At 42.1% G+C, this 57,904-nt stretch overlaps 5 protein-coding genes across 8 annotated transcripts; 3 read left to right on the forward strand and 2 right to left on the reverse strand.

The window, feature by feature from the left end:
* The first annotated feature begins 213 nt into the window (after positions 1-213).
* Positions 214-14,645, forward strand: LOC117457999 (peroxisome proliferator-activated receptor gamma coactivator 1-alpha-like). 2 transcript variants are annotated; one of them, XM_034098335.2, is made up of 11 exons: positions 214-445; positions 1,774-1,878; positions 2,056-2,211; positions 7,943-9,569; positions 9,680-9,733; positions 10,245-11,037; positions 11,144-11,347; positions 11,445-11,505; positions 11,600-11,721; positions 11,813-11,964; positions 14,239-14,645. In XM_034098335.2, exons 1-11 carry the CDS (start codon positions 350-352, stop codon positions 14,337-14,339), a joined length of 3,471 nt encoding a protein of 1,156 aa, XP_033954226.1. In that variant the 5' UTR covers positions 214-349; the 3' UTR covers positions 14,340-14,645. The 2 variants fall into 2 exon arrangements, with proteins under 2 accessions (XP_033954226.1, XP_033954160.1); XM_034098269.2 differs by having other exon boundaries at positions 215-445; positions 11,442-11,505.
* An 8,863-nt stretch (positions 14,646-23,508) lies between these two features.
* On the forward strand, positions 23,509-31,756 carry ogal (O-GlcNAcase like). Its single transcript, XM_034098449.2, has 17 exons — positions 23,509-23,847; positions 24,027-24,078; positions 24,322-24,419; positions 25,419-25,549; positions 25,855-26,026; positions 26,183-26,281; positions 26,588-26,727; positions 26,798-26,942; positions 27,293-27,391; positions 27,705-27,967; positions 28,048-28,222; positions 28,611-28,696; positions 28,879-28,971; positions 29,502-29,590; positions 29,671-29,791; positions 30,374-30,503; positions 31,327-31,756. Exons 1-17 carry the CDS (start codon positions 23,769-23,771, stop codon positions 31,461-31,463), a joined length of 2,109 nt encoding a protein of 702 aa, XP_033954340.1. The 5' UTR covers positions 23,509-23,768; the 3' UTR covers positions 31,464-31,756.
* Positions 31,757-31,844: 88 nt separating this feature from the next.
* Positions 31,845-40,005, reverse strand: cant1b (calcium activated nucleotidase 1b). 3 transcript variants are annotated; one of them, XM_034098659.2, is made up of 5 exons: positions 39,328-40,005; positions 35,066-35,662; positions 34,846-34,986; positions 34,447-34,650; positions 31,845-32,799 (listed from the first exon to the last, which is right to left on the reverse strand). In XM_034098659.2, exons 2-5 carry the CDS (start codon positions 35,601-35,603, stop codon positions 32,429-32,431), a joined length of 1,254 nt encoding a protein of 417 aa, XP_033954550.1. In that variant the 5' UTR covers positions 35,604-35,662; positions 39,328-40,005; the 3' UTR covers positions 31,845-32,428. The 3 variants fall into 3 exon arrangements, with proteins under 3 accessions (XP_033954550.1, XP_033954467.1, XP_071062326.1); XM_034098576.2 differs by lacking the exon at positions 39,328-40,005 and adding an exon at positions 37,688-38,466; XM_071206225.1 differs by lacking the exon at positions 39,328-40,005 and adding an exon at positions 36,640-37,632.
* A 92-nt stretch (positions 40,006-40,097) lies between these two features.
* On the reverse strand, positions 40,098-47,732 carry afmid (arylformamidase). Its single transcript, XM_034098782.2, has 11 exons — positions 47,574-47,732; positions 45,732-45,822; positions 44,454-44,558; positions 44,322-44,370; positions 44,150-44,235; positions 43,981-44,053; positions 43,198-43,295; positions 42,983-43,061; positions 41,656-41,791; positions 40,834-40,938; positions 40,098-40,637 (listed from the first exon to the last, which is right to left on the reverse strand). The coding sequence occupies exons 1-11, from the start codon at positions 47,601-47,603 to the stop codon at positions 40,608-40,610; spliced, it is 882 nt and encodes a 293-aa protein (XP_033954673.1). The 5' UTR covers positions 47,604-47,732; the 3' UTR covers positions 40,098-40,607.
* Positions 47,733-48,133: 401 nt separating this feature from the next.
* On the forward strand, positions 48,134-55,457 carry tk1 (thymidine kinase 1, soluble). Its single transcript, XM_034098901.2, has 7 exons — positions 48,134-48,308; positions 48,518-48,549; positions 48,944-49,057; positions 52,356-52,449; positions 52,571-52,660; positions 52,906-53,025; positions 53,526-55,457. Exons 1-7 carry the CDS (start codon positions 48,243-48,245, stop codon positions 53,694-53,696), a joined length of 687 nt encoding a protein of 228 aa, XP_033954792.1. The 5' UTR covers positions 48,134-48,242; the 3' UTR covers positions 53,697-55,457.
* Positions 55,458-57,904: the final 2,447 nt, after the last annotated feature.

Raw genomic sequence — 57,904 nt, forward strand, 5'->3', positions numbered from 1 at the left:
ATGTCTCTGTGACAGGCAGCTAGCCTGTCACAGAGAAATTAACACAGGTTTCTTAAACAGATCACTTATTTATATTTATCTACCATATTTAACAAATATTCAATGGAAAAGGAGCGTATGTGCATTACCTGCTGAGTATCTGCAGCAAAATAAAACCTGTAGCTAGTTTTCAAGAGAAAACTCAATCAATGAGGACTTCACAGGATATACAGCTGACCTAGGATCTGATTTCAACTCCTCTATTTGCATCCACTAGTGGAGCTGGCGGTCTCAATCTGATCCCAGGTCGGTGGTTTTCCCGCGATTCCACTCGCGGACCACGTGTCTCTCTACGGCCTCCCAGCGGACCATGTGGAGCAGCAAGATGGCGGTGCGGTGGAGGGGGAATGTCGTGGATTTAAATGCCGGGAACAGCGACTTTATGACCAGCAACAACCCCAATGAGGTACCGGTTTGCTCATTTTAACAAAGTGACACCCAAATAGCTTCACACACGCGGGTTTCCACGTGTTAGTAACGGGGTATTTTGCTGGCGAGCGAGGCCACATGCGCGCATAGCGACACGTGGCTGAATGAGGCTTGTAGTATTACCGATGTATTAACCGGGGAGTTGGCTGAGCAGCTCCATAAGATATTGTGCCGTTACAGAACTGCTCAATGACAAGTACGGCCATGTCGTTAACACAATCTCCGTGGTCATTGATTTACACTGCCGGTTAGTTTCCTCTGAAGTAATATGTTCAGGCTGCACCCTCAGCACTGCGTCCAGCACTGTCCCCCTGCTATGTCGCTTTTTATACAATACTCTCATTTTACCGTGCTTGTTTTGCGGTAAACTTCATATAACCTGATGTATTGTCATTAAAAAGCGTTTTGGACATGGTTTAAACGTCTGCTTACTACAGTACAGGCCTTGACAGAGCAGTTGTTTCAACTTCCCATAGCTGCCATACACTACAGATTAGTGAGTCATTCATACGGATATGCTCGAGGGCCCCTCACTCTGCCTCCTGTCTATACTGACCAGTATGGGATCAATAACGAGCATCCTTCTGTCTACCCTACTAGCCCCACTTTAATGATCAAAAAAACATTGGTAGTAGTAGGAATTGCTCTTTGATACACTACTACGGTGACAAATACTTATGGATTATACACCGTATAATTAAGTATTCAATCATTAAATGGTCAAATATCATGTACTAATGTATATGCTACCCAATAACAAACAAACGACATTATCTTATTAACATATTAAACATACAATAAAGTATACATATTAAACACATTTTCTTTATAAAGCACGAGTTTTGTTGTTCTTTTGAATGTCATGTATTTGTATGTAGTCGTTAGTCTTTATCTGGACTCTGAGTCTGTAAAAAATGAATTATGTGTGTTATTTATTAAAGTCTATGAATGATATTTGTCTCCAATTGTTTTTCAGTGTTTGTAGAGCTGGAATGATAACTATATTAAGGTGTTGGTTAAACTAGTTTCACTTTTTTTTGTATTCAGTCAGTGATAGTGAATCAAATCTATCTATCTAGTTTTAGACTGTTGGTTCAACAAAACCTGACATTAGAATACATGAACTCTGGCTTTCAGAAGTTATGATCTGCATTTTTCACTATTTGTAGTTATTTAATTGAACAAATGAATTAACAAGACATATTTTAAAATAGCAGGAGGTAGGATTAGATGAGATCACTGTGAATTAAAACTTAAAGCACAAGGGTGTGACATAATATATTTGTGTGTCTGTATTCCCTGCAGTTGCTCTTGAGTAGACGTGACATGGAAGCCGTGGAGATGGACGCTCAGTCCTGCGTGGATCACTCAATCCTGGCCATTTTTGAAGACTCCACTGTCGCATCAGAGGTCAGACATAACCTCACAGTATATCAGAAGTTTAAAAGATGGCACGTTTTTATGTTTGTTCAAGTTTTTTCTACTTACTCTCATTCAGGAAACTAGTTGACACATGTGGAATTTTGGTAGAAAATAAATGTTGTGTATGAAAGAATAAAACTGAACACTTCGCATTTCCATTTCCAGGATAAGAGTGGAGCGGAGGAGGAGAGAGAGACCCTGCTGTCGGCCCTGAGCGAGATGTTGGACAGTGTGGAGGATGACGATGTAACTCTGTCTCCCTTCGACACCCTGCCAGACACCAAGCTCCTCACCCACCCAGAGCGCAGGGAGAACTCACTGGTGGGTGCATACACTCAGGAACAAGAAATACAAGGCTGTTTTTTGTTTTAAAGTACTTAACCAATACTTTTAACAGGATCAGATTCATGCAAATGCTTTGGTTTTGGTGATCTTTTAAATTGAATATCACTATTTAAAAAAAAAAAAAAATGTAATTTAGTTTTTATTTCCGATTTCAGTTTCATTATACACACATGTTCACATTTTGGTTAACAGTTTTTCCATTTTCATTTAGCTGTATCTACATAGCCAACATAAGAAAAAAGTACAAAAAGAGATCAATACAAATAATAATAATAAAATAGACATATGAAAAGATAAATACATACAAATAATAATAATAATAACATAAAACAGCAAATGGGGGGGGGGGGTCATCCGTGTGTGCGTGTAGTTGTGTGTGTGCTAAGATCAGGCATGAGTATCACTCACCTTTCGACGAAATTCGCCGTTTTGAATCCAAAATAGGTCGTTTGTGTGATTCATGTAGATCTGCAATAAAAATATTTTTGGGGTATGGGGGGGGTCTGGGACCCGGAGTAATCTGCGACCGCGAGCTGTTATGTGCCATCATGACACACATGGTGTTCTTTTTTTATATATTATAATGCAGCGCGAGCTGTGTGCTCGAGTCTTCCTGCCTGTCGGCTCTGCTGCTCCGCGATGATGGTCTAGCTTCAGCAGCCACATTAGCTACGGGGACGTTCGTTAATATTAACTGTGCGGTCCGGAGTCACTGTGGCACAGACTGGACCGCTGGTGAACAGCTGTTAGAACGGGCCGTTCAGGTGTTCAGAGCAGAGCTCCCTGTCGGAGCGCAGAGCGTGATGTGCACTGAAAAGTTTTTCTGTCGCAATATTATCGTTGAGCTAGCTAGCTAGCATACATTGTCACTATCTGCTAACGTTAGCTTTAGCCTTCGTTTTCTAATAGTTTTTTTTTTTTATAGGCGATAAACGGAGGTGGTATAAGTATAGATCTTGTACTTGAGTAAAAGTAGAAGCACTCAGATATTGTACTAGAGTAAAAGTAGAAGTACTCAAATCTTGTACTTGATTAAAAGCAGAAATACTCAGATCTTGTACTTGAGTAAAAGTAGAAGTACTCAGATCTTGTACTTGATTAAAAGTAGAAGTACTCAGGTCTTGTACTTGAGTAAAAGTAGAAGTACCAGAGTGTAGGAATAGGAATACTCTGTTATTAAAAGTACTGCATTCAAAATGTTCCTCAAGTAAAAGTAGAAAAGTATTCTCATCAAAATATAGTGAAAGTAGCGACAGTAAAAGTAGTCGTTGTGCAGATTGGTCCATTTCAGAATAATATATATGATGTGTTTTATAATGATTGATCATGAAAGTGTTCTCAAAGCTGGTAAAGGTGCAGCTAGTTTGAATGACTTGTATACTGCAGGCTAGCTTGTGGATTTACTCCAGGTGGAACTAAAGTCTGATTCAACACTTGATTAGATTTCACATAATTCATCCAGATCTATGAAGTAACTAAAGGTATTAAATACATGTAGTGGAGTAAAAGTACACCATTTAGTGAGAGCAAGCTGCTGGCTAGATGGCAGGGCCCATATGAGGTCACCAGACAGGTCGGAACAGTCAACTATGAAATCCATATGCCGGACAGAACCAAGAAGCACCAGACGTTTCATATCAACCTGCTAAAAGGATTCCAAGATCCACCAGACACCGCATCGCAACACTTTTTCATACAGCCAGTGGGGGAAGAGGAGGTGGAGGAGCAGTTTTTCCCACGGACCTACCTGAACCAGGTCTATTGGATGTAACACATCTCCCATCGGTCCAGCAAGAAGAAATCAAAGAGCTATTGGATCCAGAGCTTTTCACCGAGCAGCCTGGTTTCACCAATCTGGTCCAGCACAACATCTACCTCAGGGAGACTGCTCCCAGCCGAAAGAAAAGCTACCGTATCCCTGAACGGTTGGTGCTGGCCCTGAAGAAGGAGATAAAGCTGATGTTAGAGCTGGGGATCATCGAAGTGTCAACCAGTGAGTGGTGCAGTCCAGTGGTGCTTGTACCAAAGAAAGATGGCTCGTTACGATTTTGCATTGACTTCAGATATCTTAACAGCATCTCGAAGTTTGACCCATACCCCATGCCAAGAATCGACGAGTTGTTAGAGAGGGTGGGACGAGCAAAGTTCATCACCACATTGGACCTCACCAAGGGGTACTGGCAGGTGGCACTGGCACCGGAGGCCAAGCTGCTGACGGCCTTTACTACCCCGTTTGGACTGTTCCAGTTCCGGGTAATGCCCTTTGGACTGCATGGTGCCCCTGCGACCTTCCAGAGGCTCATGGACCAAGTACTGCGGGAGTTTGCAACATTTTCCGCAGCTTACTTGGACGATGTCGTGATCTTCAGCCAAACATGGGAAGAACACAGGGATCACCTACAACAGGTCCTCCATGCGATCCAAGCTGCTGGACTGACCATCAACCCCCGTAAATGCGCCTTTGCCAAGGAAGAGGTGGAGTACCTGGGCTACGTCATTGGGGGAGGTGTCATCCGCCCACAACTGAGTAAGATCGAAGCGATTACCGCCTACCCCGTGCCAACCACAAAGAAGAAGGTAAAGTCCTTCTTGGGGTTGGTCAATTGGTACCGGAAGTTCATCCCTCAGCTGTCAGAAAGAGCAGTGGTGTTGACCAACCTCACCAAGGCCTCGGTGCCAGCCAAAGTCCGCTGGAACGAGGACTGTGACAGAGCTTTCAAGGATCTGAAGCAAGCCATTACCACTGAGTCGGTCCTTCACTCACCAGACTTTGAACAGCTATTCACCCTTCAGACAGATGCCTCAGGGGTAGGCCTTGGAGCGGTATTGCTACAGGAAGTGGATGGGGAGCTGAAACCGGTGGTTTTCCTCAGTCGGAAGCTGTTGGACAGGGAGACAAGGTACTCGACCATTGAAAAGGAGTGCCTGGCGATGAAGTGGGCCATCGACTCCCTGAGGTACTACCTTCTCAGACGGCAGTTCATCCTGGAGACAGACCATCGTGCACTTCAATGGCTTCACAAGATGAAGGACGCAAACATGCGTATCGCCGGGTGGTACCTTGCCTTGCAGCCGTATAACTTTACGGTCAGGTACCGGCCGGGGAAGTCAAACCTGGTAGCTGACTGGTTGTCCCGAAGCCAAAACGGTTAGAACACTGTGCTTCCTGGGGAGAGGGGGAAGGAAATGTGACGAAGGTAACTTCGCCACGGCTTCGGGCTGTGTAATCTTGCACATGGGGATTTGCACAGTACAGTCAAACATTGCCTATTTGCACATTTTATACTGTTCATTGATGTAGTGGGTATTAAATGAGTCAACTGTATTAAATTGTGATGTCGTCTGGCAGACGCTGGTCGGGCTCTCGGCTCCACCTGGAAAGAAAGGGGAGTTATAGCAAGAGCGCCAAAAGTGTTGGTTTGTGTAGATTGACAGCGGTTGAGATTATGTGCAAGGGATATGTTTAGTGTGTAAAGGTCACGATATATAAGGTGCATTAATGGTACAGGTTACTCCTATAACAGTCAACATCATAACACTCACCTCCGCCTGCTCTCCCGTCTCCGGTCCCAAGGTCCGTCATCGTAAAGGGTCCCCGGGGAAACAGCGGGTCCTTTTTATCGTTCCGGATGGGGTCAAAGGAGCAGGTTGGAGGCGGGGGTGATTTGTTATTAGGTACATTTGGCGTGTTAGTTTAGAACGGGTTTTCTTTTCATACCGTAATTAAATAGAATGTAAGTAAAGGATGTTTGTCATTCTCCAGTAAAGGATGTTTTGTGAATAACTACGGTCCTTGTCTGAGCTGACCATCTCTACACATGCCACCCCTTTTGGATGGTACGGGCCGATGGGTGAGGCTATAAAGGGTGGCATGTTGGGCTCATTTGGGGGGAAATAGTGTGGGAGACAGTCATTGTGAAATATTGATGTGGGCGACCAGGCACCAAATGATGAATAAATACCCACACCGGGTTGTATCAAGACGTTCTGCCTCTGTCTCCTTACTTGGTCGAGCCGCTCAAGTGACATCGTTCACAAGCAGCAACAGGGTAAGCGTGAAAAAAAAAAAACCAGTACAGCAAAGATTCACAAAGATCAATAAAATCTAAAATAAATAACATAAAATCAAGGAAATAATGATAATAATAATAAAAGACTATAAAAATAGGAGATACATAAAAATAAGAGTAAAATAACTGTCAGCATATATACATATTTCGTCATCATCTAAGTTAAGTGCATAATAAGTTAAAGTGACAAGTTAACATGGGTTGTGAAAACGGTGTATATTTATGACCAGTGATTTCATTTGATTTCTTTTTCATCATTAACCCCTTGTTGTGCAGCCTGATGGCTACAGGCACAAAGGACTGAAAGCCATCAGGAAAATAAATATGGAATATTCTAAATGTTCTTCCGGGGGAGCATGCCCCCGGACCCCCCTAGAGGGATAATATCCTTCTCACCTTTTTCACCCCTGACCCGTTTTAATGCCTGTAAGATGCAGGTCAGAACCATTACACTTATGGCGCATTTCCACTACACGGCCTCGCTTTGTATGGCTAGGCCTCGTTAGGATTGGCTCACTTATGGCACATTTCCGTTACAGTTTAGGAACTGGGGTAGTATCTATAGTAACGCAGTGTAGGCGGAGCCGTGACGTCATCTTCAGTGAGAGCCCCAAAAAAACAACACAGCCGTTAGCTCTTAGCACTCAAGCTCACAGCTCCTCATATCTGTTACATATCACAAACCACAGACTGCCTGTGTCATGGTGAATACAGTCGCTGGTATATTTATGTCTGTATAGGCCGTTGTTGTGAGTGTGGACGGTCGGAGCATATGCTGCGTTAGCTTAGCCGATCTCCATTTAGACAACACGCATTTTCCGCCTGCCGTCTGTCTGCAGACTTGTCAAAGCATTAATTCATGGCTTTTACTAACCAGTATCAGTATGTTGTTACTTCGGCACGGTAAACGTGTATTATAATTAAATCACGGTCAAATATGTTCATCTTGTTATAGTTGTAGCCTCCTTGCCAGCGATTCTCTCTCTAGTTTAGCATACTCAGCCCGACTAGAACCACGATTTAGTCGGGCCAGAAAAAAGGTAGCCCCAGGCCAAAACTAGGCCAAGTGGAAACGCAACCTCGATTTTATGGGGCCAGAAAACTGTGAAATAGTACCCGCTAGCCGGTACTACGCTAAGTGGACACGCAACCAAAAACGGGCTCGGCACGCTTAAAGCGAGCTCCGTGCTGTAGTGGAAATGCGCCATTAGATCAGGAGGTGTAAGACCCTGAAGTGGTTCGAAAGATATGGGGAAATCAGAATGAATTTACTGGATCAGTACAGTTGTGGTGTGACTCCACCTTTAGCAAAATATGTCTATCTGGATCCTTAGAGCATAAGTAATTTTTTCCATCTGATAGATTTCCAAAATATCACAATTTTAATAGAAATTGTGTATCACACACGGTGGGTTCAAGGACTGTCAGAACCTTGAAAATCCAAAGATGAATTCTGTTTTTACGTTTCTTGCTATAATGGTTTAGGCTTCGTTGATACATAATAGCTTAAATAAACAGAATGCAACATGGACAAACACAATAGGAAAGTAACTGTAAAATACGTTTTTTACGCAAAATGTGAGAAAATATAAACACTTCAAAGATCTAAATGTGTTTTTTTTTCTTTCTATCTTTAGGATCTTTCACTATATGAAAGGCTGAGGCCCAGATCCAAATCACCAAATGTAACACTCTCGATAAAGGTCGATGGAGACAAAGAAGCGGAAAGCAAATTGGAGAGAACCAACCCTTCACATCTGTTCAAAAAACAAAAATGTATCCACTCTCAAAATATAAAAGCAGAGAATGAAGTGGAGATCTTCACCTCCACTTCTCTGGTCAACCTGGTGAAGCTCATGCACCCCTACTGCCTGAAGCTGCATGTGGAGGAGGAGGAGGGGGATAAACTGAAGGAGCACACGTTGTTCTCTCAGGAAGAGGTGTGGAAGTACGAGAGACCCAGTGAGGACAGCGACGAAGAAATAAATGTTGTTTCTGATGACGAGGTGGGAGAAGTAAATAGGGAAGATGAAAAGAGAGATAATGACAGCGTCTTAAAGAGCGCGTTGCTGAATGTACAATCATCCAGAACTCCCGCATCCAGAGAGAAGAAAAGGGTGAGCTTTGGCCCCGTTCAGGTGGTTTCACTCGATGAATCGGCAGAAGAAGAATTAAACGAGTCAAATCTAACGAGTCAAAGTGTGTCGGTTCCACTGAACGGCACCAAAGCAATTGAAAACCCAGCGTGCTCCCCACTTGAACCCCAAACATCGTCCTCAGAAATTAACAGCAACACGGCCGAGGTTTCTCTACTTAAAGCTGAGACAAAGGCCAAATCGCTCAGCCTCCAAGAGTACAGACAGCTGCGCAAGAGGAGGCAGCCCCTGGTGGAGAAACAGGGGAACAACATCACCAAGTGGCCCTGTGTTTCTGAGCCCCCCACAGAGCTGACCCCCATCTGTTTACACGGACAAAACAGCTGCTGTCCAAAGGCAGCGCACCATAATCCAGACAGTAGGAGAACTTGTGCCGATCATAAATCTCAAACTCAGCCCAGGCCTCACCCCTCCACTCAAGCACGTCACAGCGGGTTAAAGCGACCAAGAACTGAATCCAAAATCCTCTCACCCACCAGTCTGCAGGCAAACGTCACAGTTAATCAGAATGTTTCAGAGAGCAAAAAAAGTCCAATAAAAAAGCCTCTCAATATTGATCCCCCGAACCCCGTCTTCCTCCATTTGCCAGTGAGCCAGACAACACCGCCCACTACTGACCACTCCTCATCAGAGTCCAAAGTGGAGTTCTGCAGTAGAGACTCTGACAGCATCAAGCACTTTCATCAAGTTCAAACTGAATCCTCAGGTACATCAACTCAAAGACAGCCATCCACCTCCGGCACGAGTCCTGAGGTGTTGTTAGTGAACCAGGGCTACTCCACCCTGTTACAGGAAATTAAAAACAGGCTCACAGAGATAGCCTCAGGTGTCACCTCCAGACCTCAAGTACTGTGCCCAACCTCAACACAAACCAAATCTTCCTCAGAGCTCAAAACCCTGCAGCCTCAGAGAAGCAGTCCAAACCAGACGATAGGAGTCAAGCTGCAACCAAAGAATCCGCCGTCACCAGGTCCGGATACAGCGAGGGAAATGAAGCGTCCTTCCCTCACAGCACCGCCTAGTCCCCTAGATGCTCCCACACCAGTGAAGGAGACGTTATCAGAGGTTTCCCCCAGTGTGTCCGCCTTAGAGAAACCAGCCGACTCAGGTAAACTGTCGAGACATTGGTGATTTTGTTGAGTTCACTTTGATGAAGGTCTAACTAAGAAATGAACATCTTCAAAAGTTTCATGTCTGTTTGTTCTTCTTCTTCTTCAGGAATCGAAGCGCCAGATCTCACCAGCCTACTGGAACAGTTTGAGGAAACACAAGGTGAGTAATCAGATTACTTTTAACTAGGGGTGACTGCGAAAAAGTTGATTAGAAAGGATCATTCCACTTGCATGCATGCAAATTATTCGCTTTTCGGCACCTCCCGCTTTTTTAACACTGATTTGGGTGACTTGTGTAATTCGTGGAGAACTGAAGAGTTTTCGTTTTGGGGGTGGGGGGGTCCGACTCACGGACTGACGGACAACTTCTAACTTAAAAAAATCTATACCGCAAAATAATTAAACAAGCGAGTGCCTGTTTTTTCTGGCCAAAGACAGGTTCCTTGAACACAACACAAGCGTAACGTGTCATCAAGTGGTGTAGTGCTGACGGAGAGCACCGGAACCCCGCTCCGGCACCCCGCTCTGGCACTTCAAATATTGCAGTACCCATAAGGAGCCGTACACATGCCGCAGTTTTTGCGTGGCTGTCTTTAGTTGTAAGCCCAGTGGCGATCTGTTGTTATTAGCATCATGATGTCAGATGCTAACTAAAAAAAATTTTTTTCTAGCTCAAGGGTTGAGGGTTGGAGAAAAAGAGCTCAAACTTGCTACCTCATCATCAAACGTACTGACAGACGGACACTTGGACAGAACTCAGCCTGCAGTGGAAGCACTTGTACCAAATCCAAAAACCCTCAGGGACTCCCCACACCTTCAAACATCACCTGACATCCCAGAGCCCCTCGGCACTGAAATCATCCTCAGCACTCAACAACATCAGCCAGCAAGGCGCACAAATCCTCTGTCCAAGGCCATTCAGATTATCGACCCCCGTCCTCTGCCGTCCAAGAGGACACACACGAACCTCCCAGAGCTCCCTGCTGCTCGTCCCTCTCCTCCCATGTACTCGGCTGTGTTCATTGATCACGATTACTGCGGGTCAACGACAAGTGCCGCTCAGCACTGCAGAACATCTAAACCCAAGGATGAGCTGAAAATAACTGATGAATTACAGAGGACTATCAGTGACTCGATCGCTGCTGCTGAATGCAAACAACAGACCTCCACCTGTGACGTTAACCCCCCCATCAGGGCTGTGGATGACTCCTCAAAGACGAGTCGGTCCACAGACAAAGTTGTTTCAATAATTGCTGCCACCGAGCAAGATTGTAGTCTTCAGACACCCCCGTGCACTCTGCCCACACCTCCACCCAGCCCTCCTTCCAGAGGCAGGGAGAGGAGGAGATATCGAGGGAGATCCCCTTGTTCGGACTCCAGCTCTGCTTCCTCCTCATCATCGTCCTCCTCCTCCTCCTCCTCCTCCTCCTCCAGCTCTGCATCTCCCTCTCCAAAAAGACAAAAGTAATTATTCTCTTATGTGTTCTGACTTATATGTTATGTACACAGTCAGACTGTGTTCTTCCTCTTTGTGCATCTCTCCTAATATCTTCATTTGTCATTCTCGCAGGCGTCGTCACAAGCGTTCAGAGAGCAGTTCATGTTCGTCGTCATCCCGCTCCATTTCCCGCTCCCCACCTCGGCGCTACAGGTTGTCGTACTCAAGGATGTCGAAGTGTAGCAGGTCCAGATCCAGATCTTGGTCCCAGTCCAGGTCCCCATCCAGATCACCATCACAGCGGGTTTACCGTCGGAAGCTTAGAGATGTTTACAGGTTAGTAAATGCTGACAATTGATAGAAGAAAAGTGGCTGTTTATTTTTTCATTTGTCTTTAATACTATTCTCTATCCCCCTCTCATCCCTCCAGCAGCAGAGAGTCCAGGAAGCTCCGGAGAGAGCACGAAATCAGGATGCAGAAACTTAAAGCCATAGTGAGTACAAAATAACATGTCAGCTTTATATGTCTGTGATTGTATTTGTTTTTCAGTGGACAAATAAGTAATTTTTAAACTTCCTCTCCTACAGGATGAGCGCAGGGTGGTGTATGTCGGCCGCATCTGCAGGACTATGACACACGAGGAGCTGAGGGAACGCTTCTGTCAGTTCGGAGAAGTAGAGTGTGTGTCCCTTCACTTTAGAGATAGAGGGTGAGTGTGCACAACTGATAATATGTTCTATTATGTTTTGTTTTTTTAACATTCATCAGTATTTAAACCCTGCACCTTTTGGTTCCCACAGTGACCACTACGCCTTTGTCACTTTCTACAACATGGACGATGCTTTCGCAGCCATTGATAACGGCGGAAAACTACGGAGACCCAATGAGCTGCCTTTTGACATCTGCTTTGGTGGAAGAAGACAGTTCTGTAACTCTCAGTACGCCGACCTAGGTGAGACTAAAACCCACAGTCAAAGTCAGGTGCAGAGTGCACTGCTATATTGAAGGCTTCTCCTCATTGAGCTTTATGTGCAGTGAAAGTGTCAGCTTACCAGGTAAAACCCCTTCACTCTTACAGGCTTTGTACGGTAGCTACTTCGTCATAACTCCCTGACATTTTGCTTGTCACTACACTATGCTGGTCCACCTTAATGACAGCCTACCTAAAGTGAGCCTGAGTTGAAGGTTTCGCTAACTTTACTTTAATAATCAGATGGCAAGCAGACAAGGGAGCTTAGCTTTTTATTATTCTTTTATTTATACTTTGACAAATAAGCTGAATAAAAATGGCACTGCTATGTTCACAGCAATAACAATACTGCAAAGAGATACTGACCCATAGGGGAGTGTGCTGTGCACTACAAGACATCACAGCAATACAGCACCTTTACTATGCTATTATTTATGATGGTGAAATTTCAGAAAATCTATGTTTAGTGTATTTCTGCCCAAGACTAGATTGCTTCTTTCTTTTTTTTTAAAGCTGCCCCATAGGAACTATAATGCAATATTCCTGCAACAATTTGAATTCATTACTTCAACCATAAGTCAAGTTTCTGTCCAAATATCACACATACCACACCCATTTCTTCTTGAATCTCAATCTCTACATCAGTGTTTCTCAAACTTTTTCATACCAAGGACCACTTAACCAATAAAAAAACACTTGCGGACCACCTAACTCCACAAATATCCAAAATCACATCATTTTTCTAGAACAGATTACAAATCGCCTGGAAATGGTACAAACAGGTGGCAACATGTGTGATGAAGGTGTTGCGCTGGGCTATATCATGCAATGAAACTTAAGCTCACTCCATTGCGGAGATATTCTCGCGAGAGTGAAATGTATTTATTTCAAATGCGAAATTTTACCAATATACTCACGGACCACTAGGGGGCGATCACGGACCACCAGTGGTCCGCAGACCACACTTTTGCCCCTTTCACACCAGCGCCTTTTCAGCTCCGGCTCGGAGCTAGAGCCTGAAAAGCGCCGGGTTTTCCAGTTCACACCGGAGCTGCGCCGGCTCTTAGCTCCGGAATCCGCTTCATTTCCAGCTCCAAAAAATTGTCGGTCCAGAGGCAAGAGCTTTGGAGCTAAGAGGTGACGTCGCTTACGTCTCTCTTACGTCGAGGCGTGCAGGAAACTAAACCCACCTCCCATGGGTCGACTGTTATGCCTGCCTACAAGCAGTAGTGCCTATAAACACACTTTATAAAGTCAGGCAACACTAACCAGGCTTCGTGTGATTCTGTTTATTTGTGCCTTACTTTGACCATCCGTTCACTGTTATCGATCATTGTGGAGAGAGGCAGACGTGTTGTTTTGTATTATTGCAGCTATCGGATGCAAGTAGTCAGTTTAGCTTCGGTTGCTATGCTAACATCACCCGTTTTATACCAGAGAAACTTTCATAACAGCGTTGTGATACCAAACAGTGTCAATTCAGACTGACACACATTCACTTGGGCTAAGGGGAACTGGGGATATGCATCAGCTGCTTGTGTGAGTCGGACAGTGAATACTTTAGAGCGGCCGCTGCCGTGTGAGCTAACCGGGAGCTAACGGGAGAATAAACTCCCGTGGAAGAGCAGCCAGCACTGCAGCGGTCGGTAAATGCTGCAGAAACACATTAATAAACAATGAACCACGGCACTCTGGAGAAAAGTATAAGGTTGGAGAAGTCGTTATTCAATTTATTCTGGCTTCGTGTGATTAAAAGCAACACGATCATCGACCCAACGCAGTTGTTGTTGTTGTGAGCTGCCGTAATGGCTGCCGTTGGGGGGCAAATCAGCGATGTAAACGGTGACGTCATGACGCAGCAGGGGCAGCTCTGGGGCGCCAGTGGGCGGTGTGCACAGAGCGGGAGCTGAAAAGGGAAACCGGAGCTGAACCAGAAAAGCTCCCGCTCGGAGCTAGAAACTGAAAAGCGCTGGTGTGAAAGCCGCATTGGAGAGGCACTGCTCTACATGTATGGCAGCCATTCCATTCCACTGTCTGTTGAACTCCAACACAGAGAAATGTTATCAGTAATTTATAGAAAAAAACAAAACTGTTTATGTTACTCAAACACACTCCTATAAATGGTACAACCAGACAAACTGATCATTTTGCAGTGGTCTCTTAGTAAAGCTGTATTTTACACACATTTTCTGAAAAACATAACAAATAAATATATGTTTTTTAATGTGATCCTGTGAATGTTTTTATCTTCCTTAGACGAAAACAAAGATGCAGAGCCTTATCCTGTTAAGAACAGGTTCGAGGACCTCGACTTTGATTCGTTGCTAAAACAGGCCCAGAAAGGAATAAAGAGTTAACCGAGCCGTGTGGGAGGACGACACCAAGCTCGATATGGCAAAGAACCCAAAGTTTCCTTGGACCTCAGAGACTTATGGCTCATACTTATGTATGTTAGTGTTTTCTTCATGCTTGGAGCCTTGGACTCTTAATACGCATGCTGTTTCTAATGTGTACAGTTAATATGTAAAAATATGTAGCACTGTTTAATTGATAGCATGTTAGTGGAACCCACTAAAGTTTTTCGTTAAATTCAATATTGCTGATAATGTTTTGTACATTACTATATGAAAAATAAAAGCTCTTTATGATTTCATTAATCTTCATGAATTGTCAACTTGAGTTTCTTTGGTTATTAGTAACAGATTTCTCAGGAGACAAACTGCCAGAGTACAAACGAGTCTAAATTTCACTTCCATCCATCCATCTTCTCCCGCTTATCCGTGGTCGGGTCGCAGAGGTAGCAGTTCCAGCAGAGAGCCCCAAACTTTCCTTTCCTTTCCCTGGCGACATCAACCAGCTCTGACTGGGGGATCTCAAGGCCAGCGAAGAGATATAATCCCTCCACCTGGTCCTAGGTCTACCCCTCGGTCTCTTCCCAGCTGGACGTGCCTGGAACACCTCCCTAGAGAGGCACCCAGGTGGCATCCTTACTAGGTGCCCGAACCACCTCAACTGGCTCCTTTCGACACGAAGGAGGAGCGGTTCAACTCCAAGTCCCTCCCGGATGACCGAACTTTCGGTCATGACCCATCCTTCATGACCATAGGTGAGGGTAGGAACGAATATGGCCCGGAAGACAGAGCTTTGCCTTCTGGCTCAGCTCTCTTTTCGTCACAACAGTGCGGTAAAGCGACTGCAGTACCGTACCGCTCCGATTCTCCGGCCCATCTCATTGTTCCCTCACTCGAGAACAAGACCCAGAGATACTTAAACTCCATCACTTGGGGTAAGGACTCATTCCCTACTTGGAGTGGACAGTCCATCGGTTTCCTGCTGAAAACCATGGCCTCAGATTTGGAGGTGCTGATCCTCATCCCAGCCGCTTCACACTCGGTTGCGAACCGATCCAGTGAGTGCTGAAGGTTGCAGACCGATGAAGCCATTAGAACCACATCATCTGCAAAAAGCAGTGGTGCAATCCTTAGTCCACCGAACTGCAGACCTCCTCTCCCCCGTCTACGCCTCGAAATCCTATCCATGTACAGTGGGGCAAAAAAGTATTTAGTCAGCCACCAATTGTGCAAGTTCTTCCAATTAAAAAGATGAGAGGCCTGTAATTTTCATCCTAGGTACACTTCAACTACGAGAGACAGAATGGGGGGAAATAATCCAGGAAATCACATTGTAGGATTTTTAATTAATTAATTGGTAAATTCCTCAGTAAAATAAGTATTTGGTCACCTACAAAGAAACAATATGTCTGGCTCTCACAGACCTGTAACTTCTTCTTTAAGAGCCTCCTCTGTCCTCCACTTGTTAACTGTATTAATGGCACCTGTTTGAACTCGTTATCAGTATAAAAGACACCTGTCCACAACCTCAAACAGTCACACTCCAAACTCCACTATGGCCAAGACCAAAGAGCTGTCAAAGGACACCAGAAACAAAATTGTAGACCTGTACCAGGCTGGGAAGACTGAATCTGCAATAGGTAAGCAGCTTGGTGTGAAGAAATCAACTGTGGGAGCAATTATTAGAAAATGGAAGACATACAAGACCACTGATAATCTCCCTCGATCTGGGGCTCCACGCAATGATCACAAGAACGGTGAGCAAAAATCCCAGAACCACACGGGGGGACTTAGTCAATGACCTGCAGAGAGCTGGGACCAAAGTAACAAAGGCTACCATCAGTAACACACTACGCCGCCAGGGACTCAAATCCTGCAGTGCCAGACGTGTCCCCCTGCTTAAGCCAGTACATGTCCAGGCCCGTCTGAAGTTTGCTAGAGAGCATTTAGATGATCCAGAAGAGGATTGGGAGAATGTCATATGGTCAGATGAAACCAAAATAGAACTTTTTGGTAAAAACTCAACTGGACGTGTTTGGAGGAGAAAGAATGCTGAGTTGCATCCAAAGAACACCATACCTACTGTGAAACATGGGGGTGGAAACATCATGCTTTGGGGGTGTTTTCTGCAAAGGGACCAGGACGACTGATCCGTGTAAAGGAAAGAATGAATGGGGCCATGTATCGTGTGATTTTGAGTGACAACCTCCTTCCATCAGCAAGGGCATTGAAAATGAAACGTGGCTGGGTCTTTCAGCATGACAATGATCCCAAACACACCACCTGGGCAACGAAGGAGTGGCTTCGTAAGAAGCATTTCAAGGTCCTGGAGTAGCCTAGCCAGTCTCCAAATCTCAACCCCATAGACAATCTTTGGAGGGAGTTGAAAGTCCGTGTTGCCCAGCGACAGCCCCAAAACATCACTGCTCTAGAGGAGATCTGCATGGAGGAATGGGCCAAAATACCAGCAACAGTGTGTGAAAACCTTGTGAAGACTTACAGAAAACGTTTGACCTCTGTCATTGCCAACAAAGGGTATATAACAAAGTATTGAGATGAACTTTTGTTATTGACCAAATACTTATTTTCCACCATAATTTGCAAATAAATTCTTTAAAAAAGTGATTTTCTGGATTTTTCTTTTCCTCATTTTGTCTCTCATAGTTGAGGTATACCTAGGATGAAAATTACAGGCCTCTCTCATCTTTTTAAGTGGGAGAACTTGCACAATTGGTGGCTGACTAAATACAAACAGGTTTGGTGACAAAGCGCAGCCCTGGCGGAGGCCAACCCTCACCGGAAATGGGTCCGACTTACTGCCGAGGACCCGGACACAGCTCTCGCTTTGGGAGTACAGAGATTGGATGGCCCTGAGTACAGACCCCCTCCCTCACCCCATACTTCTGCAGCACCTCCCACAGTAACTCCCTGGGAACCCGGTCATACACCTTCTCCAAGTCTACAAAACACATGTAGACCGGATAAGTGTACTCCCAGGCCCCCTCCAGGATCCTTGCGAGAGTAAAAAGCTGATCCGTCGTTCCACGACCAGGACGGAATCCGCATTGTTCCTCCTCAATCTGAGGTTCGACAATCGGCCTGACCCTATACTTTCAAGTACCTTTTTTAGAGTAAACTTTCCCGGGGAGGCTGAGTATCTGATGCCTCTATAATTGGCACACACCCTCTGATCCCCCTTTTTGAAAAGGGGAACCACCACTCCGGTCTGCCACTCCTTCGGTACTGTTTCCGACCACGCAACGTTGATGTCGGAAATATAAATGCCACTTCCTTGGAAGTATATTCAACATTTTATCAGAGCGTCACCTTTTTTATCAGGTCATGCTTTAACATGTCTGCATTTTAAATAACCCTTTCTCGTGGCAGACATAATGAATTATCCAAACAGCTGTAACTAATCACATAAACGTAACCTTAATACTTGTCCGCCAATTAATTTCCACTTCCAGGGCCCGTGGGTCCCCACTTGTTATTAACATGGCTATTTAGCACACCTAATTTAAACAGAGCCATTGTTTATTCATTTACTGTAATCCATATTATTTGTGTTGTGTTCGAAAGCTGTTACCGTTCAATTTATCACGTGTACTAACCAGAGTTAGGAAAAGGGACCACATTACTCCTGTTCTGGCTGCCTTACACTGGCTCCCTATAGAACACAGGATAGAATTTAAAATTCTTCTTCTCGCCTACAAAGCCCTTAATGGGCAGGCGCCATCTTACCTTAAAGAACTCATTATACCCTACTGTCCTACTAGGGCATTGCGTTCCAAGAATGCAGGGTTGTTGGTTGTTCCTAGAGTCTCTAAAAGTACAATGGGAGCCAGAGCCTTTTCTTATCAAGCTCCACATTTGTGGAATCAGCTTCCAGTTTGTGTTCGGGCGGCAGACACCCTATCCGTTTTTAAGAGTGCGCTTAAGACCTTCCTTTTTGATAAAGCTTATAGTTAGGGCTGATTAGATTCAGCCCCTAGTTTTCCTGATATAGGCTTAGTTTGTCGGAGGACATCTTACTTCTTCCTTCTCTCTGTCTGTACCTGTGTACTCTCATGTTCCGATTAACCCAGCTTCCCCAAATTTCTTTCTTTTTGGTGTCTATATACGCCGGGATCCGGAGTCATGGATGATCCTGCCGTCCTGGATCGCGAGTCGTGGCTGTGGTCCTGGATCATAGGTCCTGGATGGATATCCTCGTGGATTCATCTTCCTATTATACACACATGCATTTCCAAACATTTGGACTACCTAGGTTGCAAATGTATTATCTTTTCAATTTACACACGGCATCTATTGCACGTCTGTCCGTCCTGGGAGAGGGACCCCTCCTCTGTTGCTCTGAGGTTTCTCCCATTTTTCCCTTTAAACTGTGGGTTTTCTCCGGAAGTTTTTCCTTGTACGATGTGAGGGTTTAAGGACAGAGGGTGTCGTATTGTCATACTGATATTCTGTACACACTGTGAAGACCCAGGCCCGGTTCTACGGGGGTGCATAAGGGTGCATTGCACCCTCAGTTGAGGTGTTATGCACTCTCATTTGAAAAATGAAAAGTGAAAAAAATATATATCTAAAGTGAAAAATATTACATATATAATAGCAATAATAATAATAATTGTAGTAATAATAATAAGAAAAAGAATATAGTCAATGATGGACATCAGAAAATGGTTAAAACAACCAGCCCTTATCGCCAGCCCAGCAGTAACACTGCATCTACTGCAGGTAATAATAATAATAATACATTTCATTTCGAAGCGCTTTTCCAGGTGCTCAAAGACGCTTTACAGTGGTGATAAAACATGATAAAATAGAATTTAAAAATGTATAAGAACATGATAAAATAACATTTAAAAGTTATTAAAACAGCAACACAGCATAATTCACAGATTAAAAGCCAGTCTGAAGAGGTGTGTCTTGGTCAGTGTTTTGAAAGTGGGGGGGTCAGTGCAGTCTCTGATGTGTTGGGGGAGGGAGTTCCAGAGGGTGGGGGCAGCGATGGAGAAGGCTCTGTCGCCCCAGGTTCGGAGCTTGGTTCGTGTGGGGATAGAGAGGAGGTTCGCTTCTGATGAGCGAAGGCTGCGGGAAGGGGTGTAGTGGTGGATCAGGTCAGAGAGGTAGGGGGGGGCCTGGTTATTGAGAGCTTTGTGTGTTAACAGAAGGATTTTGAAGTGTATTCGTTGACGGACAGGGAGCCAGTGCAGGTTTTGAAGGACGGGGGTGATGTGGTCTCTGGAGCGGGTGTGGGTGAGGAGGCGGGCAGTTCTGGATGTATTGTAGTTTATTTAGGATTTTGGATGATGAACCATACAGGATGCTGTTGCAGTAGTCCAGTCTTGAAGTGACACATGCGTGGATGAGGGTTTCAGCAGCCGGGAAGGTGAGTGAGGGACGGAGGCGGGCAATGTTTTTCAGATGGAAGAAGGCGGTCCTGGTGATGTGGTTTGTGTGTTTGTCAAATTTGAGCTGGCTGTCAAAGATTACTCCAAGGTTGCGAATGTGAGGAGAGGGGGTTAGAGTGGTGCTGTCAAGGGTGAGGTTGAAGTTCTGAGTGGTGTTGGTGCGGGATGGGGGTCCGATTATGATGATGTCAGATTTGTCGTTGTTCAGTTGAAGGTAGTTTGTTTGCATCCAGGATTTAATTTCTGAGAGACAGTTGGTGAGTGTGGAGTGAGTTGTGGCAGTGATGGTTTTTGTGGAGATGTAGAGTTGGATGTCATCAGCGTAGCAGTGATACTGGAGGTTGTGGCGACGGATGATTTTTCCAAGGGGGAGTATATAGAGGATGAAGAGGAGGGGACCAAGCACCGAACCCTGGGGGACGCCTTGGTTCAGAGGGGCAGTGGAGGAAGTGCAGTTATTGATGTGGATGAACTGGGCTGCAGTCGGATAGTTTAAAAATCAGCTCCTAAATTCTAACCCTATCGTCTATTCCTTGACCTCTGAGTGAAACGTCACGGGGTTAAGGGATAGTGGATAGGAGAATTCAAAAGGACTTAGGAGAAGAGACTGCGGTACTTTAGAGAATCCGAATGCACTTTCACTATCCGACGTGTTTATGATGCGCCAGCGGACGTCATTGTGTGCGTCTGCTGCTGTGGGGAAACCATGGAAACCACAGCGGACGACAACATGGATGTTTAATAAGAACGAGGGACTACTGTAAACTCATTTAGAGACTCTGCACCGTGCTCTGATGCTGTTGCTTTGCTTTATGAACGTGGACAACAGAGAAACATATTCTTCATGACCAAAGTTGGAATTGAAATAAAAAAGGAAAGTGAAACTTATGCTCGTCACCCTCTCCCTCCGGTCCACATTAATACCAATGATCCCAATACGTATGATTGTATGAACTAAAGGTCTTAAAATCAATACAGATGTATTTATTATAAACGTTAGTCCTTAACATATATCACTGTGTATATCACCATTCAAACATCTTTTAAAAGTTGAACAAACCCCACACAGCTCAGTAAAGACTAAAATGTTGACTTTATTTGATAATTTCAGTGAAAACTAACGTTCATATTTCTCTTTTTGAGTATAATACTGATGAACGTTCAAAACAAAGCACTTTGGCAACTTACCACCTATGTTTTAAAAAGCTTAATAAGCACCGTAACTTTCATGATATCATTTATCGGTCATAATCGGTTGTTTCCGTGAACGGCCGACTGTTGAGTGACGGCAAATGCTGCGGCTGCAAGGCATTGTGGGGCAGCATATTCGCTTCTCCTGTCGGTTAGGGAAGTCCAGTGGTTCCTAAGCTAAAGGAGGTTATAAAGGAAGTTTGAAACCTCCTTTCCTATCATTCTCATCATTCTAGAGAATTCGAACGGCACTTATCATGGCTGCCACTGAGGGACTTCCGGGTCATTTCACTCCTTTAGGAAGGTTCCTAAGCTAAATGGACTATTCGACTTCAGCCCTGGTGTCTGTTGGTGAGGTATGATTTCAACCAGGAGAGTGCAGTGTCAGTGATGTTGAGGGATGATTCCAGGCGGGACAGCAGGATGGTGTGGTCGATGGTGTCGAACGCTGCTGTGAGGTCGAGGAGGATGAGGATGTTGAGATTGCCGGAGTCTGAGGAGAGGAGGAGGTCGTTAGTGATTCTGAGGAGGGCCGTCTCTGTGCTATGCTTTGTCCGGAATCCTGACTGAAAGGGTTCAAACAGGTTATTGGAGCTGAGGTGGGATTTTAATTGGAAGGCTACAACACGTTCGAGTAGCTTTGATAGGAACGGGAGATTGGAAATGGGCCGGAAGTTGGACATGATGTCATGTGTGAGTCCGGGTTTTTTCAGTATGGGTGTAACAGCAGCCAGTTTGAGTGAGGGGGGGACTGATCCAGAGCAGAGGGAGGAGTTAATGATTGTGGTTATGAGTTGGGAGATGGGAGGGAGGCATTCCCTGACAAATGTAGTTGGTATGGGGTCCAGAGTGCAGGTGGAGTTCATTCCGGCCATGAGGGTGGAAAGTTGCATTGGGGTCACAGGGGAGAACCGGGATAGGGGCTTTGAGGTGAAGGGGGGGGGGGAGCCAGTGGGGGAGATGGGGAGGGCTGTTGAGGAGGTCAGGTTTCTGTAGATGCTGTCGATTTTGGATTGAAAGAATGAGAGGAAAGAATTGCACTGTGCGGTTGTGAAGGATGGGGTGGCGTTGTCGCAGGGTTTAAGGAGTGTGCTGATGGTGGAGAACAGAGCCTTATAACAGTTCAGATCATGGCGACATTACGTTACCCGCGGCCACTGTCATGGACACTAACGCCCGACTCGCCCACGGAGGCGGAGCAGCCGCAGCTGTCTTCTTTGCCCCAAACACCGCCACCCCTCGGCGGCCCGCAAGTGCCAGAGGACCTCTGCAAAACAGAGCCTGCCCAGGTATATTTAAAAAAGTACCCAACTCGCCTGTACAGTGGGGTAAGGTGCTCATTTTGCAGCTCACGGTTTCAAAACAGAGATTGGCTGGAATATTCCTGTAAAAAAGATGCCATCTTCTGCTATGCATGCAGACATTTCGGTTCAAGTACGTCAGATGCCTTCACCACAACTGTACCAGAGTACCAACCGCTGTCTCCTGGTACTCATCTGAGTTACTCACTCACTATAAATGAAATACTATATGACAGTAAAACAAGAATAAAGTTTAAAAGGGGAGTGATTTGTAAAATATCCATAAAGAAAAAGAAAATCTGTTTACAGTTCTGTTTCATATGGGTGTTGAGATGTATCCATAGATCTCTTCATTTTGCTCTCAAAGTGCACCAGATTGATGCTTTTAACTTCAATATTTAAAAACAAATCTTCCCGGGGGAGCATGCCCCCGGACCCCCCTAGAGGAGGTTAGGTCCACTCTTCACTTATAAAAATATCACTTTACCACTGCACCCTCTCTAATCTCAGATGCACCCTGAGTCATTTTGTTCTGGAACCGGGCCTGTGAAGACCACTGAGACAAATGTAATATTTGTGATATTGGGCTATATAAATAAACATTGATTGATTGATTGATTGATTGATTGATTGATCACAGTCCAAAACACTCAAAAATAATGACTATCATCCAATATTGTTTTAACTCACTTATTATGCATTCATAACCGTACAATCCTGTTATATTGTATGGCCCCAGAACACATAACTAACCCTAACTTGAAACAACATAAGGATTAACATTCCCTAAACTTTTTTAGTTCATATAATTTTAAACGTGCAAATTCAAGTTTGACATTTTTCTAATGAAAAAGTAGCCAACTTCAAACAATTGATGATTACTTACACCATTAAATATAAAATGGAGATCCTTAAAGATGAGACTTAAGCCTAAATAGTAGTTTATTTAATATTCAATAAAATGAATGGCTGCTTGTACATAAATCACTGGATTATTTGCTGGTGAATAGTAGTCACATATAATGTGACACAATGTAAATGTATATTATGAGGAAATTAAGTGGACAAATATATCATCAACATTAACATATGTTTTAAAGCACTAGAGGATGGCAAGACGACCACTACATTTGCTCAGAATATTTAGTTTAGCTAAATGTATTTAATTATTTATCCTGCTCCCTGTGTTTCAGGTGAATTGTCGCTTAAACTACAGGGACACTGTCCCTTTAAGACGTTCACCCGGTAGTCACGTTCAGTCCCGCACGCGCATGCTGTGGTGAACTACTGTCATCACAAAACAAGAAGAGCTTATTTTTTATTATTTGCTCGCAGCATTTACAACTACAGACTTTAGACCATGTTGCAGACGATTTAAATCTACTGCTCTGCGCAGGCGTGAGAGAACGGTGCAATAAAACAAAAACTGGCACACAAACATATGATAATAGCGCTGTCAGTGCTGGAGCTGCTGTCTGAGCATTAGTGAGCTGGAAGTAGACACAACTCAACATTAAACTGAAAACATGTCTACACCGGGCAGTGGCGTGGGGCACGGGCGAGCCAACACCGGGGGGAAGCGGTTCATCAGCGGGGTGGTGGAAGGTAAGCAGACTGGCACCAGGGTCCCACACAGGACCACCCCAATAACAATACAGTACAGCATCATGAGGCTGTAACAGAATGAATTTCATATATATTTTATAAATGAATATCAGTATTATATTGATCACTTCTGATAAGATTTGGTGCTTACTGCTTAACTTAACCTTTGCTTTATGCAGGTTTTTATGGGCGGCCATGGACTATGGAGCAGAGAACAGAGCTGTTTAAAAGGTGTGGGATATGAGGACAACTGCAGCAAACAAAACTAAAGGTTGCAAAAAACAAAGCCTGTAATAAAAAGGGCTTCATATTGGACGTTGTCCCTTACTGATGGGTTTATTTGGGTACAGGGGACAACACTGGACAATCAATGTTAAGACACACATTTGTTGTCTCCTGATGCTACTTACAATCATCTCTTATCCTGTAATAATTTATTTAATACTGTGATTGTTCATTACTGGTGTTTCATAGAGAACAGAAGTGGGGTTTGAACACGTACCTGTACGCCCCCAAGGATGACTACAAACACAGGATGTACTGGAGGGACCTGTACTCTGCAGAGGAGGCAGGTGAGTCTCCAATAACCTCTGTTGGTCTTAGATCTGGATTCTGCGACCAGCCAACAACCAAAAATCATGCAGGACTTTCAAACCATCTCAGGAGCAAGAAAAATGTTTTACCTTTGCTATAGTTTAGTAGAATGTTCAGGGAATTAGAAGAAAATTGTTCATTTGGGCCACCACTTTTTTTTTTACATTTACTACCTGAGTATCCATGTTTTCCCTTGGTATATATTTCTACTCCCCCAAGCATTCATATCCCATGTAGGATATTTTTAAAGTTAGTATTTTTAAGAAGTTAAGTGTCTGTATAGAAAAAAGGTGCCTACAATTCCTACTAAAACAAAGGTTGCAAATACTATATTTCTTACTGATTTATATACAGTAATTAGGTTTGGACTATTTTTCATTCAGACCTCTCAATTTAAAACTATACTCATATTTTATTTTTGCCATAGTGACCCACACATAGGTAGAATGCACAAATGTCCGCTAATCTTACCTGAAGAATAAAACGAGGTCTGAAACTACAAATATCCTTAACTGGCACTTGTAGTTTATAATGGCATCAAGGTTATGTTTAGTGGATAACATTTGTGACACGGTGTCATACCAAAGTCCTATTGTGAGTCATCATTATCTCCATAAACACATTGTTTAATTGCTCAGTTCAGAGCCTCTCCTTTGTTAATTTGGTGCATCTTATAAAAAATGAAGTTTGACCCATTAAAACTATCATGTCTCTGAGGACTCTCTGAGAGCAGGTCATAACAGACACTGCCGGTGGCCATCACATAAATGCAGGATGCGCACAGGCAGGAATAATGTCGGACATGGTGTACACAAAACGGCAGATTTCAATTTCTGTTGGAATCATCACAGACTTGAGAATATAGGCACACGATTGGCCCACAAATCTCCCTGTGGGTTGAAAACGTTTGATTGGTTGGCATTGCTTAAGTCTTTATACAATCCTTCAATTTTTGTCATATTCCATTCTTTTCCCAGAACAACTCATCGCCCTGATATCAGCTGCTAAACAGCACGACGTGGAGTTCATCTATGCCATCTCTCCCGGGCTGGACATTACCTTCTCCAACCCCAAAGAGGCCGCCGCCCTGATGAGGAAACTGGATCAGGTGAGGACTTGTTATACGCAGATGAAGGGTGCAGCAGGAGAGATAATTTCATCTCAGCTGTGTGTGTCTTTATGGCTCTTTAAAGGGTTTGCGCTGGACACCATATTACTTCATATGAAATGCAGCAGTAAAATAGAAGATACAAAGCTAGGAGCTCAACGTGCAACTGATGGCACTTACACTCCTAGTAGCTGGTTTATAACTAGTGGATAACTTCATTTTTCAAAATGGTGATGTAGGGATTAGGAAAACCAAATGATTTAAAGATTTCTCCAAAGCCCAAGCTGTGCTCTCCCCCCCCTCAGGTGAGGCAGTTTGGCTGCAGGTCCTTCTCTTTACTTTTCGATGACATCGAGACTGAGATGTGTGCGGCTGATAAGAAGGCCTTCAGCTCCTTTGCCTACGCTCAGGTGGCCATCACTAATGCGGTGTACCAGCACCTAGGAGACCCCGAGACCTTCCTCTTCTGTCCCACAGGTCAGGCCGTAAGCGTGTCGTTTCTGTAAAAATATTCCAGATATTATCAAGCCCCTTTAAAGACAGCCTGGGGAGTTTCAAGCCCCTTCATTTCTACATGATAAGCTCATAATCTGTCACTGTTTCCCGTCATTTACACTTGCTCTGTCCCTCCAGATTATTGTGCTGCGTTCTGCACCCCCAGCGTGCTCCAGTCCTCTTACCTGCACACTGTGGGGGAGAAGCTGCTGCCTGGGATAGACATACTGTGGACTGGTGAGGCTGTCCTACACCGCTACATTACATGTTACTTGTTAGACGCTTTTATCCAAAGCGACTTACATACTCAATACTGTGGGCAATCCCCACAGGAGCAATTTGGGGTGAAGTGTCTCAGGGACACAACGACATACTGACTGCAGTGGGGTTTGAACCTGTGCTCCTTTGCTCCCTTGATCCGAACACCAACGCTCTATCCACTGCGCCACACGCCTCCATACTTACGCTATAGACATAATGAAATGTACAGTTATACAACGTTTTTCTTTTACTCTCTCTTTCTCGGTTATTTGTGTTATTAAGGTCCCAAAGTGGTATCCCACAAAATCTCCGTTGAGTCCATAGAAGAGGTGTCCTCCGTCTTGAGGAGGCCGCCAGTCATCTGGGACAATATCCACGCAAACGACTACGACCCCCAAAGGATTTTCCTCGGACCCTTCAAAGTCAGTACCTTTAGATGCCTCTAATCTTATCCGTATCTAATAATTATTAACGTTGTATGTTTCCTGTCAGGATCGTCCTACTGAGCTGATCGCCAAACTGAGAGGGGTCCTCACCAATCCCAACTGCGAGTTCTACCCAAACTTTGTGGCCATCCACACATTAGCTACGTGGTGCAAAGCAACTGCTGATGGAAGACAAAGGGATGTGGAAATGGGTGAGTTTTTTTTAGAAATAAAAATATCTTTCCTTTTGAATGCATGCTTACATTTTGGCATATTTGCAGAAAATCTCAGCTAAGATTTGACTGTGCTTTTATATAACAGCAATGAAACTTTAAATAGTAAATGTGTGGAGGGAGCGGCAGTCTGTCCCTGACATTTTTTTATGCATAAAAAGATAAGATCTTCCAAAAGTAACTTGTATGGAGGCGCCAAAACAAGCTTCTGTTGCTTAAAATTAGGCTGTAATAAAATATCAATACAATGCAAAAGCCTGGGAACTTATTACATATATAGAAGTGAGAATTGTTCTTATTGTCTTACTCTCTCTGACCTCCATCCCCAGACGATGAGGAGCAGGACCCCTGCTACAGCCCCCAGAAAGCCCTGACGCTGGCCCTCACCGACTGGCTGCAGGAGTTCATGAGCACCGACCAGCCTGGAGGTACAGAGTCATGAAAGAACCCCAAAGGACTCCTATTATACTATTTTTAGGCATATATTATAGGTCTCAGATATATAAAAAACATTTCTATGAAACGTTTGCTCAAAATACCAAACAGATCACCCATTCTAGCCATCCCTCATGAGGGTTGTATTTTTGGACACTTTGTGAGTCACCGGGGCCACATATTTATGTATAAAAGACATCAAAAAGTGCATTTTGGATGATAGGAGACCTTTAATGTTAAGGCCAGGGGTGGGGTGGGTGTCCCAGTAGAACAAAGCATCTAATTTCCCCCTCCTCGTCCTTCCAGGCCCCTGTCGTCCTCCAGCTCGTCTGAAGAAGGAGGTTTCAGAGGAGGAGCCCATGCAGACAGATATGGGGGAGGGCTCCTATATCCCAGGACCTGGGGAGAACCCTCTGTACACGGCCGAGCCCCTCACCCTGGAGGACCTGAAGCTGCTGTCGGAGCTCTTCTACCTGCCGTACGAACACGGCCCCACCGCCCGCACCATGCTGCAGGAGCTGGACTGGCTCAAGAACCACAGCTGGGCCGCGGCGGCCGAGACGGATAAGGTAGTGATGATTTTATATTTACAACCAAAAGCAGATAATGACCTTGGTTTTCTGTGATTTCATGCGTTAACTGTTTTTAGACCGCGGAATGGCGCTCAAGAGCACAGCAGTTTGATGGCCTGTGCGAAGCGGTGGTGCAGATGTTCAACCGTCTGTCCAACGCCCCCAACCGCAGCATTCTGTACGACCTCTACAACTACATCTGTGACATCAAGAGTGGGGTGGGCCTGGCTCGAGCCTACGTGAAAACACTCGGTGAGAAAATGCTCATCAAATCACACAGGATAGGGCAGCTGTAGCCATGTCAAAGGATAATCCCCCAATTTACTTTTTTTACTAATTCAGCAATAATCATATTTTTGATTCTTTGTTCACTGCGTATGCATGCAAGAAAAACACATTTCTTTCAGCATTCCAGGAAAGACGGGGTGAGTAATTAATATAGAAATGGTAATTTTCTGGGTGAAGTATTCCTTGAGAGGAGAACAAATACACAGTATTTGGGGAGCAACTTCAATGAAGAGTGAATTGGTTGAAGCAAAAACATTGCTGCAATTGGATTCTCGCTTATCTATAATCTAGCACATGTTAATCCTTAAGATTTGACCTTCTTAAGCATCACTTGTGTTAATGTGTTCTCCAGGAGGGCAGGCTCGCCCCGCAGCCCAGCTGCTGAACACTGACCCTGAACCCTGGGGTTTCAGAGGAGGCCTCTCTGGAGAGTTCCAGGTAACTTTATCAGTATAAAGACACATTTAAATGTTTTCTTATTTTAATATCACAATGAATTTGCCATTTTCCCAGTGTGCAGTAATAGACATCTTTAATAAGACAAGTGTTGTGTTCTCACTTAATTATCCATCAGCGTAGGTCAAAATAAATATGAATGAACTAAATATGTGTTCTGTCAGAGAATGCTGCCCTGCCACGGAAACAGGGACCTGTTCAGACATCCTCTCATGACGTCGGTCTACAGCATACGGATGTTCTGCCCTGAGGACAAGGTGAGGATGCCAGCATTGATGATATGATACAAGAGACAGCAGGTAATAATTGGTCCCCTATAGTATTGTTCACACCGATGTTCCCTATTGCAGGCTACTGCTACAATATATTATGTCCGGCAGCTTCTGTAGATGAGGTACGGTTTCATAGTCAAATAATAAATGTATTGATCAGATAACTCATAAGAACATAGCACTATCAGAGCACTTACTATGTTGAATGATGTCAGGATGAGCAGAGGCTAGGGCTGGTTCAGAAACAAGAACTTGCAGGATGTATGTCACCTTACAGTATGTACATAGACTGTGTATGTATATATATATATATATGTGTGTTAGCACGGGAATGTTGGTGGCTCTTAGTTACCATCATTAAGTGTCACTGATACTGAATGAATAAATCCACAGACACTTCCAGTTGTGACTATGCTTCAGATTGTGCCCGTCTGTATGGCTTGTTGTCGCCGCCGATATGTGATCTCTTTGTTAAAGATCAGCAGTTGATGTTACAGTTTAGTTTTCTGCACTAGATGGAGGTACAAAGGATTTTCAGAGAGATGCAGAGTGCGGGAGAGGGCAAAGTCCCCATGATGATGCAGCCCCCCCTCATCTGTGATGGGTGAGAAAGAGTCACATCCTCTCTCTGTAAGTATTCATGCTTTCATACTTAACATTAACATTGCCTGTGTCCCGCTGCAGCCTCTCAGCGGGGGAAATCCCCCCCTCCCCTCAGTGTGCTCTGGTCCTGGAGGATGAGATGGGGGTGTGTGGTTACGCCCTCGCACTCACCGACGCCAAACCAGCTGCTGCCAGGATTCAGGTGATCAAATGCAACCAGTTGTTTTTTTCCAGAATAACAACTTAAAGGTCACCTATTATGAAAAATCCACTTTTTCATGTCTTTAATACATAAACATGTGTCCCCTCTGTGTAAAGAGATTCTGAACGTTTCAGGAAAAAATACCCCTTCTCTTTTTGTCCTGATCCATTTATATAAAAAACATGTCTGAAAATGAGCTGATCAGTTTTTTTCACTTTATGTTTTTTTGGCTTGTGTAACCATCAGCCAATCACCAACCAAGGTAACCCCCCCCCCCCCACCTTATCACCTGAATCTCCTCCGAGAGCACCATTGTGTTCTTTTTAACCAAATATCTCTCAGAGCGGCGTGGGGAAGGGCTCCTTATTTTCATCTAAAGTAAAAGACACAGAATCAGCACTTTTGAAACAGGGCTGAAACAGAGGGGTTGATGGGATGCTACAATGCATGATCGGTTTGGTATTTGGAGCCAAACACTTCAGAGACATGTTTTGTATATATCTGAGACCTATAATAGTATAATAGGGGACCTTTAAAAGATGTAATGAATGACATGTATTTTTATTTATCTTGTACCTCTAGAGGGCAGTAAGTGATTCAGTGTTCCAGGACTTCCCCTCCCTGGTCACCATACAAGTGTTGCCCCGGGTCGCTGATCCCTCTCCAGCCAAGCGCATGATTGGTCGGTTGTTGTCCTCCATCAGGAGCAGTGGTAGGTCAAGGCCTCGCACAATGCCTTTTGATAGTGCTCACGGAACTGGCCTACAACCAATTCACACGGTTTAAAGAGACAGCGCACCGCAGAATAATCATGTTGGAGGTATCGACCTTAGTTCTAATATAATGGAGATGGGTTACCTTTAGGTTGTGCAGTTCAAAGACCCCTCCAAAACATAATACAACAATGTCTCTTTCCAGATATCATGGCCAAGTTAGTGGTTACAGCACTTACAAGTAGGAATCTTTCTACCAAATTACACACGCCATAAAAGTGTCAGCTCAATGGAATGTAATCTCAGCCTCTCGTCCATTAGAAGATGCACACTGAGCAGAAGAGAGAATAGTTCCTACTTGAAACTTCTCACAACTGCATCTTATTTTGAATCCTCTGTTTCTGGAGAGAGAAATTGCTGTTGTCCCTTTAAGCACCAGAAGCCAAGTGCCATCTAGTATCATTATATTGGAGAATATGATGGATATATGATATCCCGATAACTCACACGATTCATAAATAGCACTTCAGCTAAGAGGAAATATATTCATTTAGATATTATAGTAAGGTTTCCCTTAAATACACCATTTTCTGCACGAGGAAGAGTTGTTATGTCATTGTCACACCAGCTACCTGCCAACATGATATTTGATGTTTTCAGGTGAAGAAATCAACAATTCCTTGCTGAGATGTAGAGCTTTGCATCCCCTGACACTGCACACATCTGTTCAAACACGGAGCGATTGTATCTGTCAAACACAATCCTAATGCTAATTCTAGAATATGTAATACATCTGAAACACCATCTTGGTATTGCTTTCAGGTTCCAGAGGCGTGTTCTGTGAGGTGAGGCACAGCGATCGGAGGATGCTCGACTTGTATCCTAAACTGGGCTTCTTCAAACCCATAACCATGGCCGGGCTTCCTCAGGACATCATCGCCATGGGAACAAGCCTGTGAACAAGCCTTTGTGAAAATCATCGCAAGGATTTACCTCATGTTTGAATGTTTTTTGCTAACTTTGCAGCATTTCAAACTGTAATCCGTCATCATTTCTTAGTATCAGATAATTATTTGTGTAATTTTAGTATCTCCAACACTGTAACATTAGTTTGTTAGGACATTTGCAAAAAAAACTACTGCATAAAATAAAAAAGGGTAACACTGATGTACTACTGATTTTCTAGAACATTTAAAATGTATAGATACTTTTTTAAGATAAATTCATTGTTTTAACCCAGCACAATAAATGTTAACACATTTATCCAACCTGAAGTTTCTTATTTGTTGTCGGACTCATTGAAACAAGATGAATACATAACACACATTGAAACAAGAGAATATATTTTAAATATTTGTATTTTGAGAGGATACAAAATTATTACAGAAATGTTACGGTTTAATTGTAATAGCTGGTGCTTCACATATTGGCCTGAGAAGCTTATAATGTTCAGTTTATTTTAAATAAGTGAGAAATGTGAGGTTGAAAAAATATCACATGTAGCTTATGAATCAGAAGTTGATATGCATCAAGTAAATAAACCCATTACATTAATATAAATTATATATGAGATTTCAGTGCGTCTGATCAGGTAAGATAAAGCACAGACTATTGAGTGAGTTTGATATTTCAAGTAGTTAAAGGATATTTATTTCCATCCTTTAAAAGTATGTTATCCTGAGTGTGTGAGCAGCAGCGTTTGGCTGCTGGGGAAGAGATCCACATTACCTGGGGTTTCATACACTGACAGCTCCTTATTTATATTGTTTGTTTGACCCAGACTCATCTGGAATATAAGTAGCGTCACATTATTGCACAGCAGAACTGAGGGGAATTTAATACAAAGACTTAAAACAAGAGTGTTGCACGTATTCAGTCCACTTCTTAATCTCCTAGACCTTGCACACCTTCAGCTCTGCCCCTCTTAAATGAACTCCAGCCCTTCAAACTTCACATTCCCTATCTGTGTCTCGGGCATCAGCACCTGGCCGTCTAACGTAAAGGCAGTGATGTAGGTGGCGATGCTGCCTGCGTACTCCTCTGACTTCAGGGCCAGAATGATCTGATCGTCTGTGCCTGGCACAAATTTAAACGAGGAGAAACCGCGGATGAGGTTGAGCGGTCCGACGTGCCGCACTGTGAAGGAGCTGAAGTCTGCGGGGCAGGACAGGAGGAGGTTGGCGGCACGCTGCTCGTCCGCTGCCTCCTCGTAGTGTTCGTGACTGGCACGCCGAGGGAGGAAGAACCAGCGCTGCAGACGCTCGCTCCACGCTGCTGACTCATGGATAAGGTAGCCTATAGGACAAGGACAGGTAATAAAGTGAAGAAGAGTATGAGGAGTTATGGAGACCAAATGTAACACTCATGCGTGTTATTTTTACTTCTCAAAATATATTTTTTCCCAACTATCCCACCCCTTGGGGGTGATTCACTCACAAAATGTCCTCTAATGGCGCATTCCACCATGGCGCGGTTTAAGCGTGTCGTGCCCGTTTTTGGTTGCGTTTCCACTATGCCTCGGTCCGGCCCGGGACTACTTTTCCACCTTTTTTCTGGCCCGACAAAATCGTGGTTCTATCGGGGCCAACAAACAGGGCTGAGTTTGCTAAACTAGAGAGAGAATCGCTGGCAAGGGGGCTACAACTACAACAAGATGAACATATTTGACCGTGATTTAATTGTAATACACGTTTCAAAATGATGCCGAAGTAACAACATACTGATACCGGTTAGTAAAAACCATAAATTAATGCTTTGACAAGTCTGCAGGCGAAAAACCTTTTAAAATGCGTGATTCATCTTCTTATTACAGACACATGCATTTCCAAACATTCGGTCTATATGCTGTAAAATGTATTATCTTTTCGATTTACACACGGCATCCTGGGAGAGGGATCCCTCCTCTGTTGCTGTCCCTGAGGTTTCTCCCATTTTCCCCTTTAAACTGTGGGGTTTTTCTCTGGAAGTTTTTCCTTGTACGATGTGAGGGTCTAAGGACAGAGGGTGTCGTATTGTCATACTGAAGTGTCTTTACTGTAGGGTATTTTTATTATATGTACAGCACTTTGGTTCGACCAAAAATCGTTTAAAAATGTGCTATATAAATAAAACTTGATTTTATTTGTTGTCTAAATGGAGATCGGCTAAGCTAACGCAATATATGCTCCGACCGTCCACACTCACAACAACGGCCTATACAGACATAAATAAACCAGCGACTGTATTCGCCATGACACAGGCAGTCTGTGGTTTGTACTTGTTTAAATGTTGTCTAGTTTCTGAACAGATATGAGGAGCTGTGAGCTCTGAGGGCTAACGGCTGATGTTGTTTTTGTGGTTCTCATTGAAGATGATGTCACGGCTCCGCCTACACTGCGTTACTATAGTTACTGCCCAGTTCCTAAACTGTAAGGAAATGCAGCATAAAGTGAGCTTGGCCTAAACAAGGCCTAACAAACCCGTACTAAGTCGAGCGAGGCCTGCGGTGGAAATGCGCCATAACTGTCCAGCAGCCAAAATACAGATGAGAGAAGCTTTAAGTTTCAAAACATCTACATTTTCCCTCTGCATCTCTCAACCAGACAGTGTATTAGGTCTGTTGTAGATATTTAAAAAACAAACAATATGGAGATAGGAAAGGGGGTGTAATATTCTCAGAAAAAAACCTAGAATTTACAAGATAAAAAAAAAAAAACTTTATATATATTTTCTTAGGTTGAGTTGTAAATTCTCAACTTTTTCTTCATTAAAGAAGTTGCAAAAAACGTTAACCTCTGGTGAAATGAATGGTGATTTTATATACAGCATTGTTCTTCCTGTTTTTTTTTTTTTAATAAGGAACCCCCAAGATCTGAAACTCAAACTGCACCATCAGTGCCCCTGATAAGATCCAATACCAACAGTGATAGTGTATGTGACAGGACTATAAAGAAAAGTCCTGACCTGGTGGTTGTATCCCTGTGGCGCTCCGCAGTGCATTGTAGTGGGGCACCCAGTTCTCATGCTGCACGTCACCATGGTAACCGACAACCTTCACCCACTCTGGGTGGTTGTTGACGACTTCCCCAGTGGTGGTGGTCCACTCTTTGCCCAGGCCGCCAACATACAGGTGCTCATCCTTCACTGCCAGCCACTCTGCTTTGAATCCTGCACACAAAGCAAGGAGTGATTTGTTAACCTCTTGAACACCAAAACCATATAAGAAAGGCTTCAATGCACTACTTTTTTTGGTTCATTTCTAGACTTTTTTTTGTGGAAAAGAGGTTGTGACGTTGAAGTAAATCAGAATCAGAAATATAGAAATACATGGATAGTGGTATATGGACATATTTTCAGACTGACCTTTGGAGACGGAGCCGTCCCCGTCGGGTAATATGACCCAGGGGACCGCCTGGTTGCCCTCGAGCCTGTACACCACGCCGGTACGGTCGTCCACGCTGTACAGGTGACCGTTGAACGCCACCAGCTCAGATAGCTCCATACCTGCAACACCGGGACAAAGACACATTGAGGTAACCAACATTCTACTGTGAGAATAGTGTGTTTGTTAATGTCCCTGTACCTCGTCCTTTCTCAGCCAGATGACTCTCCAGCGTGACCGTGTCAGCGTCCCACTCCACCTCCAGTCTGTCGGCACTGTTTGAAATAGTAAGGTATCCTCTCTTCATGTAGCTGAACCACGTCTGGTCCTTAGAGCTGCGTGACGCTGTGTCCAGATCTGCGATCACGGCGATACGGTAGCGGATGCCGTGCTCCGTCTTCACCGGCCGACTTAACGGGTACGTGTCGTTGTAAGGTCTTAACCCTCTCTGGTGGCGGGAGGGGTTTCCTGCAGCCTGTCTGTTTATGTCCCTGAGGAGGCCCCCTGCACCCTCGCTGTGCATCTGCAAACTGTGAACCCTGTTGCGATAGTCACCTCTTGTAGCAGTGTTTCTGCCCCCTACTGTCCGGTTCAGGTATAGCATGAGCACTAAAGCTAGCAGGGTCGCAACCGTGATCGCCCGCCATTTAGGGTGGAAGCGTGAGTCTGAGGCGGTAGCTTGTGTCATGGACGCCAAGGCCAAAGGGAGGCCCCGGACATAGAGGCCGAAGGAGCTCATCGAAGTATCGCTTCCATCCTCAGGCTCGGACGAGGGGGGGCGTTCGCTACAGCCTGGGACTGAGGGAGAGAGGCACATTAGAGGCAAGATGGGGGATGTGGCATTTTACAAAATATAACAACTGTAAAAAAGATAAAAATCTTAATGCATCTATATTTTTTGCTTAAAATTCAATATACATATTTTCTTTAGGTATTCAAAACACCTTGTTAAGTTATTGTTCATTACATGAACATTACAAACCCTATTTGCAGCTTCTTTGTCAAATGTTATCAAAGATCTGTAGGATGTTGGATTAAATAACACCGAAACAATGGCTGGGGAAGATGAAAGAATGAACGTGGGGAGGATGACGAATTGGGAAAATAGGCGGCTAGTTCTTTTGTTCTTTGTTCAAAACAGAGCTTTGTTGTACTCAAGCAGAACTTCTAATCTGCATACTGAGTAGGTTAAAGGCCCGTCCTCGCTCTGTTTTGATGTTAAGGTCAAATGATGTTTATATGTACACTGAAACTGTAAATCGCTTGTGCGGTGTGGGGAAAACTAGTTTGCTCGGCACCACTTCACATATAACATTACACTTGATGTGGCCTCCACCTCAATGATTGGTTAAACTCCTTATCCCCGTGATCCGGTCCAGTGATTTTGCCAGTGTTGGACCAATACCGGATCAGCACATTCAAAAACAGTCAACTCTAATAGATGTGAGACTTTTTCATGTTTTTACTTGGACATAAGGGTTCAAGAGTTTTTGAAGCACAGGTGGGTCATCTCACACAAATAAAGACCACCTCCACAAAATTGAAAATAAGACACATCTTTAGGGAGGCAAAATATGACACGTTAATGAGTGAGAATGTTGTTGAGGCCCTCGTCTACCCATTACATTGATCAAATCATGAGATTAATAACGTCCTCTGTGGATTAAGGGAATTGACTAAAGAGCATTAGCTAAAATGCAATGTCAACAAGTAAAAAACAAGCCAATACTTCATCTGTTCGTGGAAGAAATATTTGAAAAGATACAAATATACACCTGATGAGTTGTAGTATCAGTCGGAAACCTCTCAGGCCCAATGTGTTCTGGTAATAGTAAACGTAAGATTGTAAGGAACTCATCTTAAGGTCAAAGATAGGAAAATAGGATATTGTGATTTCACCAAACGACCAAATCTAAAACTGTGAAGTCAATGTTCTGAAGACTGTGTAGGGTTAGAATGAGACGCCAAGAGACACCCTGCACGCTGAAATATGAGAGGTGCACTTGTTTTGTGAGAACTAGAGTGCCAAGATTAACCTTGACCTTTCCGTTGTCAAGAGTTACCAGCATGTACAGTCATAAGTCATAGCTCTATCAACCCTTTCATGCTAACTGAATGTGGTTAAAAAATAATCATTGCGAAGTGATAACTGACCAAATGTTATAATTATGGTAATTTTACTAGATGTTTTTCCTTGCACATTCAGTACCGAAAAGCCTTATTGCTTGCAGTTCAGAAAGCCATTTCCTTAAACATTTTTTACCACTTTCCTAGCAATTACAAATGATTGCTTGAGATTGAATCATAATTAGTTACAGTGGCAATGCATCTACAAAATGAATGGAATTGTTAGCGTTGGAGGATGATGCCATGGTAAATTACACAATTATGGTAAACTTGTGGCAATAACTCTGAGACTGAAGTAAGAGCAATTAAATGGATAAGTTATCACCATTAAGCAACCCAAAATAAATGTCACAACAGCGTCAGCGGTAATGTTGGTCTCAGTGAGAGATCAATATTAGGCAGCTGAAGAAAACTCCAAAACATGGGAGAAAAACACAAACCGGTTTGAGGAAATATTTCAGCCACATCCCATTCAGCTGGTATTAACTATTAACCATTACATATGCGCTCTGCCTCTTCAGCGACTCTCTCAACAAGTTCATATTACACAACTAACATGCTTACACGCAGACATGTCAAACTTGGCCAACAAATAATGCCCTTATTGTCACTATTGTACGCATTGTCCCTATTCCCCGTCTCTCTACAGCACAGAACCAAACACTGCCTCGCTGTATGATGAATTAAATTATTCACCCTTCCTTTGCCTCTCGTCTCCTGAACACGCTGTAACCATCATGCTGTTCTCCTTCGCACGCATCCCATACTAAACTTTAGGTCTACTTCAACCCTCCGTCTGACCCACATGAATAACTGATCCCTATCTTCAGACTCTCCTCCTTTTCTCTCCATTACCCTATCTCAAGTTTCCACCCCTTCTTGTTGACTCCAAAAATGAAAAGGGGAGGCTTAAATAAAAATAAGGTATACTGTGTGATTGTTAGAATAACAATGGGATTACAGTAATTGATTATTCGGCGGGGGAACACAGTGAATCTTGAACAAAGGATTTTGAAACCACTTTTAAAAGCCAAGGTTGCACTTCCAAAGAGGACTGAAGAGATTGAAATGGTGGACGGATGTTAAGACAGAAAATATAAGTCTAAATCCCCTGATGGTTTAATACGTCCAAGTCTCCATTATGTTTCATGCCCGCTGTGTCATTTAAGGTCACAACAAGGGCAGCACTCTTTTCCAGACGTGTGTTTGACTTTTTTAAATCTTGACTGTTTCCTGAGTTGTGCTCGTCATAGACCCTAACACCAATTTTCAGAGGATGTCAATTGCATAAATTGTATAATTTCGTATTCATATTATCAATGAATCCAGTTTATTAAGCAGCCAAAGGTTACAACTTAAGAGTGTCCCCATTTAATATTTACAGATGTATTCCTACAAAAGAAAAACATAACTTTCACCTAGAAGCTTTTTTTGGAGCATTCAACCACTTCTCATGGTCTCAGTCACCCTATGACATTTGTTTTCTTTCTAACTGATATTCATCAGAGGTTTGACAGGGATGTCTCAGTGGCCTTTGAGGGCATTGTAATACATATATCAGATTAAGTGGATAATTAAAAAAGGGACAACCACCATAGTGCAAATGTTTGTATGTCTTCTGTTGGTTTTGTCACTTTGTCAGACCTTTAGTGACACTACAGATCCAACACCTATTAAGCTCAATACACACATTTGTTTTTACCAATAACAAATACTAACTCATGTTTAACATGGTAAAATAAGATGTAGACAGACAAGTAGTAAATAACCTCAGCATCGCCCGCCCACATAACAACGGTTTCAAGACATTGTGTACAGTACTGTTATGTTGAGAAATACAGAGAACAAACATTAGTCCTTGTAGAACCGACAAGATAGCGTTAAAGCTGAAGCAACATTCCTCTTTTGATAAGTACATTAATGTAGCCTGCCAGCCACCAAGACAGACGGACCCGACGAGCCGGTGTTGTGCACTCCCGGTAACACTAATAAACTTTGACCGGCTTTCAAAAAAGTGAAAATGTTCAAAAGTCAACCTTAAAACGCTGACTTCAGTCCCAGAAAAAGTTTAACCATGACCTTCATCAGAAATACTGAAATGTCGATTAATATAAAGAGAGCTAAGCATTTGTTTATGAAGAGTTGGAAGTACACCGGTCCGTTTAAACATGTTAGCCGTGAAGCTAACACCAGCTAGCAACTCAGACTGCTAGCATACTCTTATGTCATGCTAACGTTAGAACTGCTAACGCTCTTATTCACTGGACTTAGGACGCTTAACGGAGGTAAGAGTCATCAGGTCATCATTTTGTAACTTTAAAAACCTTAAGGCTTACCTGATGCAGAGGGTATCCAAGCTCGACCGACTGGCCATATTTGATGGGCTGTGATCTCCGGGCGATTAGCTACTCCTGCCTGGAGACCAACTGATGTCGTCAACACTCAATTTCCCAAACTGCCCCCAAAACCGCAACTACTGAACAGCAAATTATGTTGAACCAATCCAAATAATTAACACTGATATATGATGTATTGACTACAAATTCACAACTACTACAACTTAAAGTAAAACTAAACAGAATAACGTGTATTAAGGTATTATTTGGGCTGTTTTATTAAGACTTTATTCATTTTAGCTACATGAAGTTGACTTATAAAGTTACCTTGGTTTTTTGTTTAGATTGTGGGAATTTTATAAACTTTATTTGGGATAAGCCAGGGCCTACCTTATATCAGTGGTAAACATTTCCCTAATACACTTTTATCCAAAGACATTACCATCTTATTTTGGAGCATTATATAATATGGCACTATAATCAAATTAAAGCAAATCTCTTCTACTAGTATGCATATAAAACATCATTACAGAGATTTTCACATATATATATTTATTGAGATGATTCTCTCTATAATCTACAGTAATGATTAACACATTTTGTAAACAATTACCAAAGATACTAGAACAAGCGCAGTAACAATGTGCATCAGGGACATTTTGTCTCATTTGATCTTTAAAAATATGTGCATTTAAATATCAGTTATCTTCTATATTAGGCTCAAATAAACAGTGCAAATATATAGTGTTCATTCAATTTCCCTGGGGAGATATGTGTATACAAAACAAAAGCTTTATTCTTTTTTGTATGATACATCAGCACTCCCGAAATGAGTATTGTTGTCCTACCCATGGTCTTTAAGTGGCGGTTCAGATTGTCACAAGAACGAAAATCACAAAAGAGACAGACCCACCCTTTTACAAAACACTGGAAATATGCCAAAACTAATCATGAGCTCTAAAACTCTCAGTGTGCCGGTGGAAGAGTACTTCTTGATGATAACATTGTGCACCATGGCCGGTTAATAGTCTGTTTGAATATGAGCAGGTTTAAAAGTAGTAGAATTTGCTACAATCATCATCCTTATAGTGACTCGGGTTCTGACAGTAGTAGCTACAGTGAACATAGAGGTAATTATAGTTAACTAGTCAAACATTTACTGTTGTACAAACCTGAAATAATGCATATATTATCATTATCATTTCACAATGACCCTGTTCTGAGGTGCATGTGGATACAGAGGTATGTGGATATTAGATGATGGATCAAAGACTGCCACCTCAGCTCTTCCCCATCGTCTCCAAGAGAAGCTACGAAGGAAAATAGAAATTAATCAAAACACAACTGCTCCTACCAAGATTTTTGTGTGGGAAACTACTTCAAATGGGTTTGATGTTTAATAAAAACGTAAGTTTACTACAATGGCTTTTGCTGTTGTCAGTACAGAAAGAAATGATGGAAAATAGCATTAACATTCATCATGTTTTGTTTTTTTAGTCTTTGTACCTTTGTCAGGTGATACTCGCCATCTACAAGTTGCTCGATGATAGTAAAGTGGTCTGTGTTGGCCACATCTTCCAAGGTCACATCAAGTCCTGACGCCTCCAAAGTCTTTAAAGCAAGGAGACAGAGGTAAGAGAATACATATTCACAGAATGCTTACAAATCACAAAAAACTATTAGCTCATGGTGAATAGCAACAGGGTAATTAAAGGGTAATTGTACAGTGAGGAAGTCATTCATTTAAAATGATCCCAGACACAACACGCTTATTATAAATATTTTGACACAAAATATTGATTTAAAAATGATAGAATCTATTTAATCCATCCATTTAAAAAAATGTTGTTCCTAATTAATTGTTTAACGTTCAAATATAAAATGTAACATTTTGTCTTGTTACAGTTTCCTACAGGTTTTTTTTTTTTTTTTTTTTTTTTTTTTTTTTTTTTTTAAATTGTATACTTTAACAGTGTGGACAAAACAAGTAATTAATCAAAGTTCACCTTGGGTTCAACATTTTGTGATGGACATTTGTCACTATTTGTTGACATTTTATAAACAAAGCCATTCATCTGTAAAAATATCTGATTATTGATGATAAAAATAATAATTATCTGCAACCTTTAAAATCAACCCCAATGAGTTGTTGATCAGTAGCGCTTGTTTGCTATGTTTTTAATAGTAAGGTATTGTTTGGATTTTAAACAGGGATGCACACACTACACAATCCTGCCTGTTTCACTGTATTGCTCACAAGACAGCTCCACTTTAAATAAATACTACCTTTAACATCTAACAGTAATAGTGTTCATCAGGAGCACTGACTTTGTAGTATTCTTCTGACTGCTTGCGAAACTCCGGCGAGTCGTTCTCAGCGACGGCTACGATGATGTGGCAGCTGGAGGACGAGAGCTTGAGCTGAGGGACCAGCTGACTGGGGCTGTTCCTCACCGCCACCTCCCTGCCAACAGGAGACACCCGGGGGACAGAGGAGTCAAATACGGACTGGTACAACAGACCAGCACAGGATTATTACACAGACACATCCTTACAGATCTCTTCCACAAAGAAAATAACACATTACATTAACTCAAACTACATTGATTCCTCATCTGGATCATGATCTCATTTTTAGTCTGGAAGCTCTTCTCTTTGCAGTTCACTATTGGTCCAGTAGTTATGTGAATTAAAGGAGCTCAAAATGTAGTATCATGTAAAGATTATACATGGCATAGCTGATTTTGTTGGAAAAAATAAAATATTTATAGAATATTTATAAACTAAGACTGATGTTAATAGAATAATTTATCACAATTTGCATAGCTCTTCCCGGGAGCCACAAAAGGATTTATGCAACTCAATGATCGGTGGAGTTTGGAGAGGTAAATGACCCAAAGAAAATGTATAGCTTCCACATGATATTCCAAATTAAGATGGATTGGGAAGAACCGATCCAAAGTTGTTCTGTATTATCTGACTTGCAAATGTCCATAATAAGAAATTGGGTACCACTTTACAATAAGACTACCCTTATAAAGGGTTTACGAATAGTTTGAAATTCATTTATTAATTAGGTTGTGAACACTTTATAAATCATTAATAAGCTTTTATAAGACATGAGATAAACAGGGCAACTGTGACCGGTTGCTTGCCAAATAGTGAGCCCACATTTATCTGAACTGCTAAGTCTTATATTGGCTACTTAGCTTACTTCGTCTTCTTCATCATCCAGCATCCTTGGTATCTGTTGCTCACTGAGTTGATTCTCGCTAAGTAGCCAATATAAGGCTTAGTCATCTTGCCAAATAGTGAGCCTGTGTTGATGTATTAAAACTATGTTAGAACTGGTTTATAAATGGTTCTTAATGATTAATAAAGTGTTTACAACCTAATTAATAACCTAATTATAAACCCATCACGAATCCTTTATAAGGGTAGTCTTATTGTAAAGTGGTACCAGAAATGGTAACAAAAACTACTGAATCCCGCCAATGTCCCTGTACTCATATAGCATAAACCAGCTTAAGATCTGTTCTCTTTCAGCAGAACTCTAATTATGTAAACCTGGTTCTGCACAGGTAGGTTGTAAAAAGTGTGTAGCAATTGTAGTAATTGCACTTAAAAGGAACATGCACTGCAGTAAGGAAAGTACTCTGTCATCTTCAGAGGCTCGTTGACGTAGGTGGACAGGATGGGCAGCAGGTCGAATATTCCACTGACAAGGAAAGCACCTACAAGACAATTAGAGAAAATACAACAAAGATAAAAAGCACATGAGCTGTATTGGTCTTAACTGTTCTGAGTGTCTGCTTCTTTTAACGTATTTAGTGTTTGTCAGTTGGACGCATTTCACCTGTCGGACCTTACCTTTAATCTGAGGAGTGATGCTGTACTCAGACCAGTCAGTGGAGAGGACCATGGCAGCCAGGTGAGCCCCGGCAGAGTGACCACACAGGTACAGGCCGCTGATGGACAGATTAAAAGAAGTTTAACCGATACAGTGGATTTGTGGCTTTTTGTAGAGCAGGGTCAGAGTTCTGCGAAACATGGAAGGAGCATGGGATCATTGGAGTTGTTGTAACTGCTATTGCGATCATTGCTCCACATATTTTACTAGCTGGGAGACAAACAAAACACCAAGATCTCCTCCTCTCAAAAACAAACCAACCAGTGATTGAAAGCTGTAAAACACAGAGAAAACAGCTTCCTGTTAAAATCTGTGTTTTTCAGAAGCAGTTCAGCAGACACAAAGCTTCCCAGTTAGCTGTGGCTAATGTTTGCTTAGCTTGTTTCTCCGATCAAGATGCCTGATGACTAAAACCCTTCATCTGGTTAAGATATACATTTAAAAAAACAATTGTGGCTTAAAAATGGATAAAGAGTACACTTATGACAGCTTCAATCCTGACGCATGCACAAAAGAAATAGAACACGATTGGAGGAAACCAAATGAAACGTACTGTTACTGTGATTGAAAATGTATATTTCTTTAGGTTTAACATTTTTGGAAACATTTTGAATCGCACAGGTATAGAGATAAATACAAATATATAAAGGAGATCCAGTCCTTTGTAATTGAAAAAGTTACATATTATACTTTTAAGATGAATGTTTTCAGTAATAAGTATCACCGATAACAAGCAGAGGTACCTGATGTGAGAATACTGCTGGACAACAGACACAACACTGCGGCGCACTTGAGACACCATCAGGTCCATGTTGCCTGAAACAGACACAAGCAGAAGGATATCATCCCCATTTCATATACATAAAAAAATGTCTTACTTTCCACAACCTTGTCAGAATTGAAAATCTGTACCTTTGGGGGCGATGTCATAGCCGACGGCAACCACCACTACACCTTTACCAACGAGTGGAACAGCCATGAATCCTGAATCCTCCTTGCTGCATGAGAAAAAAGGATCAATGTCAAAATCATGAGCAAGAAATTGAAATCAAACTGAGATGCAAGAGAGAGTATAATGCAGTACCTGAGATTCTGCCAGTAGCCTCCATGTAGGTAAATAACAAGGGGGACATCTGAAACAGAGAGAATCAGGTCAGTTAAACCCCTACACATTAAATATGTGTCTGTATATGTCATATGTTACACATGTATGTACCCAAAGAGTTGGTGATGGGTATGTAGACATCTAGTTTTTCTCCATCTCCCTCCCCATACGGCACGTTGAGCAACGTTTGAGCCAGACCACGGGCACGCTCCGTACCTGGACACACACCGTGAAGCAATATCAGTTTGTGAAGAAACAAATGCAATAAAATACATAAAAGTTAAAAAACAGAATAATAATAAGCATGGAATGATGAGTTAGTCAATATTAAAAGAAGTTGGGAACATGAATTCACATTTTGACATAAATACATTCACAACTTGTGAACCACATATGTTTTAAAAGGCTGCACTTGATAATATCCTAACATAATATTATATCTGTATGGCTGAAAGGAGAACGCCCCTTTTATACTTATAAAGAAACCGATTTTCAGAAAACTTAAAACTCATCAATTATAGATAGTCAATAACTAATAACATGTTTTTTTATTCTGTTACACACTATTATTCATTTATTTTATACTTGTGTTATTCATGTTTGTTTTATTCTCTTTTCTTTTTAATGACTGTTTTTTTAAATGCCATTTTATAATGTGTTTCCGCTGCACTATTTCTTAATGTTCTTAATGTCTTTCATTTTTGTAAAGGACTTTGAATTGCCGTGTTGAAAAGTGCTATATAAATAAACTAGTTAAAAAAAAATATATTACTTTTACTTAACAACATGTATTCACAGTAAAGTTGTACACCAGAACATGTCTCAATGAGGTTAAATAAAAACAGAAAATGTTAAACACTTCAATAGTCATGTTTCTGGTTCAAAATTAACAAGGAAGAGCAACATATTTTAAAGACCCTCATACAATTTCCTTTTTATAGCTTTCAATGCGAAACCATGGACAGTATGCATACCCAATTTAATGAATGTCTCACTAAGTAAATGTGTAATAGAATATGTAAAGAAGAGGCGTTTTTATAGCCTCTGTTGTTTATGCTGACGACTTCCATACATTGAAGTTGTTCAAGGAATATAGCCTACATTAGTAGGCCTATACCACAAATATAGTCTAAAAATAGCCTATTAATTCATTTAAAAAACGTTTGACATTTGTTTTCATAGCTTGAGCCTGCGTTTCCAAATATCTTTAAAAATATATATATCTCCTATTTAGGGCTTAAACTCTCCGACACTGACAGATATCCACGGGGTTACAGTTTATCTGAACACCTGTGTTGCTCTGACGCTACCCCGGCCTGCCCTGTGTGCTAATAACCGGATGTATGGGCATTGTTGCTAATTAGCATGTTAGCTTCAAAACACACCGACCTTCCTTCAGAGCCTTCACGTGAGCCTTGATCACGTCGTCTGCAGACATCCTGTGCGACCACCGGCTGGGGGAGTACTGCTTCTCGAGCTCCTGTCACACAGAGGGACTGCTGTCAGCCATGAGAGCCGAGGCACCGACCCCCATGAGCCGCAGAGGAACACGGTGAACAGCGCCCTCCCCTGGTAGCATTAGCCCCCTGCTTCAGTCTCTGAGTTCATATCGTGCTGAGAGCTGGGCCATTTTAACTGCATTGGGCAGGATGTAGAGTAGACAAATATAACTACAGAAAATATGCAAGGAAGTAAAATGGAGCAACCTTTCTTTATTATTATTCTGTAATACTGCATTTATTTTATGCTTCAGGGTAACTTGTCATGTTCTGTTGTATTTACTTATTGGTCAGACAGAGGGTGTCCTATTGTCATACTGATATTCTGTACAAACTGTGAAGTCCACTGAGACAAATGTAACATTTGTGATATTGGGCTATATAAATAAACATTGATTGATTGATATTTTTCTAGTATATTATTGTTCTTGTAGCCTAAACATAAATAAAAAAGTTATAGTTTCAAAAAGCAAGATGTTTTATAATAGTTATATAATTGCTCCTTTTTTACAATTACATTCCTTTTACTATGTTTATGTAAGCACCATTTTACACAAAGTAAATTGGCTTATATGTATGTGTTAACTTTTTGCCAATATACCCGTGTCTAATTCTAAATAAATTCAATAAAAACAGTTTAATTAAAATTGTGCACTAAAAACATAACATGAAATGAATATATAAAACATAACAGTTCAAGTAAGAATATGCCCATTTTATTAAAATATATAACATTTATAATACATGGTATTATGGTTTATTTGTATTAATAACTAAAAAATGTTTTATAATCATAACATTTTAAAGTAACTGAAGCCTACTTTATTTGAGTATTTTCTTTTTCTAGTACTTTTCCTTCTTCTCCAAATATTGAAAGCTACTTTATACTCTACTTAAGTTATTTTGATAATATTAGGTGCTACGCAGATTTAGATTATTCATGGTAAATATGAATGAGTTAATCATTCAGATTTATTATGCATTACCAACTGCCACTCCTATATTTTGAATGCTTTGACACTTACCCAATACAGTTTTGAATTCAAGACTTACTTTAGTTTTAACGTCCACACTTCGGTATTACTAGTTTGGCCTTTTCCTCCACCACTGATTATAATTCTCATACGCACTACCACAGGTGGAATAATTACTCAGATCTTGTACTCAAGTATGTAGAAGTACCAGAGTGTAGGAGTACTCTGTTACTAGTAAAAGTCCTGCATTCAAAATGTTACTCAAGTAAAAGTAGAAAAGTTTTAGCATCAAAATATACTTAAAGTAGCAAAAGTACTCATTATGCAGATAGGTCAATTTCAGAATAATATATATTATATGTTTTGATTATAATTATTTATGTATTAAAGTGTTATCAAAGCTGGTAAAGGTGCAGCTAGTTTGATTGACTTTGTATACTGCAGGGTAGCTTATGTATTTACTCAAGTTGTAACTAAAGTCTGATTTAAGAGTTGATTATATTTCACATCATTAAATCAAAATCTGGTATTAGGTATTAAGTAAATGTAGTGGAGTAAAATAACACTATTTACCACTGATTTATAGTGACGTAGAAGTAGCCTACATAGTAGCAAAAAATGGAAACACTCAAGTAAAGTACAAGTATCTCAAAATTGTACTTACACTACTTGAGTAAATGTACTTAGCTACTTCCCACCTCTGCGCACAACACTATCATAATACTAGGAGATTAAAATAAAAGGTGTACCACTCTTACATCTTTCTTCAGATCAGTCCAGTGTGTCATGTTTTCTCCTGGAGTTTCAAAGGTTTGCAGGCAGATAAATCCGAGCCACAGCTGAAGCACTGCACTTTAGACTGAAGCTCAGTTTGAACGGTTCCCTGTAACTGCTGGCGAGACCTTGAAAACGTGTTTACAGCAGAGAGGGGGAAGGGAAAACTACTGAATATATTGTCTTCATAGCAATCGCTATCTGACAAACCATCGACTGAGGAAGTGAAATCATGCAAAGATATTTGTCTGATTTAAAAAAAAGTTTCATATTTCTTTAATGCTCTTCTTCTTAAAGAAATATGAAACTTTTTGTCAAACAACCTGTTTGACTGAGTGATATAATATGAGGCTCAACAAGAGGATGGGAACGGGGTGATTATTCCCCCAATTTTTCCAAACATACGTTTCCCACCATGGGAGTCAGAGTTGGCTGATTGGTCATTTAAGTCAGTCGTCACATCCGTCGAATTACCGTGGAAGCTGATTGGTTCAAGAATCATGTGACTCTGTGACCATTGGTCTATAAACTTCCTTGAAGCTGCAAGCGCGCGAAATATTTAACAGTCGGTTTCAGTCGTACTGTCCTGTGTGACTACATTTATATGTTATTTTTGTACTGTATTTACTTAATTAAAGCGTATTTAAGTCAAAATGGACTGTGTGGATTTCCCAAGAGTTCTGCCAAATTCACCAAGGAAAGCACGGGGACAAATTCAGGTTAGTGACTTTATTATTTTTGTATTTGCCTCAATTTACATCCCATCAATTTGCTGACGTGAACAAAGTAGGCTATGCCTTTTTAAATTGGACAAACAGAACTGAGTATTAGCTTATTAAATCAATTATATGTGTGTTGTTGACCATAGGCTGTACCAACTTGACCGACTTCCTTAGTCTTACTAACCGTCCTTCACTCTTGTTTTTAGATAATCTTTGGACCAATGTTTTCAGGCAAAAGGTGAGTTTTTAATCCATAAAACAGTAAAAATGCACTTCCTTTTCTATCAGTTGCAAGCTGTTGTCATTCAGTTTCAACATTGTAAAGTAATGTTAAAAATATATTCCGCTCATATTTGAAAATCCCGCCAAATATCCTCAATTGTTTACCCAGCTGCTGTCTATTGAGGTTATGAATAACAAGTTATATAGTCTGCTTTTAATTTTTAATACATTGTAGCACCACTTTAAAACGATATTGCACATTATACTAAACAATATCACAATATATGTTGACTCGTGCTTATGGTGTAGTAGAATGTTGTTTGAAATTGTTGTTAAAGAGGAAATGTCATTTTTAATGTACAGTTATGTTTCTTCTGACGTTAACTAAACTATTATCTTTATTTGCGAAGCACTGAACTGTTGAGGAGAGTGCGCAGGTTCCAGATAGCCCAGTACAACTGCTTGGTGATCAAGTATGCAAAAGACACTCGTTATTCTGACACAGGCGTGGCAACACATGACAAGTAAGTACCCTGTTTTAATTGATTTACAGAAATATACCAGTGTGTGGGCTTTGTGTTTGTGAATATAACAAAAATGAAAGATCTTAAGACTTTGTTACCTTGCTCTGAATTGTAAATGTTTGCACATCTGTTTTTGCAATTTCCCTACAAAAACAAGTGATACATAAGGTAACATAAAATGTTTGCACTTAACAAACCAAGTAAATAGAAATGTCAAAAGAACAATGTAAAGCTAAGATTGCTTAAAATATTTCTACAAGAAAATAAATTATTATTTTGTCCAAAAGAGTAGACTTTAATTCGACTTAAACTAAATATAGGATTGTATTATTTGCTTTTAAAGAGAAAGGAAGAAATACTGTGTGCCTTTTGTGGTCCTGATACCTTGGCAAAAGGGGACCTCTAGTGGCGACATTCCTTCTCATTTTATCTTCTTCTTGGATTATTTTTAAAGGCGGTTGGAATCCCAACCATTACTGCCCACTACTGGATAAATAATAACCTGCCTTTTCCAAAAACACTTATAATCAAAATCAGAAGCAGGTTTATTACCAGGTAGGTGTTTTTAACACATTTATTTACAATTTGGCTTAACGGAATATAAATATAATTAAGCTTAACTTTTTGTACTCTTATCTCAAATGAGTACTAATATATGTGTGAGGTGTAAAACGGAACGGTATTCTATACTACAAACTACAGTGCAAAAATAACCCACTTTTTATACCATGAGCTGCAAAATGACAGCCTTACCCCACTGTACAGGCGAGTTGGGTTCTTGTACCAGCCTCTCAAGGCTGCGTGCTCAGCCCTCTCCTCTACTCCCTGTTCCCACACGACTGCGTGGCCACACACTGCTCCAACACCATCATGAAGTTTGCTGACGACACGACCATCATCGGCCAGATCACCAATGGCGACGAGACGGCGTACAGAGAGGAGGTCGAAAACCTGACATCTTGGTGCCAGGATAACAACCTCCACCTCAATGTCAGCAAAACAAAGGAGCTGATTGTGGATTACAGGAAGCAGCAGAGAGAGGGACACGCCCCCATCGCCATCAATGGGACTACGGTGGAGAGAGTCAGCAGCTTCAGGTTCCTCGGTGTCCACATCACTGAGGACCTGAGATGGACTCTTCACACCATCACCAAAACGGCTCGACAGCAGCTCTTCTTCCTCCGCAGGCTGAGGAGGTTCAACATGGGCCCTTTCTCACTTCTCTTATTTTTCATTTCCTCGGTCTCACCGGAAGTTGATTTGCACCATCGAGAGGATCCTGACCTTCTACAGGTGCACCATAGAGAGCATCCTGACCTTCTACAGGTGCACCATAGAGAGGATCCTGACCTTCTTCTACAGGTGCACCATAGAGAGCATCCTGACCTTCTACAGGTGCACCATAGAGAGCATCCTGACCTTCTACAGGTGCACCATAGAGAGGATCCTGACCTTCTTCTACAGGTGCACCATAGAGAGCATCCTGACCTCCTACAGGTGCACCATAGAGAGGATCCTGACCTTCTACAGGTGCACCATAGAGAGGATCCTGACTGGCTGCATCACGGCCTGGTACGGCAGCTGCACCGCCCTCAACCGTAAGACTCTACATAGTGTGGTGAAAACTGCACAGCACATCACCAGGACGGAGCTGCCATCCATGGAGGACCTTTACTCCCAGCGGCCCAGGAAGAATTCCCACAGGATTATCAAAGACCCCAGCACAAACTTTTTTGTCTGTCGCGGTCAGCCTCAGAGACAGTTTCATTCCACAGGCCATAAGACTATTCAACACCTGAGCTCTGTAAAGTGCCTCCATAAACATTCATCTGTTTGCATCTTATCATTTATTTATCTATATATCATATTCAAGTGTTTATAAACTCTTCTTGAAATTATTTCAATTGTATTTTGTATTTACTTGCACATCTTACAACATTCTCTTGCACTATTTTATTTCTATTCTGTTATTCCTTGAACTATTTTATTTGTTTTATGTCTATATTATGTTGCATTGTTGGAGGAGCCTGGGACTGAAGTTTTTCATTGCCATATTATCTACTCTGCACATGGAAATAAAGACTTAAATATTGTTTAGATGTACCCGGGAAGGCTCTCTTTTCAGAGGTCCCCTGGGACATGTGGGCCACCGAGGCGGTGTTTGGGGCGACAAAGTCTGCTCCTCCGGGAGCGAGGACGAAGATGGCAAGTCGGGCGGGAGTAAGCTAGTGTCCAGGACGGTGGGTAACGTAAGGTCCCCATCTGACCGGTTGCTCTTTTCTCCTTGACTTTCATAAAGCTAAACATGCACGTCCCATGTCTTCCCATTTTGAGGATATTCCTTTACTGAAGCGGCTAGGGGTAAATCTCGGAAGCGCCTATCACTCACATGAAGGGGGGGACACGGAGAATGAAGACCATCGTGCAAACTATCAGTGGGGAGTTGAGACTCAAGTTGAAGTCTGCTGAATTTCCGGGGGTGCTTACTCATGGATCTGAGGACATCACAAAAACCGAGCAGGAGATCGTTTACATTGTGTCCGTGTCCATCAACGGCGAGTTGCTTCAGACTTTCTTGGACTGATTGAACTGGGTGCTGACCGAACTGCGCAGGCCATAAAAGACGGATCTTTGAAGCACTTCCAGGAGGCATGATCACTGGACGACAAAGTTGGTCGCCATGTGCACAGACGAGGCTGCTGTTAACGTCGGTATATACAACGGTATTGTGCCAAAACTACGCCAACTGGCTGCGGTGGGAGACTCCCTTGTGCAGAGTGTCACACATGTTGAATCGACTGGCATCAAGTGAAGACGGTACTCTGTTGTCACCTTTGTATTCTGATTAGAGAAACTCTTAGAAAATCGGAAACTCGACACTTGGTTTTCCTCCATTGTTGTTCATCTCAACGCTTTCTTTAGTTGTGCTTGTGAACCACACTCCACAATGATCAGTCCTCTTCTCTTCACATCCACTAACTTAACATTGACAAGTTTGTCCGTGATCCAACTCAGCTATATTTCTCCCAGTTAGTTTTATTCCTGCCAAGTATGGTTCATCTTTGTTGTCATTCCTATCACTGTTACTAGATAAATCTTCCTTTTACTTCCCGTTTCATTACGTCCTGCTGCTTAAAATTTGTCAACCTTTTCCAGAAACTTCCGTTATGGTGTGTCTTAAGTCATTATTTTGTTACACCTCCTGCATAAAGTAACTTGCAATGTATTACTAGTATAAGATACATTTTAAAATCTGTGACAATATTAATGTCCCCCCTCTATTCTTTCCATCTGTTAGAAACATAATGGAAGCTGTACCAGCCAATCGTCTTGGAGACTTGCGGCCTCAGGCATTACAAGCCTGTGTCATTGGAATAGATGAAGGACAGTTTGTAAGTGTATATATGCTTCACATTTTCTCTTTCTTTATATTGTTCACTTGTAGAAACCAGTATGTCTTACTTGAGACAGATTCCTCACTAACCAATCCCTGCTTCTTTTGTGTTATCGTAGTTTACAGACACCGTGGAGTTTTGTGAAGAAATGGCCAATTTAGGGAAGATAGTCATTGTAGCTGCCTTGGATGGAACCTTTCAGAGAAAAGTGAGTATCTGTGTTTGTCTCGATGTATATTTCACCATCACTGAGACACTGTGTGGATGCTGATAATGCACCTCTGTCTGGAAAAAGTCCAAGACAATAAAAACATTCTTAAGCGAGGACGGTGAACAATCTGCATGAGCAGCACTCTTTAACAGCGCTCATTATCACTCTCTATAGTGTTCTGTCCTTGTAATGTTATTAAACCTCCATCCATTTTCTGACTGCTGTTCTGTGCATTCTTGTAGCCCTTTGGAAACATCCTGAACCTCATCCCTCTAGCGGAGAGCGTGGTGAAGCTCCACGCCGTCTGCATGCAGTGTTACAAAGAGGCTGCCTACACCAAGAGGATAGGAACAGAGAAGGAGGTGCGGAGGCCGATCTGTTTCCCTCAATACTATGGCGTGTCTATATATTGAATTATATTATAACAAGATGGTTATACCAAAATCTGTTCGCAATACTCAAACAGTTACTTATTTCAATAAAAGCCTATATGTTATTTGAAATCTCGTGTTTTCAGCGGTAGTTATAAAATGATTTAGATGGTGTGTAAGAGGGTGTATTAAGACCAATATAAGGCAGGAGAGGGGGTAATTATCAGTGACTTCTGAATTTGGGAAATGTATGAAATTTTACCAAAAATATCTAGTGTTCTTTTAAATGAGACCTTCAAGTCTTGTAGAAAAATTCAAGTATTTCTTCCCGAAATATAACACATTCATCCCAAAACATTCTTGGGAATTTGCCTCTTTTACCAACAGTGGCCCGAATTCATCATCAGTTGTGTCCATCACCTTGACTCCTGGTGGTATATTAACGGGGGAAGAAATCTTATAACCTGGTAACAATGTTTCCTCTGCCACAGGTGGAAGTGATTGGTGGAACTGACAAGTACCAGGCGGTGTGTAGAAAGTGTTACGGCGGTCTGGTGGTGCAAAAAGAGAACAGCGCTCCTTGCAAGAGCGAAACTCCACAAAACACCAACGGAGGAAAAGTTGCGTTTCCCAGGAAGGTTTTATCCTCTCTCCAACTTTGAACAAAAAAAAGACTTGCTGCAAAAGTTGAGCAGTGGGAACAAATCCTGTAATCAATTGTTTGTGTGTGTGCGCATTGGAGTGGCTTTCCTTAAATCTAAATGTTTTTCTGTTATTTTACGGTGCCTCTAAGTTACTGCTAAATAACTACATTTGAACATAATAATGTATTTCCTTTGTTGGTATTAGGTGTTGTATAGTTGCATGTATTTTTATTGTTTCATAATATAAAGTTGCACTTAAATGGCCGTAAACAATTATTTAAGCAACTTATTAACTTTCATAGGTTTAACTACTCTGTGGTTTTAATATGTAGTTTTAGTTTCTTTCAACATCTTTATCTCAAGCCTGCCTAATGTAAGATATTCAATTATTTAACTAAATGTATTGTGCATGTGAAATGCAGTGGTGGTTTCTTAATGAACTTAAATTATGCTTATTTTCAGGTTCATATTTGTATCTAGTGTCTACTCTGACATGTCTCCATGCTTTAATGTTCAAAACGCTCTTTTTCTCTTACTGCCTCTGCTGCAGCACCTCTTTTCACCCTCTGTCTGAAACCTGAGCCCAGTCTACTCTGATTGGTTAGCCCGCTCTTTTGTGATTGCTCAACCACTTAGAGATGTCCTGCCCATTAGTCTATTACATACAATGTGTTGGAGTGCTAGCCAATAAGAGCATGGGTGAACCATAGTGATGTCACCATGTTACGGAAGTAAACACAGGCGTCCAATGGGGGAGAGACATTTTGGGATTTTAGCTTTTGCAGACCATTTAAATGCACAAATACCTTTATTACACACTACAGGAAGCAAAACTGAAAAAGCACAAGCGGGCCTCTTAAATAAAAATGGTGCAACTTTTTAAAACGTGCAGTACATGTTTCTTAACTCTTACACTGACTGTTGCGTAACTCAGTCACATGCTACAGAGGACCGAAATAACCTGTTTCAATCCGGCTCGAAGGCCTTGCAGTGAGCAGGAAGATTGGAATAAAAAAAAAAAGTGAAAACTGGAATTACCATTAAATCAACATCATGAATGTACTGTAACTACATCCTGTGCCTGATATTATTCATAAACAAATAAGGTCTCCAGTAAAATCCCGTTGTGCTTCTTACACCATGATATGAAATCATTGCAACACATGTCTTAAACATCCAAAAAACTACAACATTGAAACATAACAAAAAACAAATCGAGCTAAAAGCAGTATTAAGTGCCAGTTTTTACAAATCATTCTAGTCTCACATCTCAAACATGGACCTTGATTAAATACAAGTTAACCTTACTAAATAAAAGCACTTAACTTTACGAAAAATGTATTTGGGTTACAAATGTATATTATATATTGAGCTGTAGCCTTTTGGTACATCAACAATACTTATAGTAAATAAAAAGGCTCAATTTAGAGACTCACTGTCATTGAGGTTGGTTCAGTCTTAACCAGAAGAAGATACAAACATTTCAAAGTTTTGCAGATTTAACTGATTTATAATCGGATTCCAATAATAATTGAATAGTTTCAACATGATATATCATTAATATTTAATCATGGTACATTTTACTTATTCAACAAACCCTTTGGACTTTATTTCCTCTCCTTAAGGCACAAAAGACAAATCAACAGCAGATTGTTATCATATTTGGCTTCAGTAGGTCATGCACGTTGTTTTCCACATTATAATCAACCATTTATTGTACAAATGTCTTCAATGTGGTACCACAGTAGCGTCATGTTTAATAAATACAACTACAATCAATTTCTGATCCTGACAAACTCTTGAGCGTCACTCCTATTCTCTTCGTTTTCCCCCCCTTACTTTGATGTTCACGGTCAAATTTGACCGGTCCTGTTTTAACTGCATTAACACAAAAAACATGAATCATCACCAAATTTCATTTAACACCCTTTCAAACTGTAAATATTGTATCAGACTAGTATACATGAAAAACTGCAGCAAATATACAAAGAACAGACACTGAACATGTATTGCGTGTGCCAGGTGTGATCCATGTGGGGGGATGGGAACATAAGAGCGGGAAATGTGTCAAATTGTTCTGTGTGTGTGTTTGTGAGTGCCAGGTGTGATTCACATTGGGGGATGGGCACATAAGGGGGGGGGGGGGGGGGGGGGGGGGGGGGCACATCTAGAGTGTGTTTGATCTGATCCGGATGGTTAATAATTTCTTTTTGGGAAGTTGACTAAATCATCCAAAATTCAATGAAAGTGGTGATCAGCAATTTTATATGTTCAAATGTCTACCGTGAAGGATATCACAAAGCCTTAATGCAATCGAATGTAAAACAAAAAAGTTATGATTGATGAAAGTAGTACATCGGTCAGATTTGACCTGAAGACAACAGGAGTTAAGCAGTAAGGGCCGGAACAGCCAGAACCTGATCTAGACAGTTCAGACATATCACTGAGGCAGAAAGCAACAAAGAGAAGCAGCGGTCTTTCTAAGGCCAGGTGTTTGAGTCTCACTACTGCAGGCTGAGGTGTTCATCTGTAAAGTAAGACGGTGTGTCCGCTGTAGTCGCTCTTCAGAAGTTTAGATTAAGGAGCCAGTAAACCGGAGATAAAACCTCAGTGTTAACAAACCTAAATGTCACTAGGTTCTTGGAGGAAGTGTGAAGAGGGAGCTTTGTTTCAAGAAGTTAATAAGTTACTTCTTCAGGGTGAGGACATTCTCTGCAGATAATCCTGATCAATAAGAGCAGTTAAGTACGTTCTCCTCCCTCTTCTCTATCTTAATGTTAGCTACAAGTTCAAAGGGCAGCACCGACTATAAACGCCTCTGTAGTTCGGCACTTTTACCAACACTGATTTGTTTAAGAAATGGAAGGTTTTTTATGAATGTTCATAATAATAATAACTTTGATTTATATAGCGCCTTTCAAGGGACCCAAGGTCACTTTACAAGTAATAGGGCAAAAACAAACATAACAAAACAAAAGTCAGACAGACAAAACAACAGATCGATTTAGGGGCCGAAAGCCTTGGCAAACAGATGGGACTTGAGGGCCCTTTTGAAGGCGTCAAGTATGGGGATGTTGCGAATCTCCGCAGGGAGAGCGTTCCAGAGGGTGGGGGCTGCCACACTGAAGGCTCTGTCCCCGAAGGTTCGCAGTTTGGTGCGTGGGGTGGTAAGCAGGCCAGAGTCTGAGGACCGCAGGTTCCGGGGTGGGGCATGTGGGTGAAGGATGTCCGATAGGTACTGGGGGCAAGGGCATGGAGGGACTTGTAGGTAAGGAGGAGGACTTTGTAAGATATGCAGGACTTGACCGGCAACCAGTGGAGGTGGATGAGGGTGGGAGTGATGTGCTGACACGGCTTTGTGTGTGTGAGGACCCTAGCAGCACAGTTTTGGACATACTGGAGCCTGTCCGGGGTTTTGTTGGGAACCCCGAACAGGACACCATTGCAGTAGTCCAAGCGGGTGGTGACAAACGCATGCACCAGGGTTTCGGCAACCGACTCCGAGAGTGACGGTCGGAGTCTGGCAATGTTCCTCAGGTGGTAAAAGGCCGATTTGGTCACAGATTTTACGTGGGAATGGAAGGAAAGGGTGGAGTCAAGGATGACACCCAGGTTGCGGGCTTCAGGAGATGGGGAGATGAAGCAGCCGTCGACCTCAAGGACGAAGTCACCAACCTTCTGGAGCAGGGCCTTGGGTGCCACAACCATGAGCTCTGTTTTATTGCTGTTCAGCTTAAGATAGTTGGAAGACATCCATGTTTTGATGTCATGCAGGCAGTTGATGAGAGACTGAGGGGGGAGCTGGGAGGATGGAGTGGTGCTGAGATACAATTGGGTATCATCAGCGTAGCAGTGGAAATTGAGTCCATGATGTTGGATGATCTGGCCGAGGGGGAGCATGTAAATGGTGAACAGGAGGGGGCCAAGCACAGAGCCCTGGGGTACACCGTGGTGGACTGGGGCCGGGGGTGAGTTTGAGCCACTGATGGAGACAAACTGTTTCCTGTTGTGGAGGTAGGATGTCAACCAGGACAGCGCTGTGACAGTTCATGTACCTAAGAGTGGCCTTATACATACAGCTAGTTGAGATGAAGCACATAGATGGCAAAACTTTCTTTCAGATGTGTTTTTATGGCTAAGAAACCTAACTGCTGATCGTTACAGAACCCACATTCAACAGAAAACGAAAACAGAAAGTGGACATTTGGCTTATACTGGTCTTTTTG

This window comes from Pseudochaenichthys georgianus, chromosome 1 (genome assembly GCF_902827115.2).
Source record: "Pseudochaenichthys georgianus chromosome 1, fPseGeo1.2, whole genome shotgun sequence".
NCBI classification, from domain to species: Eukaryota; Metazoa; Chordata; class Actinopteri; order Perciformes; family Channichthyidae; genus Pseudochaenichthys; species Pseudochaenichthys georgianus.

Bases quoted from the DNA above. Each gene is read 5' to 3' on its own strand.
- LOC117457999 (XM_034098269.2), top strand. From the start codon at position 350: ATGTGGAGCAGCAAGATGGCGGTGCGGTGGAGGGGGAATGTCGTGGAT. The intron at 11,506-11,599 runs GTGAGTACAAAA...CCTCTCCTACAG, and splicing joins TGCAGAAACTTAAAGCCATA to GATGAGCGCAGGGTGGTGTA. The intron at 11,722-11,812 runs GTGAGTGTGCAC...TGGTTCCCACAG, and splicing joins CTTCACTTTAGAGATAGAGG to TGACCACTACGCCTTTGTCA.
- ogal (XM_034098449.2), top strand. From the start codon at position 23,769: ATGTCTACACCGGGCAGTGGCGTGGGGCACGGGCGAGCCAACACCGGG. The intron at 26,027-26,182 runs GTCAGGCCGTAA...CTGTCCCTCCAG, and splicing joins CTTCCTCTTCTGTCCCACAG to ATTATTGTGCTGCGTTCTGC. The intron at 26,282-26,587 runs GTGAGGCTGTCC...TGTGTTATTAAG, and splicing joins GATAGACATACTGTGGACTG to GTCCCAAAGTGGTATCCCAC.
- cant1b (XM_034098576.2), bottom strand. From the start codon at position 37,751: ATGCGTGCGAAGGAGAACAGCATGATGGTTACAGCGTGTTCAGGAGAC. The intron at 35,663-37,687 runs GTGAATAATTTA...TCTCTCCCTCAG, and splicing joins AGACGAGAGGCAAAGGAAGG to TCCCAGGCTGTAGCGAACGC. The intron at 34,651-34,845 runs GTCAGTCTGAAA...CTTTGTGTGCAG, and splicing joins GGACGGCTCCGTCTCCAAAG to GATTCAAAGCAGAGTGGCTG.
- afmid (XM_034098782.2), bottom strand. From the start codon at position 47,603: ATGACACACTGGACTGATCTGAAGAAAGAT. The intron at 45,823-47,573 runs GTAAGAGTGGTA...TCTGTGTGACAG, and splicing joins GGACTGATCTGAAGAAAGAT to GAGCTCGAGAAGCAGTACTC. The intron at 44,371-44,453 runs GTACATACATGT...TCTCTGTTTCAG, and splicing joins ACCCATCACCAACTCTTTGG to ATGTCCCCCTTGTTATTTAC.
- tk1 (XM_034098901.2), top strand. From the start codon at position 48,243: ATGGACTGTGTGGATTTCCCAAGAGTTCTGCCAAATTCACCAAGGAAA. The intron at 48,309-48,517 runs GTTAGTGACTTT...TCTTGTTTTTAG, and splicing joins AAGCACGGGGACAAATTCAG to ATAATCTTTGGACCAATGTT. The intron at 52,450-52,570 runs GTAAGTGTATAT...GTGTTATCGTAG, and splicing joins GAATAGATGAAGGACAGTTT to TTTACAGACACCGTGGAGTT.